Genomic DNA, 72,089 nt, shown 5'->3' on the forward strand with positions numbered 1-72,089 from the left:
TCAGTGTGCTACTCTGATACCTGTAATAAAGAACTTTCCTTTCTTCTTTCTTCTCTATTTGCTCTTTTCTGTACCACTGGCAATTCAAATAAACCGTTAAGCAATCCTCAGTTTACATTATAAATGCCCCATAGAAAGACATTTCAAAACATGCTATTTATTATTTTGTCCTTGGATTTCAACTTCCCAAATCAGCCAATTCGGAGTTTCCTATTCCAAATAAGAATCATTTTTTTATTATCTGTCAAATTATTTCATCTTGCTCCAGGATATTATCACCCTGAAGTAGCCTGTCTGTGTTTTACTTCTAAATATGAAGAGAAAGTCTTCTTGAAAAGGAAAGATATTTTCCTGAATCATTAACATTTTACTTGGACAATTAATAACCACTTTTTAAGAGTGTAATTGACATTCTGACCTAAGAACTAAGCCCAAAGAACAGGACACAGAGTAAGAAGCTTTTAAATGGGTCTGGTAATATATGTGGCTGCTTTAAAAGGTGTTGGTTTTAAACACCTTTTAAACACCTGGATCAAAAGTACTAAACAACAGTTTGTTTTGTAAATCATGGTCCAAAATTCGCTTAGAATTCCTCCAGGAAACTGCATCATTTAAAACTAAATCATCTTTATCCCAGTGCAATGTATTCAACCAGTCAGGAGAGGTAATGTCCTTGGGAGACTCAGCAGCGTTAAACAAAAATATCATTACAAGTCTCTTTAAATATTTAATACCAAAAAGGAGTACTAAAACTGAGGCTTTTATATGAGAACACAAAACGTTTTGAATTAGATTTTGAAGTAGTCTGTGCATGGGTGCTAAGTCTATTCTGCTAAATACTGTCCAACCCTTTGCGATCCTATTGACCACAGCTTGCCAGGTTCCTCTGTCCATGGGATTCTCCAGGCAAGAATGCTCTCCTCTAGGGATCTTCCCCACCCAGGGATCAAACTCTAATAGAGTATGTTAGGGAAAGAGATGTCTGGTGGGGGGAAGCGGGAGTAAAGAAATACGAAAAGAAAAAGTAAAAAGACACTCAGATCCTTCAGAATCAGCCCTGTTTATGAAGAGAAGGAATGGGATAAATTAAGAAGTTAAGTTTTCAGTGGGGACACTAGATGAGGCCTGAGGAACTGTAAAGGTATTAGACTTGCTTGCCTGCTGGGAGACAAAAGGTGGACAGGAAATCTGTTCTGTTTGCTGGAAGAGGACTTTATTTTAGGATATTGCAACATAAGACTCTTTAGGGAAAAAAGAGTGGCGCTTGCCATTTTCCAGAGGAAGAACTCAAGTCCTATTGTGGAAAAGCAAACTCTTCCTCCTGCTGTGAGCTTCCTGCCGTGTCACAGGACCTCTGGTGAGGATGGAGGTTTGCACATCCGCAGATTACTCCCAGTGCTTGTCTGGCGCCCCTGTGCCAAATATCTACTTATCTTTGGTTTATAATAGAATCAGAACCCTGGATCAGGACAATTCACACAGTTTTGCTGAACCACATATAAAATCAGAAAGGAAGGGCCAGCCAGATCAAAGGTCTGAGTTTTCACTCTTCAGGTCATTTACCCTTCAACTCTAACCCCCAAATTGCCAAGCTTCCCCAAACCAGCATGAACCAGGATATAAAACTCTTCTGTGAAATTTAAATTGAAAGAAAAAAAAAGTTAGGTTTCTGTTGTGTTTTGTTTTCTAAACTTAGCTGAGCCTTCCTGGAAAGGTTATGTGAACCATGGAGGAATATGGACCAGTAGGTCATATTCCATTATTTCAGGCAAAGCTGTAGTGAAGGCAGTGCTTATTCCTCTGAAGTTTCAGAAGTTAGTCAAAATCAGGAAAAAAAAAAAAAGAAAGGCAAAGTCCAAGACAGAACCCACTATAAAAGTGTTGATTTTCACCAGGCTCCTAGGAACACATCAGAGACAGTAACAACAGTTTCAAGTCAGGGATCAGAGCAAAATTTATATGCTTAGGCTATGCTATGCTATACTAAGTCACTTCAGTTGTGCACGACTCTGTGTGACCCCATGGCAGCCCACCAGGCCCTGCTGTCCCTGAGATTCTCCAGGCAAGAACACTGGAGTGGTTTGCCATTTCCTTCTCCAATGCATGAAAGTGAAAAGTGAAAGGGAAGTCGCTCAATCATGTCCGACTCTTAGTGACCCCATGGATTGCAGCCTAACAGGCTCCTCAGTCCATGGGATTTTCCAAGCAAGAGTACTGGAGTGGGGTGCCATTGCCTTCTCCGTTACTTAGGCTAGAAGTCAGCAAACCTTTCCTGTAAAGAGCCAGCTTTAATAAGTATGTTAGCCTTTGTAGGCTATACAATCTGTTGCCACTCTCCAACTAGGTCTCAGGATGTGGAAGAAGCCACACCCCATGCAGGAATGAATGGGCATAGCTGTATTGCAATAAAACTTGACATATGGACATCAAGCTTGGTTTCATATTATTTTTATGTCACGAACTACTATCCTTTTGATTTTTCAACCATTTAAAATGCAAAAATCATTATATTTTTCAATAAATGTGATAAGTTAGTGATATGTTTTATATAAATGTAAATGTAAGTCTGGGCTTCCCTGGTGGCTCAGTGGTAAAGAATTCACCTGACAATGCAGGAGACATGAGTTCAATCCCTGGAGAAGGAAATGGCAACCCACTCTAGTAGTCTTGCCTGGGAAATCCCAAGGACAGAGGAGTCCTGGTAGGCTACAGTCCATATTTATACACATGTATACATAGAGGATTGAATTCTGCCCCCAGGCTGTAAACAGCCTACCCCCTAGTTTCAGTTCAGTTCAGTTGCTCAGTCGTGTCCGACTCTTTGCAACCTCATGAATCGCAGCACGTCAGGCCTCCCTGTCCATCACCAACTCCTGGAGTTCACTCAGACTCACGTCCATCAAGTCAGTGATGCCATCCAGCCATCTCATCCTCTGTCGTCCCCTTCTCCTCCTGCCCCCAATCCCTCCCAGCATCAGAGTCTTTTCCAGTGAGTCAACTCTTCGCATGAGGTGGCCAACGGACAATCACAAAACAGACCATGGTAACAGCCAGTGTAGTAAAGGACTAGAAATGCCTCTCGTGGGAACAAATCAGAAGCAATACCTTACAGGGCTCACATTTAGTTTTACGCTGGTGTGTGTGGCAGAGAAGCAGGCTTCAAAAGGCAGTTGGGAGTAAGGAAGCTTTGAATATGCTGAAGAGGAAAGAAGGGCATCTCAAATAATTGTCAGGGCATGGCACTTCGGCAAATTTCTAAATTTTACAAAAGCTGTTCTCTGGGACAGGAAGCACTATGCGTTGAGGAATTTCCCCCAAGATACAGTAAACACAGGGCCTGATGCCATAGTTATTCCATAATTGATATCTGAAGGAAGATTCTCCTGAGTTTCTGTTTGGTCATCATGGTCTCCAAGCAATTGGCACAGACTGACTGATACCTGGTAAGGCTGAGATTCACAGGACTTTCTCTTTGCATCATGTGTTTCCACTGTTTCTCTCCTTCCTTCAAATACCCCTGAAAGTCTGGTCAGGAACACACCAAGGTAAGGGTTCTAGGAAGGTCACCTTGCTTGTAATAATTACTCAAGAGGCAAAGGATATGACTATTTTTTAAATTTTTTGCTTGATAACTGTATTTATATAGGACCTATTCAGGTTTTAGACTTCTTAAAAAGTGGGGCTTTTGAATGACTGTAGTTTGGATTAATTCAATCTCCGTATTCCTGAGAAGGTGTATCAATCAGGATGATACTGTATAAGACAAGATTCTCCATCTATACTACATGTCTATTGCTAGGGACTTCTACTAATCACAGTAAATCAGGGATCCCATCCACTGGATGTTCCATCTCAAGCCAAAATTTCCACAGGTGCTGGGGCAGAAGGACTAAGCAAAGTGCTCATAAATTTTCCACCAGGAAGTAACACATTGTTTCAACTCACATTCCATTGGTCAATGTGAGTCAAATATTAGGGCTAATTTCAAAGATAGCAAAAAAGTGAAATCCAGCTTGTGTGATGAAAGTGCAAAGCAGAAAATCTTGAGTTCACCATGCTGATGATTCTCACAGAAAACAGTATTATTCCAACAGAAGAAGCCAGAGCTGCCAATGGCAAAGTTTCTACAAAGCAGAAAATCTTGAGTTCACCATGCTGATGATTCTCACAGAAAACAGTATTATTCCAACAGAAGAAGCCAGAGCTGCCAATGGCAGTTTCTATCCAGAGTTTGAGAGTAACCCTTCTGAGATTAAGCAGAGTAAGTCGGTAAGAGCTATAATTTCTTTGCACTTAAATTTATATACAGGAAAAGAATTTAGTTCTTGGACTTTCAATGTGGGGCGGGGGGGTTTACATTTGTGATACTATATTACTTGAAGGATTTTATGTTGTCATTTGGGCTCACTGCCTGATTTCTGATTTACTCTATCAACTAGCAGCTGAGCATAAACTGAAGTGAGAAATAGAATAGGGACTTATTTTCAGCCAAGAATGCAGACCAACCTTGCTGATAGTTTAATTCATGCTCCTCTTCTGTACCATTCTAGAGCTTTCTGGTAACAAAAGATACAGCTCCCACCTGCAGTCACAGGAGGATACTCAGAGGAGTTGGGGTTGGTATGAAGAGTGTGGTTTCAAGAAATAAGAAAGAGGAGAAATTGACCATCTTCTCTGCCAAGGGAAATCATCACACTGGGCATGGAAACTTTAAGAATTAATAAAGAAGAAAAAGCCAGGGATTCTCAGGGAAGGTCATTATCCCCTTGGATGAGCAGTCCTAAGTCAAGGCTTAGAGAAACAATATTAGGATACCTAGTTGTTGCCATGGAACCAGACTGCAATCCCCAGTTGAGTGTTACTCATAATAAAGCTGATTTTTTTAATTTATTCATTTATTTTAATCGGAGGCTAAATACTTTACAATATTATGGGGGTTTTGCCATACATTGACATGAATCAGCCACAGGTGCACATGTGTCCCCCCATCCTGAACCCCTCTCCCACCTCCCTCCACACCCTACCCCTCTGGGTTGTTCCAGAGCACCAGCTTTCCCTGCCCTGCTTCATGCATCAAACTTGTACTGGACATCTATTTTACATATAGTAATATACATGTTTCAATACTACTCTCTCAAATCATCCCACCCTCGCCTTGACCCATTTAGTCCAAAAGTCTGTTCTTTACATCTGTGTCTCTTTTGCTGTCTTGCATATAGGGTTGTCATTTTAAAACTCTCCATCTAACTACTGCATCTACTTCTCAAATAGTTTGAAAGCTGGAAAAGGAAAAGGTGTGACTAAAACCAGAACAGACACACTTAGAAAAGCTTCAAGCAGAACACATCTTTCAAATATAATCTTAGAGCCTGAAAATATAAGACGAATAAAATTGGAATCATTTTAATGAAAGAAGAAAAAGGGAAGTTAGGAAGTCCATCTACTCAGCGTGCCCCTCACCTCCTATGGAGCCTCTGAGTGCTCTTAAGAGCACAGCTTGAAAATCACTGCCTTAAACAATTAGAATCACCAGTCATTTGATGCATATGGTGAACTAGCCAGAAACGGCAACCCACTCCAGTATTCTTGCCTGGGAAATCCCATGGACAGAGGAGCCCGGCAGGCTACAGGCCATTAGGTCACAAGAGTCAGACATGACAACAAAATGACAATAGATTGACCAAGGACCTATGAGCTGTCCTGGCTCAAAACCCTGAGCACAGCTGATCAGATGATTTGTTCAGGGAATCCAAGAAGACCACACACAAAAAAATAAAGCTGTTAATGTAGGTGACCCTGAAGGGTACTAAGAAGGGTCATGAACTTGAAAAGTACCATAAAGCATAAGGAAAATGAAGAGGCAAAAGCTGTTAAGAGGGAAAACCTAATCCAGCAGTTAAGTCAAAAGGAAGCAAAACAAGCAGAATGTGAGTCCCATTAGGGACTCCCCTGGGGTTCAGTGGTTAAGACTTCACGCTTCCACTGCAGGAGGCTTGGATTCCATCTCTGGTTGGAGAACTAAGATCCCACATGCCTCTGGGCACAGTCAAAAGAAAGTGAGCCCCATTAATAGTGAAGCTGCTGCTGCTGCTGCTAAGTCACTTCAGTCGTGTCCGACTCTGTGCGACCCCATAGACGGCAGCCCACCAGGCCCTGTCCCTGGGATTCTCCAGGCAAGAGCACTGGAGTGGGTAGCCATTTCCTTCTCCAATGCGTGAAAGTGAAGTCGCTCAGTCGTGTCCGACTCTTAGTGACACCATGGACTGCAACCTACCAGGCTCCCCTGCCCATGGGATTTTCCAGGCAAGAGTACTGGAGTGGTTTGCCATTGCCTTCTCTGTAATAGTGAAGCACTTAAGTAGAAATCTACCAACGGTTGTAGCTGAGGTCCCTTCACAGGGCATTTGGGATTCCTTCCTCACCTGCACACAGTCAGCACTTAAGAAATAGATACTTTAAGAATTGAAAACAAAGACTGTTGTGTCTTGTCCCATACTCCAGTCCCTAATCTTCTTGAAATCTTGATGCTTCCTTTCCCCAGGTTCCCACATCCTCCTCAGACATACTCCTCATTGCTTGGCAGCTTGAGTGAGAATTTGTTCACACCGAAGCGAAAGAGTGTGCCTGAAGCTGGGACATACCACAGTTAAGAGTACTTTCAGAAAATTGAGATATAGAGGACAGAACCTCTGGCAATATACTGAGAGAACTGGAGCTCAGGAGAGAGTCCAAGGCAAAAGTTGATCTGAAGGTCATGCCCAGAAAAGCTCTACAAAGCAGATCACACAGAGAAAAGGAATAAGCATGTCCTGAGGAAACCCTTCACTTAGGGAAGGAGAAGAGACAGAGGAGGTAAAGGAGACAGAAGTCATATTTTTGGCAGGCCCAACCTGTTTTGCATTAGGGTCCTCTATACTCCTTTGCACTGACCATTCAAACAGGGCTGCTTTTATCTTAAACAAAACACTGTGGTAGGAGACCTCTTTCCCTGGCTTCATATTTTCATGGAGAGGGACTATTGCAGGAGAAACTATCCTGGTTTCTCATCTACCCCCTTATTCACACCTCCCCAAGAGAGGAGAAATGACTTAACTAATTGGTAAACAGGAAATAGAAATAGGTTTAGTGGCAGACTCTGAGTAAATGCAACTGGGAATGACATACGGGTGAACCCATTAGGCTCTCAGCTGTGTTCTCTAGTCTCAGCTCTGCAATAATCAGTCTAAGAGAATCTTTTGAACCCACGTGCCAATCTCTCAGGAGAAGGCAATGGCACCCCACTCCAGTACTCTTGCCTGGAAAATCCCATGGACAGAGGAGCGTGGTAAGCTGCAGGCCATGGGTTCACGAACAGTCGGACACGACTGAGCAACTTCACTTTCACTTTTTACTTTCATGCACCGGAGAAGGAAATGGCAACCCACTCCAGTGTTCTTGCCTGGAGAATCCCAGGGATGGGGGAGCCAGCTATGGGGTCGCACAGAGTTGGACACGACTGAAGCGACTTAGCAGCAGCCAATCTCTCAACTGGTTGTAAAATTCAGGCAGGACAAAGAAAGGTGTTTTAAGTTTCTATTGTAGACTCGTTACTCAGAAGCAGACTCTGCGACAGAGGTCAGCATGCAGGAAGGTGGCTGGGGAATGAGGAAGAGAAGTGGGAAAATAGGAGATGAAGTTAGGCTGTGATGTCTCTTGGGGCTGCCAGGTTTAGCAAATGAACGTGCAGGGTGCACAGTTAAACTCAAATTTCAGAGAAATAGCAAAAAGAATTTTAGCAGCAATATGTTCCATGCAATATGTGGGACACACTGATTTTTAAAAATTATTTATTGTTTATCTAAAATTCAGATTTACCTAGACATGCTGTATTTATTTTATCTGGCAACCCTATAGCCTCAACCAGCTGACAGGGAGCCCTGGAGCTGGGAGAGCCCTTGCAGTCTGTCCTGAGTAGGACAAGGGTGCTGGGATGTTACAGTTGCACTCAGGCTAGTCAGCTGACACAGAGGCTCCTGAGGAGAGGGTGGAAGCTTGAACAAAGTGGTTCTCTTCAGTCACAAGTAATTCCTGGAAAACGACTGGCAGCTGGAGAGCGTCAGCCAACTATGATCCCAACAGCTCGGGGTGGTGGGAGGATGTCCTTCAGTCCTGGAGAGGGTAGTCTAGGTGATGCAATACAGCTTCCACATCCCATGTTTCTTCCCCACAAAAACCTTATAACTATGAAACATTTATTTAGTCCCTTCTGTGTTTTCAGTAATGTGCTAAGTACCATAGACACTTATCTCATTGAAAACTGTCACTTGATGAAAAGAGAGAAGCCAATTTAAGTGTTTGATGAATGAGTTCTCAATTTTTTTATATTGAGATTCTCCTGCTTTTTTCCTTGGTCTTTCCAAATGGGTGGACCCTGTCACAGTTTTCCTTTCAAAAAATTTTTTGAAGACACATTTAATTCTATTCCCATCTTAGATGGTAAAGAATCTGCTTGCGATGCAGAAGACCCAGGTTCTATCACTGGATTGGGAAGATCCCCTGGAGAAGGGAATGGCTACCCACTCCAGTATTCTTGCCTGGTGAATTTCATGGTCGGAGGAGCCTGGTGGGCTACAGTCCATGGGGTCTCAAAGAGTCGGACACGACTGAGAGACTAACATATTCAAATAAAAATTTACAATAAGATAAGGAAAAAAGATACTTGCTTAATTTGGAAAGTAGTTTCTACAAAAAACCTAAAACATCTTGTTCTCCTTTATTTATTTAACTCTTTTAACTCTTTATTATAAAAGTTTTCAAGCATATACAAATATAGGGAAAACAGATTAATGAGCTCCATGTATCTATCACTCATCTTTAACAATTACTAACATTTTGCTAATTTTCAAATGTCATTCTGAAAAAAAATTAAACCACATCTTCATAAAAGTCAGGAACAATATATAATGATACCTACGGTCAATAATTTTGTCCTGGAGTTACTAGTCAACACAAAAAAAGCAGAAAAAAATAAATATGAATATTGGCATGGTAGACAGATACCAGGAAAATTCAAGGCAATCACATAATATCTATATGGACTAATTAAATATTTCTAGAGACACAGAAACAAGATTAACATATAAAAATCTATAGCTTTTCTACAATACAAATTTGAAAACATAATAGAGAAGAAAGCCAAATTCAGTTTCAATGAATTTCTGAATTTATTAGGAAAAACTTAAAATTATGAAACTTATTGAAGATAACCATATAATTTTAATGAAAGCCATAAAAGATATTCCTAATTAAAAGGTTTAATATTATCCAGATATTAATGCTCCCCAATTTAAATTAAAAATGTGATGCAATTTGGGGGTATTTTATAGAACTGGGCTTCCCAGGTGGCTCAGAGGTAAAGAATCTGCCTGTTAATGCCAGAGCCACAGGAGACGCAGGTTCGATCCCTGGGTCAGAAAGATCCCCTGGAGGAGGAAATGGTAACCCACTCCAGTATTCTTGCTGTGATAATCCATGGACAGAGGAGCCTGGGGTTGCAAAGAGTCAGACATGATTGAGCACACATTTTATAGAATTGGCATGCTAGTTTTCAAGTTTATGAGTTGAGCCAAAAAAGCCAAGGGTTTTTTTAAAACAAGAAACAGGACGAACTTCAGCAGGTATTAAAATGTATATTATAAAGTCACAGTAATTGAAATAATGTGGTACTGTGAAAAACAGTCAATGATCTTAGTATGTGATAAATGAGGCATTTAAAAATCAGAAAGGTACTGGCATATTATTAAAAAACTGGTGTTAGGACACAAAGCCTTTCTCACACCATACATAAAAAACATAAATTCCACATGTATTTAAGATGTAAATTTTTTTAAGGATAAAATAAAATATGGAAAAATATATTTATACCTTGGGGAGAGAAAGCAATCTTTTTTTGGCCACAAGGCTTGTGGGACCTTAGTTCCCTGACCAGCAATTGAACCCTGGCCAGAGTCTGAACTACTGGATTACCAGGGAATTGCCCAAGAGAAAGCTATCTTGACAAAACATAAAACTCAACATACATTATGTGTATGACAGAAGACATATAAACAAAGTCGAAAAGCAAGTGAATTATGACAAAATATATTTGCAATTGATATAATAAAATTTTATACTTTATTTTACTTTAAATATATATGTATCACAGTTTATCTGAGTTATCCAAATACAAATATTTTAAATACATATATATTCATACAAAGAATCTATTGATCAGTAAAAAAACAACCCAAGAGTTGATATGTATCCCTATGGGGTTTTTCCTATAGGGAAATGCTCACATTGTTGGAAATGCCTCATGGAGTTAACTGTGTGGTTTTGCTCCATTCACAGAACTACTTGCTAGATCTCTGGAAAGAATTATAAGAACCGTTAAAAGTATTAGAGACCTAGTATTTCATTTTTATACCTTCCCACAGTCTGTAATATTCTTGGGTGTAATAGCTTTGAAGTGTATATGATTTGAACTCATTAGGTTTAGAGGGTGTCTGAAATTGAAAACCCAGGCAAATCCATCTACACTGACCCTACAAGTCACCCTAAAGTAAATTACTTGAAGAATTAGGTCCCAAAGATCCAAGGTGGGGAAATGTTTGATATTATCAGTGTGTGCAAATTCAAGTGGAGATAAAAGAAGTCCAACTAAAAGAATTATGGGCTGACTGACAGGACAACTGTGGATTAAGCATAGATTATTTTTAAAAGAGATATCTTCTTAAGAGATATCTTCTTAAAGTTGCTTCCCAAGTTTCTTTTTAAATTATCATCCCTTTTGAAGACACTAAGACTAAAAGTTAAAAATGATCAATTACAGATTATTTGTTGGAGAATGATTACATGGTGTTCAACATCCAAAGACCTTGGTCCTACATACAAATATTTGTGAGCTATTACACTTATCTGTTTTAAGTTAAACTAATGAAAGTATGTATGTGCATTATTTATTTATGATTCTTTGAGGCTCACAGACAATTTTCCATTAATTACATCTTCATAGAAGGTAAAGGTCTTTTCCAAGTTCACACCATTCATGAATATGGAAATGACACTAAAACTTCATGCTACTCTTGGAACTCTGTACTCAATCCTAGGGTCAGTGCGTGGCATCATTTAGAGATTGAAATAAAGCAAAACTTTGGGGGTGGGAAAAGGGCTGTCTTGAAGATAAACCTTGACTCAAGCTTTCGAGGAACTAAAGTGACTTTGATGGACAGTAGAAGCAATCACATGTAAAATTCTTTAAATAATGTACTGACTTTAAATAATTTTGCCTAATGTTACAAATAAATTTTTAAAACCCTTACATTGTTAAAAAAAATCAACCATCTAATTAAAAATAACTTAATATTAATTAAGAATATAAGCATACAACTTGCAGATGACAAGATACAAATATTCAAAACCATATATGAACTATTGTTCATACGATTAAATTTAGTTAATAAAATAATGAGATATAAAGTTAATGAAAATAAGTTAATAAATCAAGTTAACAATGAGAAATCAATTTTTTAAACGTTTATTTAGCTGAGCCAGGTCTTAGTTGTGGCATATGGTATTTTTAGTTGCTGCATTCAACTCTTAGTTGCAGTATGTGGGACTTAGTTCTCTGACCAGGTCCCCTGGATTGGGAGCACAGAGTCTTAACCACTGGGCCACCAGGAAAGTCCATGAGCTATCAATGTTTTTTTTAATTTATGACATAACAATTTTTGACCATCATTCTAAGCCAGAAACTGTAAAAGGCCTGTGATTTTACCCTACTTGCAAGCTGACAAGTTAGCTTACCACAGTGTTATATACATTCTGACAAAAGAATATAAGCCACCCCCCAACACACACACACACACACACTCACACAAGATGCTCTGATCAGCAAATATATGTATAAAATCTGTTTGGTGCTTATGTTCCTAATTTTAAGTAACTAGCATTCAGGTATATGTATTGGCTGTTAGAAGTTTGGTTCAGTTCAGTTCAGTTGCTCAGTCATGTCCAACTCTTTGTGACCCCATGAATCGCAGCACGCCAGGCCTCCCTGTCCATCACCAACTCCCGGAGTTCACTCAGACTCACGTCCATCAAGTCAGTGATGACATCCAGCCATCTCATCCTCTGTCATCCCCTTCTCCTCCTGCCCCCAATCCCTCCCAGCATCAGTCTTTTCCAATGAGTCAACTCTTCACATGAGGTGGCCTGGAGTTTCAGCTTTAGCATCATTCCTTCCAAAGAAATCCCAGGGCTGATGTCCTTTAGAATGGACTGGTTGGATCTCTTTGCAGTCCAAGGGACTCTCAAGAGTCTTCTCCAACACCACAGTTCAAAAAGCATCAATTCTTTGGCGCTCAGCTTTCTTCACAGTCCAATTCTCACATCCATACATGACTACTGGAAAAACCATAGCCTTGACTAGACGGACCTTTGTTGGCAAAGTAATGTCTCTGCTTTTCAATATGCTATCTAGATTGGTCATAACTTTCCTTCCAAGGAGTAAGCGTCTTTTAATTTCATGGCTGCAATCACCATCTGCAGTGATTTTGGAGCCCACAAAAATAAAATCTGACACTGTTTCCACTGTTTCTCCATCTATTTGCCATGAAGTGATGGGACCAGATGACATGATCTTAGTTTTCTGAATATTGAGTTTTAAGCCAACTTTTTCATTCTCCTCTTTCACTTTCATCAAGAGGCTCTTTAGTTCTTCTTCACTTTCTGCCATAAGGGTGGTGTCATCTACATATCTGAGGTTATTGGTATTTCTCCCAGCAATCTTGATTCCAGCTTGTGCTTCTTCCAGCTCAGCGTTTCTCATGATGTACTCTGCATATAAGTTAAATAAGCAGGGTGACAATATACAGCCTTGATGCTTCAGTCATGTCCAGTTCTTTGCGACCCAATGGACTGTGATCCGTCAGGCTCCTCTGTCCATGGGATTCTCCAGGCAAGAATGCTGGAATGGGTTGTCATTTCCTCCTCCGAGTCCAGTTTCTTAGTACCTGTTAAAAAAATATATCATCCAAAAAAAAAATCATCCAAACTTCAACACAGCACTCCAGATACAATCTGAACAGCACAGATAACATCTGTACTGGACCCTATTTTTGTCTGAACGTGCCCTAAATACGAACAGGCTTTTTCACTGGTTGCTACACCTGTAGAATCTTCTCAAGCTTGTATTTAATCCCAACTCCCAAGTCCATGGGAAAGGAAGATAGTGAAAGTATTAGATGAGAGCTTGTGCTGTGGAGTCAGACTTCCTAGGTTTAAATTCCAGCTCTGCCATGTGCCAACTAGGTAACACTCGGAAAGTTATTTCATGCCTTTAAATCTTAATTTTCTCATCTGTAAAGTAGGAGTGATAAGAACATCCACTTCAAAGAGTTGTTTGTAAAGATTAAGCAAGTTACCTCAGGAGAAATATTTGGTACAATGCAGGCTATTTTCCATGCATCTCACATTGCACTGAATACATCTTGTTTAAGCCTCATAAGAATGCTATGATGGATATATTATTGCATCCATTTTACATACGGAAAATCTGAGTTGCATCAAGCTCAAGTAGCTTGCCTGAGGTCAAATAACTGCTAAATGGCAGAGCCAGGGTTGCAATAAGATCTTTCTGACTTCAAAGACCAAGTTATTTCTCTTGCACCATTTAAAGGCATTCTCCCCTTTCCTGTATTACTACATTTTTTAAGACTTTCGAGAGCATAACAAAGGGGTTAGGAGGGCAAGCTCTCTCAGAGCAGACTGCCTTGCTTGATGATCTGGGACAAGTTATTTAACTTCTTCATGCCTCAGTTTCCTCACGTGTAAAATAAGAGTTTTAGTATTTTATTACCTACCCCAGAGATTTCAGGGCTGACTAAATAAGATAGCATTAAACACAGTGCCTACCGACTATGTAGGATATAAGAGATGTAAAGTGTGTTATTCACACTTCAGGTCACCTTGCTGATATCAACCAAGTCTGCTTAGGAAACCATTTTTAAGTATTTCCAGGGATCCACTTCAAATTTGTAAAATTTCTCTGAACTTTCTAAAATATGCACTTTACTATATCTAAGATATATCAGACTATGTCTAGAATTCTTTTGCTCACTTTTATGAACTCAAGATGACAGGGTTGAAAAGAGAGAGAAATAAAGGCTATCATAACTCAAAAAAATGCATGAGGCCCAGAAATAATAGATAGTTGGCTTCAGCTATGACTCATCAAGGGTTATTTGCATCAGTTCCTACTGCATTACCACAACTCACTTCTCTTATTACTCAGCCCTGTATATTTATCACCTGCAACTCACATTTGAGGGTACTGATTACAAAACGTTCTTTTGTACATAGCCCAGCTGCCAGGAGATCCCACCCCACACTCAGCAAAAGTGGGTTCAGATAACTAAGCTTTCAGTGTTTCAAGACTGAAGGAAAAGGAACTTATAAATCCCACATAAGTTCTGTGAGATATTTATTACTGGCCCTGTTTTACTGCTGAGGAAGATAGGCTTGTCATGGCCATTATTTGTATTTTATCCAACTCACAGCATTGATTAGGGGTGGAGATAAGAGCTGACTCAAATCTTCCATAATGCCACTCCAGGTGGAAGGAGGAGCCTATGAGTTACAAAGAGCAATGCTTCCCGAACTGGTTCTCCATTCATGTGGCACCCGCATCACTTTTGCAACATCTTCCTACCTCCTATGGGATTATTTACTTAATCTTTTTAAATCAATGCACTTTTTTGCTACCTAAATTAATTAGGGAATTTCTGTCTAAATAATAATTACTGTGAAATAACACATGTATACCTGTGGCGGATTCATTTTGATATTTGGCAAAACTAATACAATTATGTAAAGTTTAAAAATAAAATAAAATTTAAAAGCATTAAAAAAAAAACAAGTTCTATACACCATGCATATTTTATATAATAAATTTTAAAATGTATTCATTTCCTAGGGCTACCATAACAAAATACTGTAAACTGGGTGGGTTAAAACAACAGAAATTTATTCTCTTACTATTTACGAGGCCAGAAATTCAAAATAAAGGGGTCAACAGGGTTGGTTCTTCCTGGAGGAGAAACTATTCCACACACCTCTCCTGCACTCATGCTCAGTCATGTCCGACTCTGCAACCCCATGGACTCCAGCCTACCATGCTTCTCTGTCCATGAAATTTTCCAGGCAAGAATACTGGATCTTGCCATTGGGTTGCCATTTCCTTCTCCAGGGGATCTTCCGAACCCCAGGAATGAACTCATGTCTCCTGAACTGCAGGCAGATTTTTTACCACTGAGCCCCCTGGGAAGCCCTACACCCCCTCTTCTAGCTTCCTGATGTTGTTTGGCTTGTACGCACATCATTCCAATCTCTATCTACATATTTGCATGAGCTTGTCCTCTAATGTCTCTGTCCAAATTTCCCTCTCCTTTCTCTTATAAAAACACCAGTCATTGTATTCAAAGCCTATTGTAAGTCTAACATTATTTCATCTCAAGATCCTTAACTAATTACATCCACAAAGACCCTGCAACCATTTAAGGTCACATTGTGTGGTTCGTGAGGCTCTGGAATTTTGAGAGGGACACAAATTCAACCCACTACAAGTGAATAATGACCACAGGTTTTTTAACAATTTTATACCACCGAAAATCATCTTGCATTCTGATAGTGGATTGCCACACCAGGGAGACACTGATATACTCGGTATTTGGAGGTCCTTGGGCATCTCCCCTACTTTTAAAAGCAGCAAGCTTTATAGCCTAGGTGATTGCGATTCCTTCTCTCATTTAAACCAATGCACGTTTTGGTAAATCAAGAAATTTGTCCCCTAGAGACTTCCCTGGTGGTCTAGCAGTTAAGACTTCACAGAGTGGGGTGTGGGTTCAATCTCTAGTTGGGGAACTAAGATCCCACATGCTTTGCTCACAGCCAAAAAAAAAAAAACAAGGAGTTGGGTCCTCTAGATAGAGCTGATTCTCTGGTTTTGAGAACTCAGGAAACATTGTTAATAATAGATTGTTTCAAGTGCTATTTCAAGAAGGTAGATGAACACTAGCTTATTACATGATTCATTATTTTCAGAAATCAACAGCTGTACATGTACAGGTCTCTGTGGGGTTGTATGTGGGGATTTATTACGTCTTCTCTCCATAGAGATGACCAAAGGATCTTAAGGCAGATTTGAAATATAAAAGAAGCCATTAGGCAACACTGGACATCGTGAAATTCCATCCTGTGCAGAAAGGCAGGATGCCTGAGAGCACTGTAATCAGGAACTGAAAGGAAGTCCAAATTTTCAGTCTGGAGAAGGATGGAAAGAGGAATTTTACTCTCAGCAGCCTTTATGTGAACTTCCAGGTGAATCACAGGTTGAATAAACTTTGGTTTTTCCATTTGAGATACTATTCAGAAGACCTGACATTTCTAAATGCACAGACTTCAGTTCTCCCTAAAAACTATGCATTGGACAAAGGAAATTAAAGATCTCAGGAAAGACATTTTTTCTAACTATTCTTCTTTTTAACTTAGATGCTTTTTTGCTCCCAAATATTAAAAACATAAGAGGGAAAACTGTCTTAAATTAAAAATTATGAGGTGGTAGAGATCAATTGTTATATGGGTTTGAGGCAAAATATAATAAAAGATGCATAAGAGCAGATGCTGTGCTTGGAAGCATGTCAACAAGCACATTTCCACATTTCCATAACCACATACGGTGCAAGCTTTCACTTACGTTCTACCTTAGTGTTTACACTGAGCTAAATAATTCAAGATGGTGTAACCAGGAAGCCCCAGAAACGTGATAAGACACTTTAAATAAATTGGATTGTTGCCATAACAAATAACCTAAGCAAAAGAAACAACCAAAAAACAACCCACTTAGATAAGAGGAGGTGGAGAAGGTCCCAAAATGAAAGGTTCAGTATTTGTTGGCGAAACCTCAACGTACAAGATCATATTTTGTGGATCGACCCACAAACATATCTTAAAGAAGCCACTCAATTGAATGAAGTAAGAATGACTGCTGGTCTTCAGTGTTTGTCACTATATGACTCAGTACTACCCAGTGCCACTGCCAAGAGAGAGCTTCAGTAAAACTCTCTGCAGAATTTCCTCAAACTGTCCGCTCACCTCATAAGAAAATGTGTCCCCTTACTTTTTAATCATGCCTAGGTTCTCATGATATGCATTGCCCAAATGAACAGGAAGGTGTTGAAGGGTTGAGGATGAGCAATTCCAAATGACACTGTATTGCTTTGCCAGAAACACACTTTTTTAACAAGGGACAGGCAGCATTCTGATATGTTTTTAGAGGGAAGGAACTAGGGGTGAGGGAGGGCAGAAGGGCCCACTGGAGTAAAAGCTGGAGAATGAGAAAGAAATTGTGGTTGACTTCTACCCCTCTTCAGGAATTCAAAGTAGGTATCAATGTACTAAAAGCTCTATGGAAACACTCCAGGAAAGACACCTGTTTAACTTGGTTTAACATAACCTTTCTCAAACTGACTTGACAGCAAATCCCCTTCCTCACGTAACAACTTTTAACATCCCAAGCCTTCAGGAGGTGTTTTAAGGAAAGTGCTAGCCTAAGTTAGCTACAAGATGGCCCCTCTGATTCTCACCTCCTAGGAATCACACCCCTGTACAGCCCCCTCCCTCATTTAGTAGAGCTGACCAATACACAGAAAGTGATACTGCATAAATGAGACAGTGTGACTTCTAAGGCTGAGCCATTAAAGACACTATGGCTTTCACCTTGCACCCTCTTGGATTGCTCATCCTGGGAAAAGCCAGCCACCATGTCATAAGGACACTCAAGCTGCCTGTGGACAGAACCACATGTAAAGGGACTCAGCACCATGGGAGTGAGCTGTCATGGAATTGAATTGTGCAACCTCAGTCAAGCTTTCAGATGATTTCAGCTCCAGCTGACATCAAATTTCAAACCACAAAAACTATGTGAAATCATAAATATTTATTGTGGTTTTAAACCACTAGTTTAGAGGTAACTTATGCAGTAGATAACTCATACAGGGGATATTGGGCTTCCCAGATTGCTCAGTGGTAAAGAATTCACCTGCCAATGCAAGAGACACAGGAGACATGGGTTCAATCTCTGAGTCAGGAAGATCCCCTGGAGGAGAAAACAGCAATCCACTTCAGTATTCTTGCCTGGAAAATCACATGGATGGAGGAACCTGGCAGGCTACAGTTCATGGGGTCGCAAAAGAGTCAGACATGACTTAATGACTATTAACCTAAAGCACTGAGCATTAATCATTTTGGTTTGTCATGTAACCACCATGAAGCTGTAGTGTGGAATATGCTTTTACACTACTCTACCTCTCTAGACACAGTTAATTGGTTAAAGGATGGATTCATACCTGAAGTCAAGCCAATCAGGATCATTCTGTAGGATTTCTGTAACTGCCACTGGACAAAAAGATTTAATCTCTGGTGGTGAGGCCAAGTATATGGGACTAAGGAGCTGCCAGTGGCAATATTTCAAATTTCAAATGTTTATTTCTAAGGAAAAGAAGTTGACAACACAGAGAGAAGCAGGGTTGAGAGATTAAGGAAAAAATATCTCATAGGATTCAAGTTCTTAATTCCAGAGACCCCTGATAGCACCTGCCCCTCACCCTTCTCAATGTGAGCCTTCGAGCAACTTCCCCTTTTTGCCTAAGTTGGTTTCAGCTGGGTTTCTAAACCTTGCCTCCAAAAGAATCTTGACTGGTACACCCCGACACAACTTTATGCTTTCCCTAGCACAGCACTGCTGACACTGAGCTGTAACTGCTGTTGCTTATCTAATTCCCTGTCCACAGAGAGTGCCTTCAGGTTCACAGCATCTGCCCTTCCCTGAAAACTGCAGGGGAGGCCTCTGACCACCATGTCTGTATTTCATCACTTTGGGCCCTGCACCCTAGTTGATTCACTCAAGGTGGACCAATCAGATTCTCCTTCTAGGAGTTTGGAACTGAGACCCACAGTCTCTGGACACAGAAACCCCTTCACACCAACAACAGCACTCTCAGAGAAGACTGTAACTCTAGCCAGTAAGGTGCCCCAACCTGCTCCTTCTGTCTTGTGCCTGGGTCACTTCTGCTCCCCAGAGCCAAAAGAAACTTGACTAGTGCATGCTCCCATTACTGAATTCTCCATGCAATCAGGAGAGCTCACAAGTTCATCATTACATCTCCAAGGCCAGCACAGCCCCTCGGATACAGTCAGAACTCGATAAATATTTCATGAAAGACTGAATCTCACTGCCCTCAGCGGTATATCCTCTTCCTCACACCTAGATGGGAACATCTCAATTCTCTTATTCTCTTGCCTTCCAGTCTTCTGTCCTGGCCTTAGTTCTCCCTTGTGCTATCAGCTACAGGGACCAGTAAGTCCTTTGTAGGCAGCACATCACATCCTTGATCAAGGAAATACATTAGAACTGGAAGTTCCAGACCTCCCACCATCCAAGAAACTTGACCTGTGACTGCACACCCAGGGGCACAAGTCCACCACTTGCTTTTACTGCGTACCTTGTCCATGCTGACCACATGCTTTCCATGGCCATTGCTGGCGTTATCCTGCATGCCATGATTACAGGTGGCTCTCACCTTCAGATGTTGTTACTCTTCTGGTCCTTGTTCCCAGCACTGTTGCTGTAGCTGTTTTGCAGCCCCATGGACTGGAGCCTGCCAGGCTCTCTGTCCATGGAATTTTCCAGGCAAGAATACTGAAGTGGGTTGCCATTTCCTTCTTCATCCCAACACTGCAGAAGAGGCTTTTTATCATGACCTCACTGCTTTGGGTTGGAAAAAATGAGTTCCAAGGAAACTTCCACCTTTTTTTAAAACCATCCTTCTAAAAACAGACTTTGTGTATGGTATAGAATGAGAAGAATTGGTGGGGAATGGGACAGAGCAGAAGGATTATTAATCAAGTTCAAGAACTTCCAACTGCAAGAAGAGGCGTTAAGAAATCACGACTATGGGACTTTCCTGGTGGTCTAAGTGGTTAGGACTCTTGAGTTTCCACTGCCCGGGGCACAGGTTTGATCCCCAGTCAGGGAAATTCTGCATGCCATGTGGTGTGGCTAGCAGAGGATAAAGAAGCAAGTGTAGTGGGCAATTGTTGAGCTGACTACCTAAAACTTCCCCTTTCTAAAAGTATTCAGAGTTTCCTTTGGGGAGCTACTTCTCCTCTATGCTTAGTGACGGGGAATTGATACCCCTTCAGCTCCAGACCTAATTAGCCTGAGCCAGTCACCTTTTACCTCAGTGATCTATCATCATGAAGCATTTCTCTGGTCACAGCAACTATTGACATGACCCAAAGTGGTTTAATCAGAATGAAGCCCAGCATTTTATTTGATATTTGGAGGAGAAAGTCTATCTTTCTCTGACACAAAAGTACATAGGTCCAGGAGCTATTGACAGTCATCTTGCAACTATACGGGCAGGAAAACTTTGGATAAAGCTGGCACTTGAAAGGTGAACTTGAAAAGTGAACTAAGTCCCAAGTGACATAATTGAGCTCCCAGATCAAACTAACCCTGAAGGCCATTATACCTCAACTTTGCAATGCCATTGAAAAGCAGAGATATTACTTTGCCAACAAAGGTCCGTCTAGTCAAGGCTATGGTTTTTCCTGTGGTCATGTATGGATGTGAGAGTTGGACTGTGAAGAAAGCGGAGTGCCAAAGAATTGATGCTTTTGAACTGTGGTGTTGGAAAAGACTCTTGAGAGTCCCTTGGACTGCAAGGAGATCCAACCAGTCCATCCTAAAGGAGATCAGTCCTGGGTGTTCATTGGAAGGACTGATGCTGAAGCTGAAACTCCAATACTTTGGCCACCTCATGCAAAGAGTTGACTCATTGGAAAAGACCTTGATGCTGGGAGGAATTGGGGGCAGGAGGAGAAGGGGACGACAGAGGATGAGATGGCTGGATGGCATCACTGACTCGATGGACATGAGTGTGAGTGAACTCTGGGAGTTGGTGATGGACAGGGAGGCCTGGCATGCTGTGATTCATGGGGTCGCAAAGAGTTGGACACGACTGAGCGACTGAACTGAACTGAAGATAATAAACATCTAACATGTTAGATGAGTTTGAGTTCAGCTTTCTGTTGCTTAAGACCTAAAAGGTATGAACCAGTTCACAAGGGCTAACTAGCAGGAGCCACATGCTAGACTCTGCACAGAACTATGGGGATGGTTTTCTATACTCTCTCAGCCCTGCCCCTGAGTGGGTAAAAACCTACTGGTTTTAAAAGGGTGGACTTATAGCTACTCTCTGAGAGTTGTGTTTTGTATAGCCTCTTTTAGCAAAGCTAAAAAATGTTTCATTCCACTGCATCATCTATATTCAATTTTTAAAAAAGATGTGGTATGTACATATATACAATGTAATTTTATTCAGCCATTAAAAAAAGAAGAACTGCCATTTGCAAAAACATAGATGGTCCTTTAGGGCATATGTTAAGTTAAATAAGTCAGATAGAGAAAGACAAAGAACTGTATGATCTTTCTTACGTGAAAGTGAAAGTTGCTCAGTTGTGTCCAACTCTTTGAGAATTCTCCAGGCCAGAGTACTGGAGAAGCCTTTCCCTTCTCCAGGGGATCTTCCCAACCCAGGGATCAAACCCAGGTCTCTCACACTGCAGACGGATTCTTTACCAGCTGAGCCACAAGGGAAGACTCTCTTACGTGGAGAATCTATAAACAACAGCAGCAAATAACCAAGCTCACAGATACAGAGAACAGATTGGTGGTTGTCAGAGGAAGGGGGTGGAGGGTGGAAGAACTGGGTGACGGGGGTCAAAAGGTACGTACTTCTAGTTATAAAATAATTAAGTCCCAGGGATGTGATGCACAGCATGGTGACTACAGTTAATGACCCTGTATTGCATATTTTAAAGTTGCTAAGAGTAGGTCTTAAAAGGTCTCATCGCAAGAGAAAACAATTTTTTTAACTATGTAACAGATGTTAACAACTTATTGTGATTATTTCACAATATATTCAAATATCAAATCATTATGTTATACATCTGAAACTAATATAATGATAATATATGTCAACTATACCTCAATAGAAAAAATTTTTTAACTAAAAAAAAAGAGCTACCCCACTGCTACAACACAATGTAAAAAAGATAGTCTGTTCCCTCATAGAAAACAGTGAGGCTCTTTTGCAGTTAACAGTACAAAGAATTTCAGTGAAATTTCCCCTTTAGGTCCTATAGAATAAACATGACACTGGACACTTGTCTCACTAAATTCTACGTTTCCATAATGCTGTCCATTTAAAAAATGCACGAGTGCAAAACTACTAGATTTATTTTACTCTTAGACCATTTTATATACTGTCCTATCAAAACTTGAGAACTCTGTATAAATTCAGCAGATTTATTTAGAACACTATTTCTTTATTATTGAGACAATAAAAATTGGATTGTGTTTCCACATTTTCAAGGATTTGAGATGGAGGAAAATATTAGCAAACAGTAAGGAAATTAGTGTAATATAATTTCTTGCAATCAATTTTTCTTGCAAATGGTATTTATGATAATAAATATGTTTCTACCCTGCTCATTATTGAAACTTTAAAAACAATCAATGAACATAAACCTTTGGAAATCAAAATGCTACTTAGGTTTTGTTTTGATACATAGGTCTTAAGATCCTACAAAAAAGTGTATATGTATGTATATATACATACATATACATATATGTGTGTTCATATGTTCATGTATATATGTTCATATGTATATGTGTGCATGTGTTCATATGTTCATATATATGCATACGTTCATATGTATATATGTGTTTATGTTCATGTGTGAATATGTGTGTATGTATATATGTATATGTGTGTGTATGTATATGGGCTTCCCTGGTGGCTCAGCTGGTAAAGAATCTGCCTGCAATCCGGGAGACCTGGGTTTGATCCCTGGGTTGGGAGCATCCCCTGGAGAAGGGAAAGGCTATGCATTCCAGTATTCTGGCCTGGAGAATTCCATGGACTGTATAGTCCATGGGGTCTCAAAGAGTCAGACACAACTGAGCAACTTTCACTTCACTTAAATCAACAGTTTACTTAAGAAACACATATCTGTTTTTCCTCTCTAAAAGGTTCCCTTCTGGATGACTTCCATGACTTAATCCTGGTATTGTACTGATTTCAGCAACCTGGGAGCTTCCTCTGACTCTCCCTTTATTTACACTTTCCAAGTTTTAAAACTTGGTTTAAAACACAAAATCAAAACCACACATTCTCCTTTCCCAGAGCTCTCCTAAAAAAATCTCATTTATCCTCAAGAAGCCTGGCATCTCCAAGGGAACCTCCGTTTTCCTCTGTGCTGGGTTGTCCAGGAATGCCAAGCTCTCCCTCATAGATGATGTTGGACAATCATGTCAGCCTGGCAGCAAGAACTTGCTCTGGGCTGAAGAAATTGCCATGAGGCTGCCAAGAAAAACAGCACTGCCATCTCACTTCCTCGGGGCCTCTGTGGGCCTGAACCAGAACTGTAATCTGGGCTAGGATCTAAACTTCTAGCCGAGGGCAAACCAAATGCCCCAGGCCAAGCATCTAGGATCCGTCCCACCTACAAGTGACTCAGGAGCAGGCAAGTTAAAAATCCACCAACCTAAAAGCTAACCTAAACCAAGGGCTGCCTCTGAAACCAAACCAGCACTTACTCTTCCTCCAGTGATTTCATTAGCCTTTGAAATGAGTTATAACTCTATTCTTTTTAAATATACACCCTGAATATCCTATTGGCAATATATACCAATGTTTGATTCAGTGCAATTGTATCACACTAATTGCAGTTGCATCCTGCTGCTGCTGCTAAGTCACTTCAGTCGTGTCCAACTCTGTGCGATCCCATGGACTGCAGCCTTCCAGGCTCCTCCGTCCATGGGATTTTCCAGGCAAGAGTACTGGAGTGGGGTGCCATTGCCTTCTCCGCAGTTACATCCTAGGATTGATTATTTGATTTAAAATTGTGATTTGCTACACCTGAATTACATGGATCAGAAATTTTAATCCTAGAAGTACATTTTACTTCTTCAGAGTATAAAGCTTAGAAATACAAACCAAAAGAAATGGAATGTCAAAGGGGAAACAGGTAGGGTGGAAGGAATTGGGAGATTGGGATGGACATATTTACACTACTGGTACTATGTATAAAATGGATAACTAATGATGACCTACCATATAGCACAGGGAACTCTACTTAATGCGCTGTGGTGACCTGAATGGGAGGCAAGTCCAAAGAGGAAGGGATATATGTAGATGTATGGCTGATTCATTTTGCCATGCAGTAGAAGCTAACATACATTGTAAAGCAACTATACTGCAATTAAAATTAATAAAAATTTTTTAAAGAACTGGGAAAAAAAAAAACAAGATTTTCTCATCATCCAAATGTACATCATTCTCTTTCCTAAGCATATATAGCAGGATGATATATAAAATATTAACTGCTTTGCTTTCAAAGACTGTGTTTGTTGCTCCTTCCCCCAGCTAGATGGGTGGGCACCCATTACTTTAGAGATTTTTAAGAGAGGTATTAAAAAGAACATACCACATTTTTTTAAAGACCAAAGCCACATTGCAGTGTAAAACAAAGGATTGGAAAGGATATGTAAACAGCTGAGAACAGTATTTCCTGGGCACTCCCCCTACTCTCCCTCCCACTCCCCACCCGGGGAAGGACCTTGGAGCTTGGAAATGGGCAGTGGCAGGGCGGGGGAATTCAGACTTAAATTGAAGAAAGTAGGGAAAACCACTAGGTCATTCAGGTATGACCCAAATCAAAGCCCTTATGATTATACAGTGGAAGTGATAAATAGATTCAAGAGATTAGATCTGATAGAGTGCCTGAAGAACTATGGACAGAGGTTCGTGACACTGTACAGGAGGCAGTGATCAAAATGATCCCTAAGAAAAAGAAATGCAAAAAGGCAAAATGGTTGTCTGAAGAGGCTTATAAAAAGCTGAAAAAAGAAGGAAGCTAAAGGCAAAGGAGAAAAGGAAAGATATGCCCATCTGAATGCAGAATTCCAAAAAATAGCAAGGAGACATAAGAAAGCCTTCCTAAGTGAACAATACAAAGAACTAGAGGAAAACAATAGAATGGGAAAGACTAGAGATCTCTTCAAGAAAATTAGAGATACCAAGGGAACATGTCATGCAAAGATGGGCATAATAAAGGACAGAAATGGTATGGACCTAACAGAAGCAGAAATATTAAGAAGAGGTGGCAAGAATACACAGAAGAACTATACAAAAAAAGATCTTAATGGCCTGGATAACCACAATGGTATGATCACGCACCTAGAGCCAGATATCCTGGAGTGTGAAGTCAAGTGGGTCTTAGGAAGCATCACTATGAACAAAGCTAGTGGAGGTCATGGAATTCCAGCTGAGCTATTTCAAATCCTAAAAGATGATGCTATCAGAGTGCTACACTCAATATGCTAGCAAATTTGGAAAACTCAGTAGTGGCCACAGGACTGAAAAAGGTCAGTTTTCATTCCAATCCCAAAGAAGGGCAATGTTCAATAAAAAATGTTCAAACTACCACACAAATGCACTCATTTCACATGCCAGCAAGGTCATGCTCAAAATCCTCCAAGCTAGGCTTTAACAGTTTGATCACAGAAAAAGCAAGAGAATTCCAGAAAAACATCTACTTCTGCTTCACTAACTATTCTAAAACCTTTGACCGTGTGGATCACAACAAACTGTGGAAAATATTTAAAGAGATGGGAATACCAGACCACCTTACCTGCCTCCTGAGAAACCTGTATGCAGGTCAAGAAGCAACGACCCGGACATGGAACAACAGATTGGTTCCAAATTGGAAAAGGAGTACTTCAAGGCTGTATGTTGTCAGCCTGCTTATTTAACTTATATGCAAAGTACATCATTTGAAATGCTGGGCTGCATCAAGCACAAGCTGGAATCAAGATTGCCAGAAGAAATATCAGGGGGGGAGGCGCCAAGATGGCGGAGGAGTAGGACGGGGAAAACACTTTCTCCCCCACAAATTCATCAAAAGAGCATTTAAACGTCGAGTAAATTCCACAAAACAACTTCTGAATGCCGGCAGGGGACATCAGGCACCCAGAAAAGCAACCCAACTCTTTGAAAGGAGGTAGGAAAAAATATTAAAGACAATAAAAGAGACAAAAGAGGGAGGGACGGAGTTCCGTCCCGGGAAGGGAGTCTTAAAAAGAGAGAAGTTTCCAAACACCAGGAAACCTTCTCACTGCCGAATCCGTGCCGAGCTTTGGAAGCACAGAGGGTAACATAACAGGGTAACATAACATAACATAACATAACAGCTCGCAGATTGCGAGCTCTACGGTAACTCCCCCAGCGGAGAAGCAGCGCAGACGCTTGCATCCGCCATTAGCAAGCGGGGGCTGGGCAGGGAGGCGCGGCGTGGGCTGCATCGCTGAGAGTGGGAGTCTGGCCTGAATACCCTGAGCACTATCTGAGTGAAATAATTTGGGCTAGCAAACCAGACTGTGGGATATCTACCATGCGAAAAGCCGGCCCTAACCTTGGACACCGCCAGCCCGCACACGGAGCAAAGAACTGAACAGAGATAGCCGGCTGCAGACCTTCCCCCTCCGGTGACAGGCAGCCAGAGCCGGAGGGGGGCAATCGCAGCCCCAGAGAGACATTATCTATAAAACTGGCTTCTTTGCTAACTAAAATTTATTGGGGGTCTGGACGGTCAACATCTGCCTGAGAAGGTGCGCTGGTTTTACACCCAGATAACCGAGTGGCGGGGAGGCGATAAGTCGCAGCATTGGCGCTCGCCAAACACCTCATCACCTGAGCTGCTCGGACCTGGGAAGAGCACAAAACGCAGGCCCAACTGAGTCTGCGCCTCTGAGGACTACCTGAGTGCCTGAACCTGAGCACTATACATATATATATATATATATATATATATATATATATATATACACCAATATATATGCTTGGACCTGGGAGGTGCATGCAACCCAGGGCCAGCCTCGGATTGTTCCCGGCGGAACAACCTAGAGCCCGAGCAGTGTGGGCAGGGAGGCTACACGCGCCGTGAGCGGGGGCAGACCCAGTGTGGCTGAGGCACTGCGGGCGCACGCCAGTGTCATTTGTTTGCAGCATCCCTCCCTCCCTCCCCACAGCGCGACTGAACAAAGAGAAGAAACACAGCTCCACCCACCAGAACACCAACACAAGCTTCCCTAACCAGGAAACCTTGACAAGCCACCTGTACAAACCCACACACAGTGAGGAAACGCCACAATAAAGAGAACTCCACAAACTGCCAGAATACAGAAAGGACTCCCAAACTCAGCAATTTAAACAAGATGAAGAGACAGAGGAATACCCAGCAGATAAAGGAACAGGATAAATGCCCACCAAACCAAACAAAAGAGGAAGAGATAGGGAATCTACCTGATAAAGAATTCCAAATAATGATAGTGAAATTGATCCAAAATCTTGAAATTAAAATGGAATCACAGATAAATAGCCTGGAGACAAGGATTGAGAAGATGCAAGAAAGGTTTAACAAGGACCTAGAAGAAATAAAAAAGAGTCAGTATATAATGAATAATGCAATAAATGAAATTAAAAACACTCTGGAGGCAACAAATAGTAGAATAACAGAGGTAGAAGATAGGATTAGTGAATTAGAAGATAGAATGGTAGAAATAAATGAATCAGAGAGGATAAAAGAAAAACGAATTAAAAGAAATGAGGACAATCTCAGAGACCTCCAGGACAATATTAAACGCTACAACATTCGAATCATAGGGGTTCCAGAAGAAGAAGACAAAAAGAAAGACCATGAGAAAATACTTGAGGAGATAATAGTTGAAAACTTCCCTAAAATGGGGAAGGAAATAATCACCCAAGTCCAAGAAACCCAGAGAGTCCCAAACAGGATAAACCCAAGGAGAAACACCCCAAGACACATATTAATCAAATTAACAAAGATCAAACACAAAGAACAAATATTAAAAGCAGCAAGGGAAAAACAACAAATAACACACAAGGGAATTCCCATAAGGATAACAGCTGATCTTTCAATAGAAACTCTTCAAGCCAGGAGGGAATGGCAAGACATACTTAAAATGATGAAAGAAAATAACCTACAGCCCAGATTATTGTACCCAGCAAGGATCTCATTTAAGTATGAAGGAGAAATCAAAAGCTTTTCAGACAAGCAAAAGCTGAGAGAATTCTGCACCACCAAACCAGTTCTCCAACAAATACTAAAGGATATTCTCTAGACAGGAAACACAAAAATGGTGTATAAACTCGAACCCAAAACAATAAAGTAAATGGCAACGGGATCATACTTATCAGTAATTACCTTAAATGTAAATGGGTTGAATGCCCCAACCAAAAGACAAAGACTGGCTGAATGGATACAAAAACAAGACCCCTACATATGTTGTCTACAAGAGACCCACCTCAAAACAGGGGACACATACAGACTGAAAGTGAAGGGCTGGAAAAAGATTTTCCATGCAAATAGGGACCAAAAGAAAGCAGGAGTCACAATACTCGTATCAGATAAATTAGACTTTAAAACAAAGGCTGTGAAAAGAGACAAAGAAGGTCACTACATAATGATCAAAGGATCAATCCAAGAAGAAGATAAAACAATTATAAATATATATGCACCCAACACGGGAGCACCGCAATATGTAAGACAAATGCTAACAAGTATGAAAGGAGAAATTAACAATAACACAATAATAGTGGGAGACTTTAATACCCCACTCACACCTATGGATAGATCAACTAAACAGAAAATTAACAAGGAAACACAAACTTTAAATGATACAATAGACCAGTTAGACCTAATTGATAGCTATAGGACATTTCATCCCAAAACAATGAATTTCACCTTTTTCTCAAGCGCACATGGAACCTTCTCCAGGATAGATCACATCCTGGGCCATAAAGCTAGTCTTGGTAAATTCAAAAAAACAGAAATCATTTCAAGCATCTTTTCTGACCACAATGCAGTAAGATTAGATCTCAATTACAGGAGAAAAACTATTAAAAATTCCAACATATGGAGGCTGAACAACACGCTGCTGAATAACCAACAAATCACAGACGAAATCAAAAAAGAAATTAAAATTTGCATAGAAACGAATGAAAATGAAAACACAACAACCCAAAACCTGTGGGACACAGTAAAAGCAGTCCTAAGGGGAAAGTTCATAGCAATACAGGCACACCTCAAGAAACAAAAAAAATAAATAAAATAAAATAAAACACAAAACACACATATATAAAAAAAAAAAAAGAAATATCAATAACCTCATATATGCAGATGATACCACCCTTGTGGCAGAAAGCGAAGAGGAACTAAAGAGCCTCTTGATGAAGGTGAAAGAGAAGTGTGAAAAAGCTGGTTTAAAACTCAAAATTCAAAAACCAAAGATCATGGCATCCAGTCCCATCACTTCATGGGAAATAAAAGGGGAAACAATGCAAATGGTGAAAGACTTTATTTTCTTGGGCTCCAAAATCACTGCAGATGGTGACTGCAGCCATGAAATTAAAAGATGCTTGCTCCTTAAGAAAAGCTATAAACAACCTAGACAGCATATTAAAAAGCAGAGATATTACTTTGCCAACAAAGATCCATCTAGTCAAAGCTATGGTTTTTCCAGTAGTCATGTATGCATATGAGAGATGGACCATAAAGAAGGCGGAGTGCCAAAGAATTGATGCTTTCAAATTGTGGTGTTGGAGAAGACTCTTGAGTCCCTTGGACTAAAAGGAGATCAAACCAGTCAATCCTAAAGGAAATCAACCCTGAATATTCATTGGAAGGACTGATACTGAAGCTGAAGCTCCAATATTTTGGCCATCTGATGCGAAGAGCTGACTCATTAGTAAAGATCCTGACACTGAGAAAGATTGAAGGCAGGAGAAGGGGATGACAGCGGATGAGATGGTTAGATGGCATCAGCGACTCAATGGACATGAGTTTGAACAAGTTCCAGGAGATGGTGAAGGACAGGGAAGCCTGACATGCTGCAGTCCATGGGTTTGCAAAGAGTTGGACATAACTGAGCGACTGAACAACAACAGGAGAGGAAGCAAGAGGCTCAAGCACAGAGTGTGTGTAGTGGGGGAGAGCAACTGGGCCCTGCAACAGACTCTGCTGACTGTGCCCTAATATCCACCCTCCTCTTTCTTACTCTCAGAAGCCCAATTCTGTCTGAGTGCCATTTCCCCAAACTTCTTTGCAGTAAAGCATGCCCAGGTGACAGAGTACTAGCCAATCAGATATAAGCAAAAGTCTGCTAGAGATTTCTAGGAAATGTTTTACTTCTGTGATATAGACTTCATCTTCTCCTTCTTCCTTCCTTAAGTGCAGACTTGATACCTAGCATGCAGCAGCCAGTTTGTAACCATGAAGCAACAAGCTAACAGGCTAAGCTAGGTTATCAAACAAAAAGATAAAAGCCCAAGATGTACACCATCCAATAAATAGCCACTTGTTACATGAGGCTATCAAAGAATTGAAATGCAGGAGTTCACATAACATGTGCTATAATTGTAAAATACACAGTGAATTTTGAAGAATTGACACCCCGAAAATGTAAAACTGTCTCCTTTATATTGATTGCATAGTAAAATGAAAGCTTGAGGATATGTGGATTAAATTATATTATTAAAATCAATTTTAACCTGTTTCTTTTGCTCTTTTTAATGTTACTACTAGAAATACTAGAAATTTTAAAATTACATATGCAGCTCTCACTATATTTCTGTTGGACTGTGCTGCCCTGGAACATGGACATCATGGAGTCATTGCACAATTCTTGCTTCTAAGAAAAATAAAGCCTTATTGATTTAAGTTGCGGTAAGTCAGGTTCTCTGTTTCTTGCAACCAAAAGCATTCCTGGAAGATATAAGAATCCTTTAAGGTAGAATTTTAGAATGGGTGGCAGTTTTTAAAAAACGTTTAAAATTTGGGGAACCCAGAGTACAGAAGATGTGTAAGTTAACTGCAAGCTGGTGAGGTACAGAGGAGCAGCAATCAAAAAGAAGAAGGGACAGAAGGGCATGTCCATGTATTAAAGGAGCCAGTCAGCACCCTGGATCTCCATGGTTCACAGGTTGTCAAACAAGAGCATCCAAACTCTCACCAGGGCCTGAATGGTGCTTGGAAATAAGCTGAAAGAGGAAAAGAACAGCCCAGAAGAAAAGATCATCTTTCAGCCCAGACAAGAGATCACTACAGTGGAAGGATATGAGAGACTTGCTGCTTTGGGTGCGTGTTGAAGATGAGGCCCCATCTCCAGAGAGATCCAGCATTAGGAAACCAGGTGGAGCCAAGCCAGTGTCTTCAGGCTGATAGGTGGGCAGAGAAACATCTGATGCAGGATGTCGTGGGCAAGATGAAAAAGTAGGCACCCCCTTCCTGTTGCTGGTAAAGTGGCATTCACACAAACTCTGTTAAATCAATTAAACAAAGAGGCCATTAGACTGATGTGGCTCTGAAGTCCTGGTGGCCAATGTAAGCAAACTAAAATCTAAGCCTGTAAATGCCTCATGGTTACAAAATCAAAACGCTATGGACAAGCAATCACAAACAGCCATCTGGGCTTTAAGCTGTAATCAAATAACTTCCTTCCTTTGCTTCTGCACCTTCTCTGTACATCTATCCCCTGGCTCCTGTCCACAGAGAACTCCTAACCACTTTCTGTTTGGCACTGCCCATTCGAATCAGTTTTTGCTCAAATAAACTCTTAAAAATGTTTAACATGTCTCAGTTTTTCTTTTAACATTCCCCAAGGGTTAGCATCAACTCCAGGGCTGGCAAGAGGAATACAAAGAGGAAACAATCCTCAATCTGAAAGAACTTTAAAGCTGAAGTGACTGAGAAACCACTAAAGTCAATTGGGTTCATCTGGAAGCAACTAAGAACCATTTTCTGTATCAGGCAGAATGGGCAGAGATGGACTCTGGGGGTGGGAATATGGAGCTAATAGTCAAAAATTGAGTTTTAGAAAATAATTAAGTCATATTTCTAGCACACCCAATTTCTGTGGCCTTGGTATATGAGACCTACTACAGACGCATGTATTCACACACACATATATTGAGTTTTACATATTTTAAACAAAAATAGAACTGTACTGTACATGCTGTTTTATAATCTGCTTTTCTGGTTTAATAACACCTGGAACATTTTTACAGGGACCAAATTTTCATGCCAGATTGAAATATACTCAATCTCTGGGAGATACCATTTTCTAAACAGGCCTAAATAACATCTCCCATCCCATAAGCTCTTCGGAAACATGAGCCAGCCACTCCACCATCAAGAATTGGAGACTAATTCCCCTTCCTCTTGATTCTGGGCTAGCCTTATTGACAAAAAGTCCTTAAGCTTGCTGACAAAGGTCCGTCTAGTCAAAACTATGGTTTTTCCAGTAGTCACGTATGGATGTGAGAGTTGGACTATAAAAAAAGCTGAGCGCTAAAGAACTGATGCTTTTGAACTGTGGTGTTGAAGAAGATTCTTGAGAGTCCCTTGGACTGGCAGGAGATCAAACCAGTCCATCCTAAAGGAAATCAGTCCTGAATATTCACTGGAAGGACTGATACTGAAGCTGAAACTCCAATACTTTGGCCACCTGATGGGAAGAACTGACTCATTGGAAAAGACTCTGATGCTGAGAAAGATCGAAGGCAGGAGGAGAAGGGAACAACAGAGGATGAGATGGTTGGATGGCATCACCAACTCAGTGGACATGAGTTTGAGCAAGCTCCGGGAGTTGGTGATGGACAGGGAAGCCTGGCATGCTGCAGTACATGGAGTCACAAAGAATCAGACATGACTGAGTGACTGAACTGACTGTCTTAGTGACTTGTTTATACCAATAGGATATGGCAAAAATGACTGTTTTGTGACTTCTGAGACTATGTCAGAAAAACCATGCAGGGCTTCCCTGGTGGTCGAGTGGTTAAGAATCCACCTTGCAATGCAAGGGACATAGTTTGAACCCTGGTCTGAGAAGATTCCACATGCCACAGAGCAACTAAGCCCCTGTGCCACAACTACTGAGCCTGCATTCTAGAGCCCGGGAGCCACAACTACTGAGCCTGTGTGCAGCAACTACTGAAGTCCGAGCGCCCTAGAGCCTGTGCTCTGCAATGGGAGAAGGCACTGCAATGAGAAACCCGCACACCTCAGTGAAAAATAGCCCCTACTCACTGCAACTAGAGAAAGCCCACATGCAGCAAGGAAGACCCACTACAGACCAAAAAATTAAATAAATAATAAAATTAAAAAAAAAGAAAAGCCACACAGCTTCGCCCTGGCATGCATGTTCGCCATCTGGATGCTCTGTCTTGGCACCCACTCATTCTGCTGCAACAAGCCTAAGTCTCATGCGGAGGCCAAGTGTAGATGCTCCAGGTGACAACCTCAATTAAGTCCAGGTCAGGTACCAGATGTGTAAGTAAAAAGTCTCCAGCCCCTCACCAATTGAGTCATCCTTAGCTATTCAAGTCTTCCCACCTGAAGCCCCAGACACTGTAGAGCAGAGGCAAGCGATCTCTACAGTCTCACTGGATTCCTGACCCACAGAATCTGGGAGCATAATAAGATTTTTATTTTATACCACTAAGTTTACAAGGGTTTGTTCTGCAGCAATAGAAAACCAGGCCACAGATCCAACAGTATCCAGTGGGGCTATGGACAAAATGCTTATGTTCCCCCCAGAATTCATATGTTAAATCCTAACCCCCAATGTAATTGAATGAAGAGGTGGACACTTTGGGAGGTGATTAGATGATGAGGGTAGTGCTTTTATAAAAGAAACCCCAGGGTTTTCCCTGGTGGTCCAGTGGTTACGACTCTGTGCTTCCACTGCAGGGGGGATGGGTTCAACCCCCAGTTGGAGAATTAAGATGTCTTAACCCTAACCAAGACCCTGCATGTCTTATGATGCGGCAAAAAAAAAAAAAAAAGATAAGACCACAGAGAGCTCCCTTGCCCCTTCCACCATGTAAAGACACAGGGAGACCACAGCCATCTATGCACCAGGAAGAGAGTTCTCACCATACACCGGATCTGCCACAATCTTGATCTTGGACTTCCCAGCCTCCAGAACTCTGAGACTTAAATCTATATTGTTTATAAGCCACCCAGTCTATGATACTGTTATAGCAGCCCAAACTGACTAAGACATAGGGAAAACCTAATGTTATCAGCCTAAAATTAATTAACAAAACAAATTCTTTATAAACAGCTAAAGCAGAACAGTGAAAGCCAAGTCTCAATTTAATGTTTTAAATTTCTCCTACCTTTCCCTTTTGTCAGTGTATAGCTTCATCATGTGTGGCTAATGCACATTACATGTCAGACACTTTACTAAAGCACCAAACACACTTAAACCTTTCATTTAATTCACAAGAACCCTACTTCATTTCCATGTACAGATGACAAATCTGAGGCTCAAAACAGTTACTCAGTTAATACATGGCAGAGATTTACATGCCAAACTTTGGCCCCAAAACAATGTACTCTGCCCACTATCCTCTAAGAGAGTTAGTGAAAGTGAAGTCGCTCAGTTGTGTCTGACTCTTTGCAACCCCATGGGCTGTAGCCTGCCAGGCTCCTCCATCCATGGGATCTGGAGTGGGTTGCCATTTCCTTCTCTAAGTGATCTTCCCAACCCAGGGATCGAACCCAGGTCTCCCAAATTGTAGGCAGATGCTTTTACTATCTGAGCCACCAGGGAAGTCCCCTGAGAGTTGGCTGCCCATAGATGGCAGCCCACCAGGCTCCCCCATCCCTGGGATTCTAAAGGCAAGAACACTGGACTGGGTTGCCATTTCCTTCTCCAATGCATGAAAGTGAAAAGTGAAAATGAAGTCGCTCATTCGTGTCTGATTTTTAGCAACCCCATGGACTGCAGCCCACCAAGCTCCTCCATCCATGGGATTTTCCAGACAAGAGTACTGAAGTGGGGTGCCATTGCCTTCTCTGAGCTATTCTTCTACTTTGATTTTTAAGAGGGCATATGCTAATTTATGGGGCCTCCCTGGTGGCTCAGAGCATAAAGAATTTGCCTGCAGTGCAGGAGACGGGGGTTTGATCCCTGGGTTGGGAAGATCCCCTGGAGAAGGGAATGGCTACCCACTCCAGTATTCTTGCCTGGAGAATTCCACATACAGAGGAGCCTGGCAGGCTACAAGTCCATGGGGTCCCAAACAGTTGGTATGGCTGAGTGACTAACACTTTGACTTTCACATGCTGACTTATAACTGGCATTTTGTGAGAAGTATAGTGGTGGAGGAGATATAAGAAAATAGAATAATAAGCATTTCTACTTTAGCGGGACATTGGTTGTTTTTTTATAAACTGGGAAAGGGGGATCTGAATCAAACACTGAAACCAATGCCTGGGACAGAAACTATCAAAAGGTTTCTCTAAAGATTCACTCTTATATTCTCAGCTTTGATTTCTTTATATCAACAATTATATGAACCTGCAATTAGCAAGTGTTCACTCTGCACCAGCATTATGTTAAATGCTTTAAGTTTCTCTTCATTTAACCTTAATAGCACCATTATGATGTCATCATTATTATTATCTGTATTTTATACATGAGGGAACATCCGTGAGTAGCTGACCCAGAGTGAACTTAGGGGAAGCTGTGCAACTCCACTTGGACTAAGGTCCATCTGATTCCAAAGTCCACGGCTCTTAGCCCTGTCTGTCCTCTTTCCACTTGGCATATGCCCTCTTCAGGGCAGCCCAGCATCTATTTTACATTTTTCGCAGGTTTGGCTTTTTATCCACATTATGAGCACCACTCTCAAAGGCAGAAATCAGAAACTCACTTTCTTGGCCCTCTCTTGCAGCTAGGCTTGCCGACGTGTGACATAGGCTTTGCTGATCAGATACACCCATATGTAAATTCAACTTGCAGAACAATAGGAGGCAACAGGTAGTGTACAGGATTATTCTGGGAGAGGGGGAGGTGGCCAGCGTGAAGGCTGCAGATGTCCCAGTGCGGCTGCTCCAGCAGGGTCTTCAGTGGCTGATGCTGTGAAGCAGTCTTCCGTGTAGTCTTTTGTTTCTGGCTGTGAGGCTACCACTGGTGGCTTAGAGGGTAAAGCGTCCACCTGCAATTTGGCCTGGGTTCAATCCCTGAGTCAGGAAGATCCCCTGGAAAAGAAAATGGCAACCCACTCCAGTACTCTTGCCTGGAAAATCCCATGGACGGAGGAGCCTGGGAGCCTGCAGTCCATGGGGCCGCAAAGAGTCGGACACGACTGAGCGACTTCACTTTGACTTTGACCTTTGTGAGGCTACCAAGTCTAACTCTGACCCCCTCAGAGTTTCTCTGAGCTATCAATCAGACTTTAATAAGTTATGTTCCTATTGAAACTGGCTAGAGTAAGTTCAGTTACACGGGACTAAAAACCCAACTTGGCACAATTCCTTCAGAACTTCAGAACAAATATTTCAAAAGGAACTGCCATACCTGTTTGTTTGGTTTTTCACAAGCTCCAATCAATTTTATCATTAATGATTTATTTTAAATGCACACAGATTTTTTTCTAAGTGGATGAGTCTTCAAATAATTCATCAAAAGCAGCAGGACTGGCTACCCTCCTCAGCTATGTAGAGAGGTCTACTGACTTTTTCACCAACTGAGAACCATTTCTTTCAAAAGTAGAAATTCCCCCCAAAACTTCAAATGTCCTACTTTCCCCTTTGGAAGTATTTTCTTTCCTGACTTTTTTGCTATTAATATTAATGTGATATACCTGATTCCAGCTGTGAATTTAATCAAACTCTTACTCCATTGTCTTAACTTTATTTCTAAAGCCAAACTCTGAAACTTTTGCTGATTCTGGTCAGATATTTCATTCTTATAAAATATAATCCTTATCTTCTACCCCTGTTTTACTGATGGATTGATCACTGCACCTTAAATGATGTTACATAATTTTGAGACATTCAAAACACTTTTAATCTGATTTGCCTACTCACTGTCAACTAATCAAGTCTTCAATGGTGTATGTGGTGTGCTTATATCAGAAACATGGCCAAAAATGTTGATTGTCTACTTGACAGCCCTCTTTCCTTATTACTTGCAAAACAACTGTATCAGAGTTTGGGCAAGAAAACAGAAGCCACTCTAAGGCACACAAATAGAAACATTTTAATAGAGGGAATCAGAGGTTTATACAACCAGAGTTTTGGGTGTGAAGATCAGGGGAGAAGCCCCTGGAAGCAGTGCTTCACAGGACTCCATCTGCAAGCCATGGCTTTAATCCCAACTGGTGAAGGACCTGAGGGCCACCTCTAAGAGCTGAGAGCAGTCCCCAGTGACAGCCAGCAAGCCAATGGGGATTTTAGTTCTACAGCTGCAAGGAAATGAATTCTGCTAACAATCTGATGCTGGGAGGGATTGGGGGCAGGAGGAAAAGGGGATGACGGAGGATGAGATGGATGGATGGCATCACCGACTCGATGGACATGAGTTTGAATGAACTCAGAGTTGGTGATGGACAGGGAGGCCTGGCGTGCTGCGATTCACGGGGTCACAAAGAGTCAGACACAACTGAGCGACTAAACTGAACTGAACTGAACAATCTGAGGGTGTGTGAAAACAGAGCTTTCCCCAACCAAGCCTCTAGATAAGGATACAATCAATCCACACCTCGATTTCAGCCTTACCATATCCGAGCAGAGGAGCCAGCTAAAACATGTTAAATTCCTTGCTTGTGGAAACCACGAGATGATAAATGTGTGCTGTTTCAGGCTGTTACATTTATGGGAATTTGTTACATGACAGTAGAAGATGAACACACCAACCATGGCCTGATGTTTGGATGAGCTGAGGAGATTCCCTTCACCTTACAGAAGGGGTCAGTTTTGATATCCTCCAGAGCAGGGGTCCCCAACCCCCCAGCCATGGACTGCTACCAGCCGGTGGCCTGTTAGGAACCAGGCTGCAGGGTGGGCTAAGCATCATCTGTATTTACAGCCGCTCCCCATCACTAGCATTACCACCTGAGCTCCACCTCCTGTCAGATCAATGGCTCCCACTGATCCTTTATTATGATGAGTTGTATAATTATTTCATTACATATCACACTGTATTAACAACAGAAATAAAGTGCACAATAAATGTAATGTGTTTAAATCATCATGAAACCATACCCACCCCTCCTACAAAACTGGTCATGAGACCCAAAAAAGGTTGGGGACCATTGCTCTAGAGAGCAGGAGAGGGGCCATACAGGTAGGAAAGTATGAGAAGATGCCCACCACCTGACTATGTTCCTGCAGACGTCTGTTACCTAAACTACTTACAACTCCACCAGATGGTCCAACTGTGGCATATCCTGTGGTTCCCAGAACTCACTCTTGACCTGACCCCTGACTTTCCAGGAGCACTTGGGTTCTCTCAGTTGCTGAAACCAAACTTGACCTGGGGATCTGTTCAGTTTATCTTCTGAGACCCTGCCACAATGACTGCACTTGCCACTCAGCTGTCAAAAATCTAAACAATATATTACCTAACGATACATACAGGTGGTAAACATATAAAGCAAATCAAGGGGAAATTACCCCCAAAAAATCAGACTAATGGTTATCTGCTGAGGAGGAGGATGGACAATATGATTAAAGAAGAACACACACAGGGAATTTCAAGTCACTGCAATGTTTCATTTCTTAACTCAGGTAATGCAAGTATCATTTTGTCATTATTCTTTAAACTCTGCATATATGTTTTATACAACCTTCTGTGTATATTATACTTGCTACATAAGTGCTTAACAAAAGTAGCATTATTATAAAATGAACAGGTGTAAAGACATGAAGTTAAAGATTAAATTTTCATCCTGACTGCTTTAAGTGCCTTTTCCTAAAATTTACTAAAATGTTAGAAGTATTGGTTGTGGGAAATTGTTGTGGTTGTTCAGTCACTCACCCGTGTCTGACTCATTGCAACCCCATGGACTGCAGCACACCAGGCTTCCCTGTCCTCCGCTATCTCCCGGAGTTTACTCAAACTCATGTCCATTGAATCAGTGATGCCATCCAATCATCTCATCCTCTATCATCCCCTTCCACTCCCGTCCTCAATCTTTCCCAGCATCAGGGTCTTTTCCAACGAGTCGGCTCTTTGCATCAGGTGGCCAAAGTACTGGCAGGTTCAGCATGAGTCTTTCCAGTGAAGATTCAGGGTTGATTTCCTTTAGGATTGAATGGTTTGATCTCTTTCTGTCGAAGGGACTTTCAAGGGTCTTCTCCAGCACCACAGCTCAAAAGCATCAATTCCTTTAGGAAATGGAAACCCTAAAATCCAGGAACACTTCAGAGTTTCCATTTTGAGAAAAAGGGAGAATATTCAATAAACAGGATTAGATTGGATTCATACCTGTGATGTTATGATTTGTACATTTCTCATATTTATATATATACTCATATATTTATATATATAAATATATATATACTCATATATATTTATACATTTCTCATACATGATTTATACTTTTCTCAAGTATACTTCCCAAATACATTTGGTCTTCATCCACAATTCCTGGCTCACAGCTTCCCAAACCCTTGGAATTTTCTGAGCAGTAAGAGCACTGGGATATTTGATCTCTTGTCCTCAGTTCTCAAAAAGGGGTCAGGGAAGGTGGTTTCTGGATTCCATCCAAGAATGGGGGCCGGTTGTCAGGAGATCCAACCATGTGATTAAAGGGTTGGAGCTTTCAGTCCCACCCCTCAACCTCCAGGGAAGAGCTACTGGCTGGAGACTGAATCAATCAACAATGGTCAATGATCTAATCAGTAGTGTCTATGTAATGAAGCCTCCATAAAAACACAGAAAGCCAGGGTTCAAAGAACTTCAGGGTTGATGAACAGGTGGAGATTATGGAGAAAGGCACCCCTGGAGAGGGCATAGAAGCTACAGGCCCTTTCCCCATACCTAGCTCTACGGATCTCTTCATCTGGCTGTTGATTTGTATCATTTAATATTCCTTATGCTGCTGCTGCTGCTAAGTCACTCAGTCGTGTCCGACTCTGTGTGACCCCCTGGACTGCAGCCTACCAGGCTCCTCCATCCATGGGATTTTCCAGGCAAGAGTACTGGAGTGGGGTGCCATTGCCTTCTCCAATATTCCTCATACTAAACTGGTAATCTAGTAAGTAAATGGATTTTCCTGAGTTCTGTGAGCCACTCTAGCAAATTAATTAAACCTGAGGAGGGAGTCACAGGAACGTCCAATTTATAATAGGTTGGTCAGAAGCACAGGTAACAACTTGGGCTTGCACCTTATGGGCCTGAGCCCTTTACCCGTGGAATCTGGTTCCATCTGCAGGTAGATAGTGTCAGAATCGAGTTGAATTCTCAGACACCCAGCTGGCATCCAAGTATTGCTTGTTGATGTGGGGAAGTCTCTACACACACACATACACACACACACACGCACACGCACACTGAAATTGGATCTGGGAACTCTTTTGGAATACCTCAAATCTCACATCAAAATAAACTCCAGGTGGATCAAGATTTACATATTAAAAAAAATGAAAACCTTAAAGTACAAGATGAAAATACAGGAGCATTATTTTCCAATCTGGAAGTAGGGAAAGCCTTAATGAACATGATGTAAAACACAGAAGCTATAAAAGACAAGCTAAGTCTAAAATACATTTTTTCAATTCTGCCCAAGAAAACAAAAAGCACCAAAAACAAACTCAAAAGACATGAAAAACTGGGGACAACTATTTGCCTTCCTACAAATCGATAAGAAAAAAGACCACTGACGCAATTGAAAATGGGCAAAGGATACGAACAGACACTTCCCAGGAAAGAAATTCCAAATGGCTTTTAAATATATGAAAATAAACTCAACCTTCTCCATAATAAGGGAAATACAAATTAAAACTACCAGATTGGCAGATACAGATTTTGATACCACCATGAGGATGGAGGTTAGAGAAACAGATGCTCTCACATATTGCTGGTGGGAGTGTAAACTGGCTCAGTCCCTGTAGAGAACAATTTAACAATATCTATCAAAATCTAAAATGCATGTTTTGGCAGGCACCATGAGTTTACACCCCAAAATCATTCCTTCATGTTCCCTGCTAACAGAGCCCAGGTGCTCAGGTGGCAATGGGCCAAGCTCCAAGCACTAAGTTTATTTATTGATTCATTCATAATTATTAAGCACTTACTCTGTGTTAGGCACTGTTCTGGGGATACAATATTGAATGAAGTCGACCAAACTTCAGCCTTCATGATAACCCTGCACCTACTGACTGAAATTCTGGAGAAGAATGGCAGCGGTGGCATTTTGATGTATATTTCAAGTAATAGACAACCGTATAATTTTTCACCCAAATCAAGACATTTTTGAAAGCAAATGACACACTATTAATAAAATGCACTGGGACAAATGGGAACAAACAAGGAAAGTTCCAAGCAAACTGGGAAATATGGTCACTATTAGTAATCGTGAGATAATGAGGGTTCACCATCATCTCAGCCGCTGTTCTAAACTGACTCCACCAGGAAACTCTGTAAGAAAAGTAGGATCCAAACTAGTTCTGGAGAAAGTATGAATGAAAAGACACTCAACCTCTTTAATTATGAGGAAAACTGGAATTAAGTCAGTAAAGAGATGCCTTGAAAGAACTTGAAATAAAGGATGTAGTCACAAGGCTTCCAAAACATATGCACCTTTGTGTGATTTGAAGTTTCAATGCAGTATGTAATTTTCCAAGCATAAATCTCCAGACATAAAACAGATTAAATAAAACATACTGCTAAATTAAGGAAAAGCAGTAATAAACTAACAGATTTCAGTTAGTAAAAACAGCTCAGAACACTAGAATACTAAAAACCAATATCGTATATGTATGGCTGAGTCCCTTTGTGGTCCACCTTTTCTTATATCACATTTTTAATCAGCTACACTCAAATACAAAATTTAAAGTTTAAAAAAAAAATCAATACTGTAATCACTAACCATTTTTCCCAGATAATTTTCCAGAATGTAACCCAACAGGGATGAGAAACACTGGGAAACAATGGCGAGTGCTTCTGGAGAGGCTTTCTCAAGGGAAAACTTCAAAGGGGGAGTTTGCTGGACTTGCCTCTCCTCAGGCTCCAACCCTGAAAGTGGCCATAATGCCCAGAGCTGCAACCATGAGGTGACGATCATGAAAATGTTACATTAAAAGTTGACCAAGGCCACCTGCCTTGGCCAGGCTCGGTAATAACCTCTTGCTTGAGTTGTCTCACAATGGTAGGTCCCAATAAGAAATAGGGTGCTGCTGCTGAAAACTAATGGGGAGAATTCAGGAGGACCAAAAGCAGGGAGGAGACGCCAGCCCATAATATGTCTTGAAGCAAAACTAACCTGGAAGAATTCAGGAAGGACCAAAACGAGGGAGGACTCAGGTTCAACCTCTGAGTCAGGAAGATCCTCTGGAGTAGGAAGTGGCAACCTGCTCTCCATATTCTCGCCTGGAAAATTCCCATGGACAGAGGAGCCTGGTGGGCTACAGTACATGGTGTCACAGAGAGTCAGAAATGACTGAGCGACTAAGCACACACATAGAAACTTATTGATCCTTACACACTTAAAAATATTGTCTATATTGGTTGGTTGGTTGATTTTTGGTGGCTTTTTTAATGGTTGGTCGCTTTTTAGTGGAAATATACTTTGAAAAAAACATGTAATTTGAAGAAAATGCCATACAAAGAACTAAATTATAGACAAAAGGACCTTCAATATCAACTTTCACATTACACTGACAAAGCTTAAAGTGGCAGAAATCATTATCAGCAGTCAAGCCCAAGTATTCAGACCCCTTTCATTGAATTTATTTGCACTCAATTCAAAGTACTGATTTATGTTTTAATTGTAGACAAAATGTGACTTTCTTAATGTGGGAGACCAGTATTCCATCCCTGGGTCGGGAAGATCCCCTGGAGAAAGGAATGGCTACCCACTCCAGCATTCTTGCCTGGAGAATCCCGTGGACAGAGAAGCCTGGTGGGCTACAGTCCATGGGGTCGCAAAAAGTCGGACACGACTGAGCATCTAACACAACAAAATGGGACTTTCTTCGTTTTAGACCCCAAACACCTGTGCGGAATGCTTTGAGAATGTACGTTATCGGTTTTTTTTAAATACCAGATGCCGACTTTGTTTTTCAAAAATCACTTTCCACACCTATGGTTTCAAAGAGTAAGCCTGCCAAGCTTGTTGGCCTGCGAGTCCTTCCTCTAAGATCCCACACATCTCGTCTGCCGCACCGTCTCTGGGGAGAGCGCCGCGTGAAATGGCCGTGATCTTCCCAGGCTACTGTCTGGCTATACCTCACTGGGACACCAGAGGGCGCGCGGAGGGCTGGCACTTGTTTTTCTTTAAATTCTGAATCAAAGACCGTGCAGAAAACAACAAAAGGCTAGGAACACAGCGGCCAGGAGACAAAGGGACGAAGAAAAAAAGCCTCATGCCCTGTTTTACTGGCGTGGAAATCTGCTTCCTCATCCACCCACCTCCCTCAAGGAACTACATATAAACAACTAACGCTGCAAAATAATGAAATCTTGGACTGACAAGGACAATCAGAGAAGGGATTACTCACCCTAGTTCTAAGAAAGACTATCACCAGGTGTGTGTTTGAGCCTTCTCCTTTGCCTCATCTTAGTGACTACCGGCCCACTCCCCGCCCAAAATATTTCTTGTTTTTCTGCGTTCATGAATAATACACGCACATAGTAGAAAATTCAGGAAATACAGAAAAGAGAAAAAGAGATCAACAACATACTCTAACTTGGATACAATTACTTTGAACATTTTCACATATTCTTTTCCAAACTTTTTTCAATATTTGAAATGCATAGAAAAATAGTGCTCCATGTAATTTTGTGCTGGCTTTCTTCTCTTTTATTATATCATCAACTTCATTTCTATCAATAAATTCTGATAACATAACCTTACTAATCTCATGAGTGAATCACAGAAGAATAAGGAATGTAAGAAGGGCTACAGCTTTTTCTCCAAGATAGCACCTTGAATGTCAAACCCAAGTCGTGCATATGAGGCAAGAATTTTTCTGTTGCTTTGCATTTAGAAGAGGAAACAGGTAAAGACTAAAGCAAAGAAACAGAAACTATTTCATTCCACCCCAAATAATGAACTTGTCCTTCCCAGTTGTCTGAGGATGAGTCCAAAGGGCCAGGGGAGAAAGTGGGTCACCAAGACCCATGGTCCTGCCGGTGGAGCCATTACATGCCTTAAGATCAGACAGATCAATCTGCACAGCTACTAACCAGCAGGTCAGCAGGTGCCCAGTCGACCCGGGGAAAAGTCGGAAACAGCAAGCTCAGTGACCTTGAGTCTTGGGGCCAGGGCTAGCAGGTGTCTTCCTCAGAGATGGGAAAGGAAGCAGAGACCCGTCTGGGCAGATAACCACCAGGGAGGTGATGAAGATCCAATGCCCTGGAACAACCACCCCCCGCTCCTTTTTACACCTAATCACTCAGTCCTCAGATTCCCTAGCAGTAGTACAGCAAGGGGAAAAAAGGGGGGTGGGAGCAGGGGGCAAGAGTGGTATTCTCAGTCCTGGAGCTCTCTGGACCTCTGTCTCCACGTCTGTAGAAGTGAAAGGGAAGAAAAGATCTAAGGTTCCTGCCAGTCCCTCAGAGTCTGTGACTTCTTACCATCCCCAACTGTGCACAAAAATGACAGATGAAGATGGTCCCTGCCTCCTGCAACCCAAAAGCAGCAGCCCTTCTCAGGTGCCACAAGTGGTAAAGAATCTGCCTGCGAATGCAGGAGATACAAGACACACAGGTTCAATCCCTTGTTTAAGAAGATCCCCTGGAGTAGGAAATGGCAACCCACTCCAGTGTTCTTGCCTGAAAAATTCCAAGGACAGTGGAGCCTGGAGGGCTACAGTCCATGAGGTTGCAAAAGAGTCGGACACGACTGAGCATGCATGTATATGTATATACGTATAAATCCCCAAACTCCTTCACAAGTTCTGTGCTTTAGCATTTAGTGTTTCTGCCTTGAAGAAGTGCTGGAAAACATTTCTCCTTTTCTTTCAAAGTTCACCATCCTTTGCACACCCAGCTAGGTTTTTTCCAGGTACCTGAGGCAGAGGTACTCCTTCTTCTGCTGTGATTCCGTACTATTTTGCACATACTTCCATCACTTTCTACCTATGTAACCATAGCCTTCCTATATCTGTTTCCTTATCTGTAAAAGGGAAGAGTTATTGTACCAAACTCAAAGAATTATAATAGGATTAAATGGTTAACAGATGTAAAGCACTTAAAGCAGAGCCTACACTTATCAAGCCTTAAGAAGCATCGTTACAAACAAAGCTAGTGGAGGTGATGGAATTCCAATTGAGCTATTTCAAATCCTAAAAGATGATGCTGTGAAAGTGCTGCACTGATTATGCCAGCAAATTTAGAAAACTCAGCAGTGGCCACAGGACTGGAAAAGGTCAGTTTTCATTCCAATCCCAAAGAAAGGCAATGCCAAAGAATGCTCAAACTACTGCACAATTGCATTCATCTCACACGCTAGCAAAGTAATGCTCAAAATCCTCAAAGCCAGGCTTCAATAGTACGTGAACCGAGAACTTCCAGATGTTCAAGCTGGTTTTAGAAAAGGCAGAGGAACCAGAGATCAAATTGCCAACATCCGTTGGATCATCGAAAAAAGCAAGAGAGTTCCAGAAAAACATCTATTTCTGCTTTTTTGACTATGCCAAAGCCTTTGACTGTGTGGATCACAATAAACTGTGGAAAATTCTCAAAGAGATGGGAATACCAGACCACCTGACCTGCCTCTTGAGAAATCTGTATGCAGGTTAGGAAGCAACAGTTAGAACTAGACATGGAACAACAGACTGGTTCCAAATAGGAAAAGGAGTACATCAAGGCTGTATATTGTCACCCTGCTTATTTAACTTATATGCAAAGTACATCATGAGAAATGCTGGGCTGGCTGAAGCACAAGCTGGAATCAAGATTGCTGGGAGAAATATCAATAACCTCAGATATGCAGATGACACCACCCTTATGGCAGAAAGTGAAGAAGAAGTAAAGAGCCTCTTGATGAAAGTGAAAGAGGAGAATGAAAAAGTTGACTTAAAACTCAGTATTCAGAAAACTAAGATCATGGCATCTGGTCCCATCACTTAATGGCAAATAGATGGAGAAACAGTGGCAAACTTTATTTTTGGGGGCTCCTAAATCACTGCAGATGGTGACTGCAGCCATGAAATAAAAAGACGCTTACTCCTTGGAAGGAAAGTTATGACCAACCTAGACAGCATATTAAAAGCAGAGACATTACTTTGCCAACAAAGGTCATCTAGTCAAGGCTATCATTTTTCCAGTGGTCATGTATGAATGTGACCGTTGGACTATAAAGAAAGCTGAGTGCCGAAGAATTGATGCTTTTGAACTGTGGTGTTGGAGAAACTCTTGAGAGTCCCTTGGACTGCAAGGAGACCCAACCAGTCCATCCTAAAGGAAATCAGTCCTGAATGTTCATTGGAAGGACTGATGCTGAAGCTGAAACTCCAGTACTCTGCCCACCTGATGCAAAGAGCTCACTCATTTGAAAAGACCCTGATGCTGGGAAAGATTGAAGGTGAAGAGAAGAAGGGGAGGACAGAGGATGAGATGGTTGGATGGCATCACCGACTCAATGGACATGAGTTTGAGTAAACTCCGAGAGTTGGTGATGGACAGGGAGGCTTGGCGTGCTGCAGTCCATGGGGTCGCAGAGTCGGACACGACTGAGTGACTGAGTGACTGAACTGAACACTTACCAGGTTCTCAATGAGCCTTGCCTATGCCTCCACCAGAGCACTTAACAAACTGTATTATAACTGTATCAGTCAAAGGGTCTACCTCCCACATGATCTTAGTTCCTCAAGGTAGGATATGAGTCTTATCCATATGGTTGTCCCCAATGCCTAGCTCCATGCCTGGCACAAAGAATAAAGCAATAAGGGTTGGTTGTGCCTTTTAATATATATTTTTACTTATTTCCCTGCATCTTAGTTGCAGCATGCAAACTCATGTTGAGACCTATGGGATCTTAGTTCCCCAACCAGGGATCTAAGGGTCACCATCCCCATGGGTGTGTTTTTAATGAGAAGGAAAAGGCTGATTGAACTACAGGGGCCACACTTTTGTCTCTCAGTTTTAACTTTGGATTATTGGTTAAATAAATCAGGCCAGGAAAAAGTGAAGTATGCTTTTTTTCCCCTTAATAATCTAAACATGTACCCATCTAGGTCTGTCTTCCAGACCCAAACCATAAACATTTAACTTTGAATTTTAATGTTTAGGGAGGGTTAATTCTCATATTTGCATGGGAATCTCGGTGATTTAATGTATAAAAATAATGTTTCTGTGAATGAACGATTATAGAATCCAGAAGCTACTCAGAAGCAATTTAGACTCTTCTTTAATTGTGGGAAGGAGGGTAGGGAAGAAGGAAGGTTGAGCAGTGAGTTAGCCCAAGTTCTTATTTACATTACGCCCAAAAGTTGGGTTGAGAAAGTGAGCATAATAGAGAAAAAAGGGAAGAGACATGAGAAACCAGGTCATGCATGCTATGAAACAAAAAAGTTATTAAAGAGAATAAAAATACAAGACACTGACACCCATATATATCACACATATATGTTGCTATTTCCCAAGACATATTTCAGATATGATATATCTGATAAAAAGACTAGTAATCAAAATGTACAAAAAACTTTCAACAATTCTATAATAAAACAACCCAATTCTCAAATGGCCAAAGACTTGGATACACAAATAAATCCATGAAAATATGCTCAGCACCATTAATTATGAGGGAAAGGCACATTAAAACTATAGTGAACAGAGGGTCAGGGAGGGTTGCATTAGGAACTTGAGTCTAGCAAATGCAAACTATTATATATAGAATGGATAAACAACAAGGTCTTATTGTATAGCACAAAGAACAATATTCAATATCCTGTATTAACATAATGGAAAAGAATGTGAAAAAGAGAATAGATATATGTGTATATATAACTGAATTCCTTTGCTGGATACCAGAAACTAATACAACATTGCAAATCAACTATACTTCAATTTAAAAAAAAATTAACATCAGCATCACAAAAAAATTAACTACAGTGAGATCCCACTACACATCTATTGTTGTTGGTGTTAGTCACTCAGTTGTGTCCGACTCTTTGTGACCCCCATGGGCTGTAGCCTGGCAGGTTCCTCTGTCCGTGGGATTCTCCAGGCAAGAATACTGGAGTGGGTTGCCATTTCCTTCTCCAGAAACACGTCTATTAGAAAGGCTCAAATAAAAAATATAATAGCAAGTGCTGGCAAAGATATGAGACAATAAGAACTCTCGTATATTGTTGATAGAAATGCAAAATGTTACACCCACTTAGGAAAACAGTTTGGTAGTTTCTTGTGAAGGTAAAACCCTAAGACTCAGCAGTCCCATCTAGGTATTGACCCAAGAGAAATGAATATGCATGTCCACACAAAAACCTGTACACTAATGTCTGTAATAGCTATTTTAATACTAGTTAAAAACTAGAAAAAATGCAAACGTCCACTAACTAGTGAGTGTATAAACAAACATCCATACAATAGAACACTAATCATCAATTTTAAAAAAACTACTGATACACACAACATAGATGACTCTCCAAAGCACAATGCTAAGTGAAAGAAGCTATATTCAAAAGGCTACAAACTGCACAGTTCCATTAATATGACATTCTATAGAAATGAAAATCTGATCAGTGGTGCCTGGGACTGGAGGCAGAGGACTGACTGTAAAGGGCCATAAGGTGACTTTCTGATGAAAGTGATGGAAATTGCCCATAATTTGATTGTAGTGACAATTCATAGAATTGTATGCCTAAAAAATGAATTGTTCTGTTTGTAAATTATACCTCAATAAATTCTAAAAATAATAAATAAATAGTAATGAATCAGAAAAACATCTACATTTGCTTTATTGACTACCCAAGGCCTTTGACTCTGTGGATCACAATAAACTGTGGAAAACTCTTCAAGAGATGGAATACCAGACCACCTGACCTGCCTCCTGAAAAATCTGTATGCAGGTCAAGAAGCAACAGTTAGAACTAGATATGGAACAACAGACTGGTTCCAAATAGGAAAAGGAGTACATCAAGGTTGTATATTGTCATGCTGCTTATTTAACTTATATGCAGAGTACATCATGTGAAATGCTAGGCTGGATGAAGCACAAGCTGGAATCAAGATTGCTGGGAGAAATATCAATAACCTCAGATATGCAGATGACACCACCCTGATGGCAGAAAGTGAAGAAGAACTAAAGAGCCTCTTGATGAAAGTGAAAGAGGAGAGTGAAAAGTTGACTTAAAACTCAACATTCAGAAAACTAAGATCATGGCATCTGGTCCCATCACTTCATGGCAAGTAGACGGGGAAACAGTGGAAACAGTGTCAGACTTTATTTTTTTGGGCTCCAAAATCACTGCAGATGGTGACTGCAGCCATGAAATTAAAAGACGCTTTCTCTTTGGAAGGAAAGTTATGACCAACCTAGACAGCATATTAAAAATCAGAGACATCACTTTGCCAACAAAGGTCCGTCTAGTCAGAGCTATGGTTTTTCCAGTAGTCATGTATGGATGTAAGAGTTGGACTATAAAGAAAGCTGAGCACCGAAGGTTTGATGCTTTTGAACTGTGGTGTTTCAGAAGACTCTTGAGAGTTCCTTGGACTGCAAGGAGATCCAACCAGTCCATCCTAAGGGAAATCATTCCTGAATATTCATTGGAAGGACTGATGCTGAAGCTGAAACTCCAATACTTTGGCCACCTGATGGGAAGAACTGACTCATTTGAAAAGACCCTGATGCTGGGAAAGATTGAAGGCAGGAGGAGAAGGGGAGGACAGAGGGTGAGATGGTTGGATGGCATCACCGACGTAATGGACATGAGTTTGAGTAAACTCCGGCAGTTAGTGATGGACAGGGAGGCCTGGAGTCCATGGGGTTGCAAAGAGTTGGACATGACTGAGCAACTGAACTGAACTGAACTGAATGAATCAGAGGGCAAAGTTCTTATCACAGCCTAAGAGACTTTGTCTCACTCCCACTGGCCTTTCAGCCTTGTCTCTCCTGTGACCTTCCTCATGCTCCCTGGTCACGTCAGCCTTCTTTCAGCCCCTATGCTCACCACATTTCCTCAGTTCCTATAATCTCTGCACATCCAGTTCCACCTACCAAGAAAGCTCTTTCTGCATCTTCTTCTTAAAAACTGTTACATTTGTAATTTTACATTTTTGTTGTTGTTGTCGTTGTAGTTATTCTCTGTCTCAACTATTAAAATGGAAGCTCAGTGAGGTCAGGGTCTGTCTTTGTTCATCACCATATCTCCTGCCCTCCACACTGTGCTGGTACAATGACCGGTACAACGAATATTCAACTATTACATTCAACTGCCTTCTGTATGTCTCAGTCTTAACACATCCCAAACTAAAATGCTTCTTATCCCCCAAAATACTGCTCTACTGGCAGAGTTGCCATGTTGCAGAATTCAAGGAACGATGGCCACAGAGTGTCCAAGGTGGCAAGAATATACAGAAGAACTGTACAGAAAAATCTTCATGACCAAGATAATCACGATGGTGTGATCACTCACCTAGAGCCAGACATCCTGGAATGTGAAGTCAAGTGGGCCTTAGAGAGCATCACTATGAACAAAACTAGTGGAGGTGATGAAATTCCAGTTGAGCTATTTCAATTCCTGAAAGGGGATGATGGCCTGCCTTATTACCAGCTGTGCTCCTGACATTGGACTGTCCATATGGATAGCGTGCTCTGAAGTTGAGTGTTATTCTTCTTGACTTCAATTGACGGTAACTCTATTCTTTCATCAGGCCAAAAATTTTAGAAGTGTCTTTGATTTCTCTTTCACTCTCACACCTCACAGTAACTTTACCAGAAGATTGTATTGGCTCTACCTTCAGATTATATCAGCTCTTTTCACATTCCCGACCACTCCCACCCCAGCCTGAACCACTATCATTACTGCAATAGACCTCTTTGGGCTCCTTGCTGCTTCTCTTGTCCACGATTGAGCTAAGAACCCTTTAAAACATAAACTAGAAATTTCCCTGGTGGTCCAGTGGCTAAGATTCTGTGCTCCCAGTGCAGGGAGCCAGGTTCAGTCCCTGATCAGGGAACTCGATCCTGCATGCTGCAAGTAAATATCCCATATGCCACAACTAAGACCTGGTGCAACCAAGTAAATATTAATTTTTTTAATTAAATAAGTTAAAAAAAAAAAAACATAAACCAGACCATGTCATTTCTCTGTTCAAAGCCCCATAATAGCTCCTTATTTCTCCTCAGAATAAAAGCCAAAGTCTACAATGAACTTTAAGGTCCCAAAGGCTTCCCAGATAGTTATGTAACTACACCTCTTACTTCCCTCAGGTCTGTTCAAATGTTACCTTCTTAAAAAGAGGCTTGCTTTGACCATTCTATTTAACTGGCCACTCTCCAAACCCATTTACAGTGCCATTTTTTTATATTTGCACTCTTGTCACCATCTAATGGGGTCACAAAGAGTCGGACACGACTGAGCGACTGAACTGAACTGAACATTTATTTATGATCATCATCATTTCTGGTCTGTCCTCCTTCTGTTAGAATATAAGCTCTACAAGAACAAACCTGTTTTTATTAATTAAAACCTTGTGCATCTAAAGCAATGTCAGGGATACTGGAGGCTCAATACTGAATGAATAACTGCAGTGTCTGCTAAGAGAGATTAGTAAATATTAGCATAGGAATAAGTGTGACATACAAAGTGATAGAAGCTTTTCTCTCCATGACTCATATTTCTTTGTTAATACTCATATATGTGGAACTGTGCAGCAGGGTAAAAACTGCACAAGATTTGCAGTCAAGGTTTGAGTGATTCCTGGCCTCTCACCACTTCCTACCTGTATAACTACACAAGATTCTCTTATTGGAATAAAGCACTCGCCGTGTGACCTCATGGGGCTTGTTGGGAAGATAAAATAAATGTGAATAGTTTTGCAAGCTATCCAAACAGTTTAGGAAAGCAATATTCAAAACTTTCAGTAACATCAATTGCCATCACACTGTTAACCTCCAGAGAGTTCTGTGCCGTCTGTACTGCCGGTCCAATTTTGACCTTTACTTTCTTCCAGTGCTGACACTGAGAAACTTCTGAGCTCCCTTACCCTGTTCAGGTTAGTTACCCTCGCTCTTCCTTTCCATTTTAGGAAGATGGACAGCAGGTGTTGAGTTCCCTGCTCCAGGACCTCTGCTGACTCAGGCTGCTTCTTCCTGTCCCTAGGGAGGACAAGAGAGGCGCAGTACAACACATGGGTGGCTCCTGGCATAGCGTTAGCTGAGATGGAAAGGATGGTGTCTTTTCTGAAGGTACAAAGATTAAGGCTCTTCTTCCACAGGGTGGAACCCCACGCAAACAGTTCTGGAGACTTGGTTTCCCATTGCCCTGCAGCCCTCCAAGTGAGAGATCTGAGGCAAGTCCCTTCAATCTTAACCGGAAAAGGACATCATCATAGTTATCAAAGTGCCCTTTGGACTTCGCAAGAGTTATTGGAGGGTCAGAAGTGGGAGAAGGCCCGGGGACACTGAGTTTTATTGAAGCTCTGGGTGTATTTAAGAGTGAAAGAAAGAAAAAGGTACCAAAACAGGTTTCAGAAATTGCCATTTTTTTTTTAATGTGTTTAATCCAAAATCACTTTCATCAGATGGAAAACACCATGCAACTTGTGCTCTATAAAAATATACTAATTCACAGTACAAGGAATGTGTCTTAAGAGATATAAATTAAAGTTCTATAATAAAAACTTTAAATCATGTCAGTTTGTAACTATATATTCGCTTATTTAGAGTTACCATCGTAAGTTTGTAGGTGAAGCCCTCTTGATTGTCCTGAGAACGGGGTTGGTCCTGTTTAAGAAAAGGCTCAGGATAATACAAATTAATGTTAGTGTTCTTTCCTAACCCTATGTTTAATCAATGGCACATCCTTGGTTTTGAATTATTTAAATGTATTATTATTTAACCATGTAAGTATTTGTCATTTCCGATTAAATTGTACATGCCTCAGGAAAAAGACCTAAATACAAGAAAAATCAGCGAATGCAATTTCCTTTGGCCTACGTGAGTCCTTTTGTGTCTCAAAAGCTTACAAACTGTTTGAAGAGACACTGGACCATAGAACAACTCTGACTGCCCAGGACATCTGGCAACCATGTGATATTCTTGAACTTCGACTAAAAAAAGAAAATATAAATTTGTGGAAGTAAAGCTCTGCTTCCTAAAACATTATAAATCAACTATACGCCAATAAAGTTAAAATTAAAAAAAAAAAAAAAACGCTGCTTCAACTCACGTATTCTTGGTGACTAAAAAACTAAATTATCAAAACAAAAACCTCCCACCAGAAACCTAAATCATCTGGAAAGCATGAAAAATTCCAGCAAACTATGTTCAGCAATTCACCATCACTAAAACTTGAGGCTCATTTTGTTTCATTTATTCTAAATCATTTACTCTTCTCACTGAGAAAAGAGTCCAAGGCGCCTAGAACAGATGTGAGCAGCAATAGAGCGACTGTTGGGGGTTTTCACATTTGCAGGTGGTGGCAGAAGAGAGAGAAATATTACTTTAAAGCAACATTTGTGAGTCACTTCAGAAGCAGCTCCTCGTTAGTATAGTGGTTAGTATCCCCGCCTGTCACGCGGGAGACCGGGGTTCAATTCCCCGACGGGGAGGTTGGTACTTCTTTTTTACTAACCATCACAAATATTTCCCATATTTCAACTGGCCGATACAGCTAACAAATACAACATGCTGTTATTTTCTGTAAGTGCGTCTTTTCAAAATGATAACTTTTAAGCTCACCGTGAAGTAAAAGCCAACACTGAAGGTAAACGCTTTATACTGTTTTCAGAAGGATTAAGTAAATGTTTGGAGAACGCCCGCTGCTCGCTTCCAGCAACAAGCTATCACTGGGTGGCAAACGCCTGCGCAGTAGCGCCCCGCCAAATTCCAAATGGAGGTCACGAACTCGGCCTACGGAAACAGGAGAGGGTAGGGAGAGAGGGCCGAGGCTCCGCCCTTAACCAGGCGGGTTGGAACGGAAACCGCTTACAGAAAAAGGGGAAGGACCAGTTTCCTTTGACCCCGGAGACTCGACTAAATGAGAAACTCCATTCTCCCGCGTCTGTTAATCCCATCCTAGCCTAGGTAGAGGGCTAGCTATGAGGAAAATCTTGCAGCTAAAGGAATCAGTCTCCGATGGAGAAGCAAGGAAAGAATGGAAGGAAAGGCGAAGCGCTCCCGGAAGAGACGCCATTTTACCGGAGTCCTAAGAAACTGCGCGAACTACAGCCCAGCAGGACCTCGTGGCGCAACGGTAGCGCGTCTGACTCCAGATCAGAAGGCTGCGTGTTCGAATCACGTCGGGGTCATGGCCTTTTACTTTTAGGCCTTCTGGTTTCTATGAACTAGATGTATTCAGGCTAGATGTGTTCCCGCCATTTTCTGGAAATACCTTTCATTGCAGGATTACATCTTCCTTGTCCAAATGTTATCCCAGTAATCCTTAGTCTGCAAGAAGACAAAGATTACCTTAGTCTGCCAAAAGACAAGGATCACCTTAAAGGTGGTGGTTTTGGTCTTTTTTTTTTCACTGTTGAGCCTTGTGAATTCTCTGTCATTGAACATTCATAATGCATAGTGATGTGGTTGTTACTGTTGTGCATTAGTGAGCATATTAGCTGATGGTGGTCCGTAACAGGGAACGTACAATAATACATAAACCGTACGAGCTGTTTTTCCAAAAACAATTTTAGACCTGTTTCCCTTTGGAAAGCAAGTCCAACAAGGTGCAATTTCTAACTCTGTGTAATAGTTTACATCAACATGTGCACGCTGTACAGTCTTGCAGGTGAAACTGTGGCACACTACATAATGACTAACCCAAGACCCTGAACCTGGTGAATGACTCCAGCTCCCAGTCTTCACTATCTTATATTAAAGGTTGAAACAAACTATTGAAAAAACTGCCTAGAAGCCGTTGGCCCTAAGTGATACCAATGCATCTTTTATCTTTTCATCAACTAATGCAAGTAGTAATAAATTAGGTACCACTTTCAACTATTAGTCTCATAGCAGGAAGCAAAGCTTACTCATTCACCTTTGTAAGTTCCAGGACTCTTGGTACTGAATAGTGCCTTAGAGGCATGTGTCAAATATTTGTTGTACAAAAAGTAAATGGCAAGACTATGAGAAATTATTAGTTTGGGGGGTTTTTTATTGGGTATATTCCACGCAAGCCCTTGAGTTTTCTTGCTCAGTATTTTGAATATGGCAAATACTAATTTCTTACATTTCAGCCTATTCTAGCATTGGACATCATGTTTTTGTGTAGTCTTTGCTTTCTTTTTTGGTTGGATTGAGATTAGATCATACATTTCAACAGATATTTATGGACCACTGATACTGCAATGAACATTGAGGAAAAGATTACACCCAGTAAAAGTGATTTTTTGAGCAGCAGAAAAAAAGATACCTTAAGTAACCAAACACCATAATATATTAGCGTGAGTGGCAAAAACAGAGTGGTGTGAGGGTGCTAAAATATGGACATTAGGTAGTTCAGAAAGTCTTCATAAAGGAAGATCTTGAAAAATAATGAAAGCTTCTATGTGACTTTAAGGCATTCCATCCAGTGGACATATGTGAATGCCTTCTATGAGTCAAGCACTGTCACTTAATACCCTGGGATCTGACATCTTCCAACTATAAAAGCTGAGGTTTATATGTATTAGCTTCCTAGGGCTGCCACAGCAAAATACCGCAGACTGGGTAGCTTTTAAACGACAGAAATTTATTTTCTGACAGTTCTGAAGGCTGGAAGTCCAAGATCAAAGTGACAGTACAGCTAGTTTCTTCTGAAGCCTGTCCTTCACTCACAGATGACCACTTTCTTGCTATGTCTTCACATGGTCTTTCCTGTGTACGCATACATCCCTAGTATCTCTGTATGTGTCCAAGTTTCCTCTTTCAGGACACCAATCAGATCAAATTAGGGCCCATTCGTGGCTTCATTTAACTGAATCACCTCTTAAAAGGCCTTACCTTGGAAATACAGCCACATTTTGAAGTACCAAGGGATTAGGGCTTCAATATATGAATGAAATCAGGGAACACAATTCAGCCCATAATGGAAGTAATGGTCATTTTCGCCCCTGGCAACTTTGCATATGCAGCATAGTGAAGTCGCTCAGTCGTGTCCGACTCTTTGCGACACCGTCCATGGGATTCTCCAGGCAAGAATACTGGAGTGGGGTGCCATTTCAAGACACTTAATCTTAGCTGGGACGTATCTCATTTGTACAAAATCATACTCTTGTGAGGCAGACAGAGCAGTTTGTATTACCTTGTAAATCATTTTATTTGGCAGTCCCAGCAAACTAATACAACTTCTTTGGAGAACTGCTATTAATAGTTATTCATTATTGCTGGAGAGGAAGAGAGAAGTAAAGCTGTAAAGGTAAACAGGAGTCAGCTCACCCAGGACCTTTTGTGCCATTCTAACTAATTTAGATTTTATTCTGCAAGCAATGAAGAGCCATTATTTAAAAATGTGACAAGGTCAGCTGTGGCTTTACAAAGAACGTGAAAAATAGCCTAGAACCGCTGTTGCTGGACCAGCATCCTGGAAACAAGTTAAAAACGTAAAATTTCAGGCCCCACTCCAGACTCACAGACTCAGAAAACTCTGTGGGTGGGCCTACCAACCTGAGTTTTAACCAGGCCTTCCAGGTGATTCTGATGCAAGCTAAAATAAAAGAATCACGGGCCTAAAGAGCAAAGCTGGACTGGAGGCCCCACTTACCTCACAGAGTTGTTAAGAGAGTCACATAAGATAAAATACACAGGGCTTCCTTGGTGGCTCAGTGGTAAAGAACCTGCCCATCAGTGCAGGAGATGTAGGTTTGATCCCTCATCCAGGAATATCCTACCTGCCAAGGAGCAACTAAGCCTGGGGCCACAACTATTGAGCCTTTTTGCCCTAGAGCCAGGAAACCACACCTACTGAGCCCAAGTGCCACAGATGCTGATGCCCACACACCCTAGAACCCGTGCTCTGCAACAAAGAAGCCACCACAATGAAAAGCCTGTGCACTGCAACTACAGAGTAGCCCAACAACAAAAACCAGCACAGTCAAAAACAAAAAAAAATTTTTTTAGTAAAATACATAAAAGTGTCTTCGATGTTGTAAAGTTAATATATATCGTTGTTTAGTTGCTAAGTCATGTCTGACTCTTTGGCAACCCCTTCATTAATATTTATATCATTAGTAATAGTTCTATAACTCCAAAATGGTCACTTTACAGTTTTTAGCTTCTTTCCCAAGGCTGAACATGTGTACTCTTTCACAATGGCCCATTTTACTGACTTGATGTCACTGTGAAATAACCCAAAATCCAACATGTCATTTAAACTTCTACAATCATTATATAGGAATGATGTAAGGAAAAAGGATCTGGAATACACAAATTGATATTTGAATTCTCAAATTCTGACACTTAATGGCTCTGTGATTTTGTTCTATTTCACTAACAACTTTCCAGTCTATCATGTATTCTTACAAATGGATTTATCCCCTAGTACAGAATGCTCTGAGCATTTGTTTCACCCATTTAATAAGATAGCTTTCACTTTTGAATTATTTTTAATCAGTTACTTAGGACTGATGTACTTGGAGGAACTGATAAAATGGAGCCTTTGGAAATGAAAACTAAAAAACAGGTTGTGAATTCTGATAAGACAAGTGATTTTCCAATTTCTCATACTAATTCAAAGTAGTTATGCTTATAAATCATAAGTAGTTATGATTACAAAATAGAAAAGTAGTTATTATGAAATCATATGTGTTCACTGTAGAAATAGAGAAAAACATAAGAAAAATCATCTGTTCCCATCTCCTAGAAGAAACTACTATGAACATTCTGGTCTATACTCATTTAGTCCATTTAAATATACACATATCCATACACATCTCAGTTCCTCATAAAACTGAGATCTTACTCTAATATGGTCTCTTTTTCTTTTCGTGTTGTAAACATTCTCTCATATTCTTAGCTAAACGTCATGTATTTCATCATCTGCTCTGTTTCAGGTGACATCCTTAAATTCACAACCAAGTCCTATACAAAACAGAATAATGAAAAATAAAAAAGTCACCTATATGTTAATAACATTAAGAACTCCAGAAAGGGAAATGAAGTGTTTCCAATTGTTTTAGAAAAAAAAATTGTTAAGAGTTTTCTGACAAAGTAATTGCATTATTTTAAGTCTGTGGGTTCACATAGAAATATCTTTCCATTGTTTCCCAAAGCTTTGGGTTATTAGAGCTGTAACATTAAAAAAAAAATTTTTTTTTAAACCTACTACCTGTTTTGACATAAAAGATAATTTACATTTTTTTTTACATTGGATGAATGTAACACAAAAAATCCAGTCTCTTTTTTAAATTCAGAAATTTCACAGGAGATGACTGAAAGCATCAAGTCCTTGAGGACAGAAGGCTGAGACCCAGAGTACAACCGGTAGAATTCACTCTGATAGGACACCACTTCAATTTAAACAAGAAAGATGCAAGAAAAAATGTGTGCAGACTTGACTGTCTGAAGTTGAGGCATTCCCCACAGATGGTTTTTATGTTCTCAATTATGAGGCAAGATCATCAGCTAGCTGAAAATGGGGACAGGTTGGAGGAAGGGATGTGAATAATTTGAGGAGAGAGGTGAAAGTATGAATGGTTAATCCAGAGAGTGTCAAGTGCTCCTGTGAGGTCTGAGGTCATGAATTAAAACCAGCTGGGGTATGATTTTTTTTTTTTTGCCAGCAATCTTGGGTGCAAGCAATGAGAAAGTTTGTTCCAACAAGGTTCAGTCCAAGCAAAGCTCCAAGTTCCTCCAAGCAAGAAAGAGACACTGGAGTGAAAGAGTTGAAAATGTTTGCAAAAGAGTGATTGTAAGGATTGATCAGGGAATCTAAATCAGTTGAGTTGGAATGATTAAATGATGGCAGAAGCAGGAAAAATAGACTTTTTTTTAAAGTATTGGATTAATGAATTGGAGGTCAGCGAGAATATGACAAATGAGCTGAGTAAAAAGAGGCTACTTATTGACCATTGGGATACTTGAAATTGAGATTTACTGAGCTACTGATGACAGGGTTCAGAGTCATACCACTGGAGTGGATGGATGAGATGGAGTAGAGGAACAAGTCACTGGAGATGAAGAGGTCAAAGACCTAAGAGGCTCAGTGTTGGTGTTACATGGGTCATGTTGAATTTACAGAATGCAGACAAAACCTAGAGCAAGAAGCAATGGTCTAATTTCTGAGGGAGAGTGCCCAAGGGGTTGATAAATTTTAGCTGTAAAGATGATAAAGGGATCAGATGATATGAACTTCAAATGTTTTTGAAGGAGGAAAGAGAAATAGTTTGTAACAAGTAATTAGGAACAAAGGGGCCAAACTCTGTAGCCCAACCTCTTGCCCTTAAGGTACACAGAGCATGAGAAAAATAAATAACCTATTGATAGCACCCTACTTCAGAGCTCTACAGCAGTTAAAAGCAAAATTACCTTAATCACTAAAAACAGTAGTGCTGGGGATATACCTGGATGCATCTAGGCTAATTCCAAGTCTGAATTTGATAACTCACGGCTTTGGGGATGATGTAGAAAGGCAGTCTGACACCTTATGACATCAACCATATTTCCTGAGAAATGTAGAATCTGCAAATAACCTCCTGTTGATAGTACCCAGTGATAAGAAAAGGAGAGATAATTAATGAAAGGGAATGAAAATTATGTTTCGCTCAGAGAACATTGATTTCAGGCACCTAGAATGCAGTTCTTTCTGAATTATCTTTAATGTTGGCTTATAGGTTATAGATGGAGAAGGAAACGGCAACCCACTCCAGTATTCTTGCCTGGAGAATTTCATGGCCAGAGGAGCCTGGTGGTCCACAGTTCATGGGGTTGCAAGGAGTCAGACACAACTGAGTGACTAACACAATATAGGGTAAAGTATTGTCTATTTAAAAGAGCTTTCAGGTTTGCTGCATGAGACAGGGCGCTCAGGGCTGGTACGACGGGATGACCCTGGGGGATGGGATGGAGGGAGGTGGAAAGGGGGTTCTGGATGGAGAACACATGTGCACCTGTGGCTGATTCATGTCAATGTTTGGCAAAAACCACTATACTATTGTCAAGTAATTAGCCTCCAATTAAAATGGGTTTTTTTTTTTTTTTTTTAAAGAACTTTCAGAAGACATATAGATGGCCAACATACACATGAGAAAGTGTTCAGTATCATCTAATCACTGGGGCTTCTCAGGTGGCTCAGTGGCAAAGCATCCTCCTGCCAATGCAGGAGCCGAAAGAGATGCAGGTTCGGTCCCTGAGTCGGGAAAATACCCTGCACTAGGAAATGGGAACCCACTCCAGTACTCTTACCTGGAAAATTCCATGGACAGAGGAGCCTGGTGGGCTACAGTCCATGGGGTCACAAAAGAGTCGGCTGCAACTGAGCACATACGTATCACTCATCATTAGAGAAATACAAATCAAAACCACAGTGAGATAACACCTCACACCTATCAAAATGCTGCTAAGTCACTTTAGTCGTGTCCGACTCTGTGTGACCCCATAGACATCAGCCCACCAGGCTCTCCTGCCCCTGGGATTCTCCAGACAAGAACACTGGAGTGGGTTGCCATTTCCTTCTCCAATGCATGAAAGTGAAAAAGTGAAAGTGAAGTCGCTCAGTGTCTGACTCTTAGCGACCCCATGGACTGCAGCCTACCAGGCTCCTCCATCCATGGGATTTTCCAAGGAAGAGTACTGGAGTGGGGTGCCATTGCCTTCTCTGATCAAAATGGCTGTTATCAAAAAGAAAAGTATTGGTGAGGACGTGATTAAAGGGAATCCTCGTTCACTATTGATAGGAATGTAAATAGATGCAGCCACCACGGAAACAGTATGCAGGTTCCACAAAAAAATTAAAAATAGAACTACCATATGATCTAGCAATTCCACTACCTAAAAATAATGAAAAAAAAAATGCACCCCTATGTTTATTGCAGCATCATTCACAACACTGAAGATATGTAAGCAAACCAAGTGTCCATCCAGAGATGAATGGATAAAGAAAATGTGATATAAATTGAAATAGACACAAATTCACACACAAACACACACACTCTCTCTCACAGGAATACTTAACCATAAAAAAGAATGAAGTCTCGACATTTATAGCAACATGGACGGACCTGGGAGGTATCATGCCAAGTGAAATGTTAGACAAAAACAAATACCATATATTTCACTTTATGTGGAATCTGAAAAACAAAACAAAGGAATAAACAAAACAGAAACAGACTCTCAGATACAGAGAACTGGTGGTTGCCAGAGGGGAAGGCAATTAAGAGGTACAAACTCCCAACTATAAGATAAATCATGGGGGATGTAATGTGCACGTAAGTTAATAGTAAAAAATATTTTACCAACTTTGTACAGTGATAATTTCATAATGTATAAAAATATAGAATCATATGTTGTATACTTGAAATTAATAATATTGTATAGTAATCAAAAAATTAAATAAGACAACTTTCAGGTTCAACAGGTAATTTTTTTTCTTTTTTGGCTTCTGGGAAAAGGTAGGATTAAACTGCCTGGAAATTTTCTAGTATGAAGGCCCTATGGAAAAAAAGCAGCGTAGCATCCTGATAGCTCTCCCATATGGCTCTGTGATTCCATCATTGTATTTGCATACAATTTAAGTAGGTTTTTATTTTCATGTGTCAGTGATGCCGCCTCCTCTGAGAAAACACTTCAGGATCCACTAGCTACCAGAGCCTGGAGACCTTTCTATAATCTAACCTCCTCAGATCAAATCTAGCCCTGGTAACTCTGACCCTTTCAGAGCAGCAAAACCTACCTTTTAAAAACTGTAAGTACAGTCAGGGCAAGAGCCAAACCCTTCAACTAGTAAGGTAAAGACTTAACAAGATAATTTGCTAATTTAAGTAGGGTAGAATAAACTCATTAATTGTGGCCTTGCAGAGATTATGCTCAGGACTTTTGCTCTGCACATTTTAACGTTAAGACTCTACGAAAAGAAATAACTGTGGGAGGGCACACCGCAGACTGTGGTCATCCCACACTCGCTGACTACGTTTGTGGGGTTACCAGTCACTGCAAAATCATGATCGTTTGCCTGTCAGCTCAGTTCACCCTCTGAAGATAAAACACTGGTTTCTGTACTCGGCGATGACCATGGTGGTAGGGCTTGCGGTAACTTTTACACTGCGACCTAAAAATCTTCGAAACAACTTGCTAATTAAAGCACAATTTTGAATTTGCATTCCTGATCTTAATATTGCTCAAATATATGTAAATTTTAATAATTAGTAAAATTGTCTCTAGGTTAGAAATAATGTCTCCATTTCAACAAAATAAAATGGCTTGATTCATAGGAAACATTTTTGGTGAAGGTTCTTTAAATTTAAAAGAACCATGCAGAAATCAGATAAACTTTCTTTTTAAAGGCGCTTATAAAGCATAGTCTGGAGGTCAGAATTTGGGAAATGATTAAGACAACCTAATTCTAAGGTCACCTTTCTTTTCTTGAAACATATATAAATTGGTAAGGTATACATGTATTTGTTATTAATGGTATTTGTTTTCAAGAAGACGTTTTTATCTTAACAAATTTCTGAGACTCCACCAGGTTTTAACTTGGATCCTTAATATGGCTCTGATTAGTGTTTCCGGCCTAATTAAAATCACTAGGCTTCCCCTAAGATTAAAATCTAGAATGCACCTATCTATCTCAGTAATCTTAAATTGCCTATTAAGGCATTTCTAAATCATTTCATTTAACTGCATTAAGCATTTAGGTTTAAGTTATGGTTTAAGATACTCTCGGGTGGAGGGATCCAACCCATAGACGGCTCTCAACAAAAATGCAGTTGAGCCCAAAGAGCTAAACGAAATTCTTTAGGAATGCCCCAACCTTCTTTAGGGTAAGAGGCAAGTGCAGTATTTGGCAATACAATTTTGTCACAAATTCAACGGCAGGTTAAAGTGCCCTGTAGTCAAGGTCTGGTTTTTCCTAAATTTCAGGAACAAAAGAAGCGTTCGCAAGCAGGCAGGGATTGAACTCCCGCTCTCCCCGCCTAGTAAATAAAATCGAGGAAGATGAGCGTCCACGAGCACGCCTCGCTTCTTTTCTTTCCCTTCAGGGCTAGCGTTTGGGGAGGAAAGGCTGCGGCTATTCTTCGTTGAACCAAGGTCCCGGGATTGAGACAGGCCCAGCCCCCAGGTCCTCGCAGCTGCCCTGAAATTCGGCCCGTTAGCGGCGACTGACCCCGGAGAGAAAAACAGCTTCTCCAGCAGGGGGAGGGAGAGGAAACGGCGCACAAAAGGCAGTGCAACTTGTCCCTTACCGCCGTCTAAGGGTGGGGGAAAAGGAAACACAAACGAGCCACACTCAAGGGCTCCCGCCCGAGCGGCTTTTAAACTGCGTTTCCACCACCTCTCGCAGGGCGCCGCGGCTAATGGAACCCGCGCGAGGCGTCCGGCCAATCACCGCCGCGCTTCCTCCGGTCGCAGGCCAATGGCGGCGCGCCTTCTTGGGGCGTGGGCGAAGAGAATCCTCTCCCCTGGCCGTGGTGTGTGGGCAGGGGTTGGTGCGGACTCCTGGCTTGGCCGCACTGGGCCGCACTTGTCCTGCAGGGGCTTTTGTGTCCGCCTTTGGCTTGGCTTTGTGTGCGCGGGTTTCCGCTGGGCTTCGAGGCGTCAGTCCCGGGCGGGAGCCGTGAGGCTCGGAGGCGGGAGCGCGGCCCCCCCTCCCCCGGGCGAGGAGCGAGCGCGCCGGCGTGAGCGGAGGGTGTGAGGGCTGCGGGGAAGGGGATTCGCCGCCGAGATGCCGGAGTTCCTGGAAGACCCCTCGGTCCTGACGAAAGAGAAGTTGAAGAGTGAGTTGGTCGCCAACAATGTGACGCTCCCGGCCGGGGAGCAGCGCAAAGACGTGTATGTGCAGCTCTACCTGCAGCACCTCACGGCGCGCAACCGGCCGCCGCTCGCCACCAGCGCCAACAGCAAGGGGCCCCCGGACTTCTCCAGCGACGAGGAGCGCGAACCTACCCCGGTCCTCGGCTCCGGGGCCGCCGTCGCGGGCCGCAGCCGCGCCGCCGTCGGCAGGGTAAGGACGCCCTGCCGGGGCCACAAAGGCGGGCGTTGAGCAGTGGGCGCCCCCTCGGGCCTCGGCGGCGGGGTGGGCCCCCCACCCGCTCAGGGGGCTGGCCTCTGGGTCTCCGGACGCCCGACTCGGCCTCTTGGCCTCGGGCTCTGAGAGGGGAGGGGCCGGAGTGGAGAGCCCCGAAGTTGGGGCCGCGGGGCGCGCGTCTTGGCCGCGGTGTGTCGTGCGGTGTGAAGTTAGCTTTGCTCTCGGGTTGCGCGCGGACAGCTCGGTGTCCCTGCACCCCCGGCCGTCGGGAAAGGGTAGTGAGACCGGGACTTCCCAGCCCTTTTCGAAAAGCCCTGAGAAGGGTTATCTCGAAACGGCTACAGGTTACGCTCGAGCGTTTTCCCGCTTTATTAACCGAAATGACTGGTGAGCGGGTCTCAGAGCGCTCCCTGGAGGGCAATTTGTGACATGTTGATATCTAACCAAATTTTGAAATAAAATTCCCGCCTTTTTATGTTTCTTTGCATAAGGAGGGCTTTTTGAACGGTTTTTGTTTTTCTTGTTTGGGTTACTCCTTCTAGCACCAGGCTGTTTTTTGGCGCGGCAGCATTTCTCTAAATTCAGCAAACTTTTAAAAATGTATGTTGAAGGACTATCAGAGACGCTCAAATATTTGAAAATCCTAGGTACTAGTGGTTTGGGAGGGTTGGTTGTTTTGGTGTATTTGCATGAAGAAAGGAGAGCCTTTGGAATTAGGAGAAATGTTTATTTCGTGACATTCTGCTTTGTTGGTGTTGCAGTTTGAAATATTTAATCCCGAATTCAGATTGGCTCCAGCAAATGCGCATTTTGTTTGAGAATAGTTTGGGTTTTGTTCGGTGGGTTTTTATGTGCTGTTTTGTTAGTATTAACAAGACTGGTTGTCACTTCAAATCATTATAGGATATGGTTAAAACTGATTGGTGTAAAGTACAGTGCTTTGTAAAACATTAAAAATGGAGTTTGGAGTTGTTGGTACTGATTAAGGGCTGCTTCTTTCAAAGTTACTTTAACTTTAGTTTTAAAAAACTTATCCAGTGTGTTTTCTGGACTACCCATATGGAAATGAAGGAAAGATATAATACATACATGTAGATTTAATTAAATCTTAAGCCTGGGCTTTAGAGAAATTGAAAATCTTACGTCTTAAATCGGTACTTGGCATATGGTGTGCCAAATAAATACTGGTTTGATAACCTATGTTGGTCTTCTGTGCAGGTGTATCATTCTTGAATCGTGGAAGTATTTGGTTGTATGTATGTGATAGGATTATTTTCTCTTATTCTGATGATGGTTTGTTGTCGACAGAAACAACCATCTCAGTTTTGATGTTTTTTCTCCAACTTTAGAAGAGAGGATGTCCCAATCTGACCTGTGTTTGGGGTATAAGAAGACCTGAATGTAAAAATTTTTAATTTCAGTTCAGTTATCTAACATCGTTGAGTTCCTATGATGGCCTCTTAACTACAAGAGTTTGTTTCCTGTATACCTACCAACCACTGTAATTAATTTCTTGGATTAGCTCAGTAAGTTAGGAACTTTATCAAAATTAGTCGGCACAGTGCAAATAAACAGACTTCCCAGGTAAGCTCAGTGGTAAAGAATCCTCCTGCCAATGCAGGAAACGCTGGAGACTAAGATTCTGTCCCTGGGTGGGGAAGATCCCCCTGGAGGAGGAAATGGCAACCCACTCCAGTATTCTTGCCTGAAGGATCCCATGGACAAGCTGCCAGGCAGGCTGTAAGGTCCGTAAGGTCCAGGCTGTACAGTCCATAAGGTCGAAAAGAGTCAGAAGCCACTGAGCACACACACATGCAGATAAACTGAGTGAAAGAAAGTAATTTTTTAAAGGAACCTTTGTCCAGTAACATGTACCTCAATTACTGTTTCAATCCTTATAGAGAACAACTGTAAAACTCAGAAATGTGTACCCTGAGTTGGACTCAATGGTATCAACAACTTGAGAAGGTTAACAGTGGTAGTTGGTTAGCAACATCATTTTCTGTTTTAAAGCACATTAAGTAAAAAATGAGTTCTATTTTAACTGAGGAGTCTGATAGATTTTTTTATTAGGCATAGGAAAAACATATTGAATTTATAAGAGTACTGTATGCTATTTATAATCGGTATATTAAATTATTCTCCTTTTTTATACAATTACTCCTCTTGTATATACAGTGTTTACGTTCCATTCATTGTTAGCCCTATGTGTAATAACAATATAGAGTCAGGTGTTTTTGTTTTTTGTTTTTTTTTTTGGCCCCACCCTGCGGCATGTGAGACCTGAGTTCCCCAACCAGGGATCCAGCTGGTACCCCCTGAATTGGAAGGCAGAGTCTTAACTGACCCAATGGGGAAGTCCTTAGAGTCACATTTCTTAAAAGACTATTTATAACCTAGGAGAAAGCCAAATTTAATGGTGAATTTTTTAACATTTTAAAACAAACATTAATGTGGATTTGGCCAAGGACGTAGTGTATACCTTCAATTTAAATATGGGTTTATGGGGAATATGTTTAATTAAAGGAGTTGTTTCATTTCAGCCACTGCCATGAGCAGGCTCACTTGGTGTGATAGGACAGAATGTTTACATGTTCAGAGTTTGGTTTTTGTTTTTAGTTTTCTTTTTTCTAAGCTTTCTGTGTCATGCATCTTGATGATAACCAGTATTTTCCAGTGATGGAATTACCGATATTTTCGACAAAAATAAACATTTACAGAGGTGATGGTCTGCCTTTCAGTTCCAGGGTGTAAAACATTGTAGCTGTTTGGGATCCAGGAGAGCATGGCATTTTTGAATGGTCTAATCTGTTGAATTATGAATTCTTAACAAATGCTTAATAACATGGAGCAGAACAGTGAGGAGTATGTTCTGTAGTAAATGTTAAATCATAAATGGACCACCTACAGTGAGGTGTTAAGGGTACAGGCTTCTGATTCCGAATTACAGATTCAAATCCCAGGTCTGCCCTTTATTCAGATAATCTCAAACAACAGTGCCTATCAGATGCTCAGTTTGCATCTGAAATAGGAATAATCTAATAACTATTTAGATTGAGGATTGCATGATGTTGCATTTGTGAAGGGGTGTAGTGCTCAGCAACTACAGCACATGATAGCTGTTACAACATGGGATTTCTGAATTTTGTTGCCTTTAATGCCAGAGCAATACAGTTTTACCATAATACATTCAGAATTGGATGAGTAAGTTTGTGAAAGTGATTTATACAAAGTCTGCTCAGGTGTTACCCTGTAACTTACTATGCAGATTGCTTGAGTTAGCTAAACAACTTTGGGCTTCAGTTTCCTTTCTTGTAAAGTGGAAGTGTCTATCGCATAGGATATTTAAGATTCAGTAAGTTGGGCTTCCCTTGTGGCTCAGCGGGTAAAGAATCCACCTGCAACCCAGGAGACCTGGGTTCGATCCCTGGGTTGGGAAGATCCCCTGGAGAAGGGATAAAGCTACCCACTCCAGAATTCTGGCCTGGAGAATTCCATGGACTACTAGAGAGTCCATGGGGTCGCAAAGAGTCACACTCAACTGAGCGACTTTCAGTTTCTTTCAAGTTAATACGTAAGGCGCTTAGAACACAATTTGGTATATAAATGCTCAGTAGAATCTGTGTTATAGTAATAATGTTATATTAATACTTTCCGGGTAGCTCAGACGGTAAAGCGTCTGCCTACAGTGCGGGAGACCCAGGTTCGATCCCTGCGTCGGGGAGATCCTTTGGCGAGGGAAATGGCAACCCACTCGAGTACTCTTGCCTGGAAAATCCCATGAACAGAGGAGCGTGGTAGGCTGCAGTCCATGGGGTCGCAAAGGATTGAACATGACTTAGCGACTTCACTTTCACTTTTCAGCATCTTTGCTGGTAATGGTAGAGATTTAAATGAGTGGCTCATTAGGTGATATCATAGAACTTTTGAATTTTAAAGTTGAAAAAAACCAGTATCATCTGGTAGTTGGGAAGAAACTAGAGAGTGGTGCCTGGCACCTAATTGGTACTTGGTATTTTTGACCAAAGGAAACAGATTACATATTTACTTAAAGGAACAAAGCTCGTTGGAGGCAGAAATCGGTACAACTAATGATTCCTTCTTCCTGGTTGAAACTGCTGGTTTGATAAACATGTATACTACACTACTTGGTAAATATGTATACTCCCAATTTTTATATTCTCATTAAATTTGATATTTCATAGAATGGCATTACTTTTCTGAAACTTTTTTTCATTAAAAGTAAAGCTCAGGTGCCCTAATATGAACACCTGTACTATTTGACTTACCTTATGCCGGTTTATTGGACTCTTACTCAAAATTTCTTTGTACAGCTGTAGTTTTTCACTGTTTTAAGAAAATGTAAGGAAGCTGGTTTCCTGCTTGAGTTTGCTAAGGCTTTGTTCTTTCTTAATAAGAAATTGATTTTTTTTTTTAAATAAGTGGCTAATTTCATTGGATGGCGCTTTGATTCATTCATTCAATGAAACATCTATCAGGTACCTTTTCCTATGTCAGGCACTCTTTTTAATTTCAGATGCTTGGGTTACAATATGACAGTACTCCTGTTTTGTGTTATCCTCTTAAATGCTACATCCAAAATCACCTGAGCTACACATTAGAATAAAGATTCTCAGGCCCGTGATTAGGACTCAGAATGGAGTAAGATTTTTTAAAATAGAGGCAACTCTTCCAAAAGTTCTGAGATTTTGATAACAGACCAGACTGAAGGACTATTGCTGAAGGAGTTTATCATCTGGAAAAGGTAAAGCATATGTGCAGATACCTAATAAAAACTGAGTAGTGAATGTGATGAGCACCAAAGATAGAGTTCTTGAAAACCTCAGGCTGTATCCAGACGTTGAAATTCATAGATGTTAAGAGAATTTGAACATTCTTGTGGTTGGAGGAATTTTTTTCTGCAGGTGAACTATACCTAAAGTATTTATGTTACACAATGGAGTTTTTCTTCCCAGTCTGTTTGGAGAATTCAAGTAGGTGACAGGATTAGGTCTTTTTGTTTTTTTAAAGCCTTTTGTAAAGAATTCAAGGATTTGATATCCAGAACTCTTAGACTCTAGGCAGCTATTTTGACATCAGTTGTAGGTTGCTTTGAGATTTGAGCTTGATGATCCTGCTGCTGCTAAGTTGCTTCAGTCGTGCCCGACTCTGCAACCCCATAGACGGCAGCCCACCAGGCTCCCCCATCCCTGGGATTCTCCAGGCAAGAACACTGGAGTGGGTTGTCATTTCCTTCTCCAATGCATGAAAGTGAAAAGTGAAAGTGAAGTCGCTCAGTCGTGTCCGACTCTTCGCGACCCCATGGACTGCAGCCTACCAGCCTCCTCCGTTCATGGGATTTTCCAGGCAAGAGTACTGGAGTGGGATGTTGATGATCCTAGATGAGTACAATTTTAAAGCCTCCTAAAAGTACCCTTGGTAATTTTTCACGACACTTAAAAAATTGTGTCAACAATTTCTCTTGTGTTGATGACACTGTTCTTTTTATGCTCTTTCAGTTCAGTTCCATTCAGTCGCTCAGTTGTGTCCAACTTTTTGCAACCCCATGAACCGCAGCACGCCAGGCCTCCCTGTCCATCACCAACTCCCAGAGTTTACCCAAACTCATGTCCATCAAGTCGGTGATGCCATCCAACCATCTCATCCTCTGTCGTCCCCTTGTCCTCCTGCCTTCAATCTTTTCCAGCATCAGGGTCTTTTCAAAAGAGTCAGCTCTTCACATCAGGTGGCCAAAGTATTGGAGTTTCAGCTTCAACATCAGTCCTTCCAATGAACACCCAGGACTGATCTCCTTTAGCATGGACTGGTTGGATCTCCTTGCAGTCCAAGGGACTCCCAAGAATCTTCTCCAACACCACAGTTCAAAAGCATCAGTTCTTCAGAGCTCAGCTTTCTTTATAGTCCAACTCTCACATCCATACATGACCACTGGAAAAACCATAGCCTTGACTAGACAGACCTTTGTTGACAAAGTAATGTCTCTGCTTTTTAATATGCTGTCTAGGTTGGTCATAATTTATGCTCTTTATATAAAGTTATTTCACATTTTTGTTTGGTTGAAAAACAAATTCTAGTACGTGACCAAATAATGCCTGGCTTTTCTTTCCCCCTCAGCATCATTGGAAAGTAAACAGCCCATACAACTTTATGATTTTCGCCATTTTGCATAAAATATTTCTAGGATGCAGTATTGACTCTTCTGCCTTAAATAGTAATCTGGGCCTACATTGACTTTGATATTTGTGGCCATTATTTAAACAACCATTTATATTCAGTACTCTGATGCTTTCTGGGATTACTGAGACATTTGTAAAGCTATTTGCCACAACCCTAAAAGGTAACCAGACTTTCACTTCCTTCCCCTGTTGAACCTTGGAAGTTTATATAGTTTTTCCAGTAAATAATGCTATTCCTTAAATTATTTTAAAAACCACCTTTAGATTTTTTTTCTCTGCATTTGTTCCACATTTTTCAGCTAGTCTTAGTGAAATGATCATGTAGATTGTGTGGTAACAAAGCAGTAACAGAGGTGATAGGTATTCATAAAGTCTGATTTCCTTCATGTGTCAAAAAACTGGCTACTAAAGTCACTATATACAAAAAAGAATATCTGTTTGGGCTTCCTAAATTCCAGTATGCTTGTTTAAAAGCAATCATTTTTATACATAACATGAGTAAACCTTTATGGTAAAGTCTTAAAGTTTGCTGGTTTAAACTGTCAAGAATTATTGAAAAGCCAGTAGTAATTGTTATTTAGGAATATCTGAATGAAAATGTTCAGACCCAGACTTGCTCTTTCGAATTTTTGGTGCCATCACCTCTTCTTAGATAAGTTAACCAAAATCGACTATTTTAACAGTAATAACTAAAATTTGAGTTACTTGCTTGGCTTGTTAGGTTTGTATAATTATAATTGAACTTACAAAATACTTTTGAATAATGAGTTGCTTTTAAATTAATCAAATTGCTAAGCCCTACTGTAGCATAAGTTAGCCTGAAGATAAATTTGCATGTTTATTGTATGCAGTGTTAGTTATATAGTAAATGAAAATTTCTTAATTTGGAAATTTTAATTAGGAATTGATAATTGGACTTTGTTTACAGAAAGCCACAAAGAAAACTGATAAACCCAGACCAGAAGATAAAGATGATCTAGATGTAACAGAGCTCTCTAACGAAGATCTTCTGGACCAGCTTGTGAAATACGGAGTGAACCCTGGTCCTATTGTGGGTAAGCTGATTAAGTTTCAAGTATCCTTTTATGAAGCAGTCCCCAAAATTGTTTTCCCCTCTTGTCTAGTAGGTAGAGTTTTTGTTCTAAGGGCCTGTCATTAATTATTTTTATGACCAAGACTTTAGTTTCCCTAAATATAAATATAGATGGGGGAAATAAAGTTAGACAATTGAACTATATAATCTTAACTATATAATCCTCAAGATTACTCTGTTGAGATTGTTTTGTTTTGTGCCCGTATCATATTGCTTGGTGAGACATGATGGGTCTTACATAACAGTTGAGGAAAATCTTAGGTAACATAGCTGGCCAGATTAATCCA

The 72,089-nt window shown here is 41.1% G+C and overlaps 1 protein-coding gene, 2 long non-coding RNA genes and 2 other non-coding genes across 10 annotated transcripts in view; 3 read left to right on the top strand and 2 right to left on the bottom strand.

The window, feature by feature from the left end:
• Positions 1 to 10,103: 10,103 nt before the first annotated feature.
• On the bottom strand, positions 10,104 to 54,249 carry LOC147372259 (uncharacterized). 2 transcript variants are annotated; one of them, XR_015163957.1, is made up of 2 exons: positions 54,096 to 54,224; positions 10,104 to 13,031 (listed from the first exon to the last, which is right to left on the bottom strand). It is a non-coding gene; the product is annotated as an uncharacterized LOC147372259 (long non-coding RNA). The 2 variants fall into 2 exon arrangements; XR_015163958.1 differs by lacking the exon at positions 10,104 to 13,031 and adding an exon at positions 30,767 to 31,541 and having other exon boundaries at positions 54,096 to 54,249.
• LOC147372260 (uncharacterized) lies at positions 36,040 to 38,606 on the bottom strand. Its single transcript, XR_015163955.1, has 2 exons — positions 38,434 to 38,606; positions 36,040 to 36,273 (listed from the first exon to the last, which is right to left on the bottom strand). It is a non-coding gene; the product is annotated as an uncharacterized LOC147372260 (long non-coding RNA).
• TRNAD-GUC (transfer RNA aspartic acid (anticodon GUC)) lies at positions 53,894 to 53,965 on the top strand. The gene has a single exon. It is a non-coding gene; the product is annotated as a tRNA-Asp (tRNA).
• Positions 54,250 to 54,592: 343 nt separating the features above from the next.
• TRNAW-CCA (transfer RNA tryptophan (anticodon CCA)) lies at positions 54,593 to 54,664 on the top strand. Its single transcript has one exon. It is a non-coding gene; the product is annotated as a tRNA-Trp (tRNA).
• Positions 54,665 to 63,925: 9,261 nt separating this feature from the next.
• Positions 63,926 to 72,089, top strand: part of TMPO (thymopoietin) — a 26,432-nt gene continuing 18,268 nt past the window's right edge. For all 5 annotated transcript variants that reach the window (XM_086400828.1, XM_086400829.1, XM_086400830.1 and 2 more), the window contains exons 1-2: positions 63,926 to 64,488; positions 71,638 to 71,764. In XM_086400828.1, the coding sequence (XP_086256954.1) occupies positions 64,210 to 64,488; positions 71,638 to 71,764 (406 nt within the window). In that variant the 5' untranslated portion in view covers positions 63,926 to 64,209. The remainder of the gene's footprint in view (positions 64,489 to 71,637; positions 71,765 to 72,089) is intronic.

This window comes from Bos grunniens, chromosome 5 (genome assembly GCF_055505025.1).
Source record: "Bos grunniens cultivar Pamir isolate PY7600 chromosome 5, Bosgru_T2T1.0, whole genome shotgun sequence".
In the NCBI taxonomy this organism is placed as follows: Eukaryota; Metazoa; Chordata; class Mammalia; order Artiodactyla; family Bovidae; genus Bos; species Bos grunniens.